This window comes from Ovis canadensis, chromosome 26 (assembly GCF_042477335.2).
Source record: "Ovis canadensis isolate MfBH-ARS-UI-01 breed Bighorn chromosome 26, ARS-UI_OviCan_v2, whole genome shotgun sequence".
Lineage (NCBI taxonomy): Eukaryota > Metazoa > Chordata > Mammalia > Artiodactyla > Bovidae > Ovis > Ovis canadensis.
The window spans coordinates 6,219,370-6,289,252 of NC_091270.1; positions in this window are offsets into that span (position 1 = coordinate 6,219,370).

The following is a 69,883-nucleotide window of genomic DNA, read 5'->3' on the forward strand; positions in this document are numbered from 1 at the left end:
AGTCCCCATGCGAGTTCCTCGGGGGCCTCTCGGGATTCCTCTCCTGTCGATGCTGGGGCCTAACACCTTGTGTGGAGTCGGGGCCGGAACCTGAGGATTCCTCTCCAGTGCTGACATGGATCTTGGGGTACTTCTGGAGTCTCCCCAGGGGAGTCAGTCCTCGTCTCGAATGCGGGCATGCACTTGAGCTTTCCTCCTGAGCGGTAGCAGCAGTGTCCCGCGGTCCGCCGCGTGGATCAAGGGATCTATCGTTTTCCCTCGAGTCTTTCCCACGAGGCTTTCCCACGAGGCTTTCCCACAGGGCTGTCCCACGTGCACACGTGGTGGGAGTCGATCCTCGGCTTGAACGTCAAGGCAGTGCAGGGAAAACTGGTTCCTCTGGAATGGACTGACACATCTGGGGAACTCTTGGAATGGAGGCACGACCCTGGAGTTCCTCTCGCCTTTCCTGTGGAGAGCGCCTCCTCTTGAGATGCAACGGAAACGCCGGGAATTCTTTCCCTACGAAACATGGTAAGGATCCCTCATCTCGAGCAAGGAGGCGGAAACGGGGCTCCCCTGGATGTGTGCGGGACCCTCCTGCTTCCTCTCGAGTGGAGACGGGTATGTCGGGGAACTTCTTGAGTTGCAGCAAGGGTGTGAAGGAACCTTTGGAAGTTCCAGTGGTTAGATGTGATTAGCCTCGAGAATCCTCCTCGGAAATCGGCCTCATCTCTCCTGGAGGGCAAAGCCTCCTGGATTTTCTCGAGTTCCGGCAGGTGCTCTCGACTTACGACGGGGACCTCTGGGACCCGCAGTGGTGGCCTCAGGAAAGGCCAGTCCCCATGCCAGTTCCTCGGGGGCCTCTCGGGATTCCTCTCCCGTCGATGCCGGGGCCTAAGACCTTGTGTGGAGTCGGGGCCGGAACCTGAGGATTCCTCTCCAGTGCTGACATGGATCTTGGGGTACTTCTGGAGTCTCCCCAGGGGAGTCAGTCCTCGTCTCCAATGCGGGCATGCGCTTGCGCTTTCCTCCAGAGCGGTAGCAGCAGTGTCACGCAATCCGCCGCGTGGATCAAAGGATCTACGGTTTTCCCTCGAGTCTTTCCCACGAGGCTTTCCCACGAGGCTTTCCCACAGGGCTGTCCCACTTGCACACGTGGTGAGAGTCGATCCTCGGCTTGAACGTCAAGGCAGTGCAGGGAAAACAGGTTCCTCTGGAATGGACTGACACATCTGGGGGTCTCTTGGACTGGTGCCATGACCCTCTAGTTCCTCTCGCCTTTCCTGTGGAGAGCGCCTCCTCTTGAGATGCGACGGGAACGCCGGGAATTCTTTCCCTACTAAACAGGGAAAGGATTCCTCATCTCGAGTTAGGAAGCGGAAACGGGGCACCCCTGGATGTGTGCGGGACCCCACGTGCTTCCTCTCGAGTGGAGACGGGTATGTCGGGGAACTGCTTGAGTTGCAGCAAGGGTGTGAAGGACCCTTTGGAAGTTCCAGTGGTTAGATGTGATTAGCCTCGAGAAGCCTCAGCGGAAATGGGCCTCATCTCGCCTGGAGGGCAAAACCTCCTGGATTTTCTCGAGTTGCGGCAGGTGCTCTCGACTTACGACGGGGACCTCAGGGACCCGCTCTGGAGGCCACAGGAAAGGCCAGTCCGCATGCGAGTTCCTCGGGGGCCTCTCGGGATTCCTCTCCCGTCGATTCCGGGGCCTAAGACCTTGTGTGGAGTCGGGGCGGGAACCTGAGGAATCCTCTCCAGTGCTGACATGGATCTTGGGGTACTTCTGGAGTCTCCCCAGGGGAGTCATTCCTCGTCTCGAATGCGGGCATGCACTTGCGCTTTCCTCCAGAGCGGTAGCAGCAGTGTCACGCGGTCCGCCGCGTGGATCAAGGGATCTATGTTTTTCCCTCGAGTCTTTCCCACGAGGCTTTCCCACGAGGCATTCCCACAGGCTGGGGGACTCTTGGAATGGTGGCACGACCCTGGAGTTCCTCTCGCCTTTCCTGTGGAGAGCGTCTCCTCTTGAAATGCAACGGGAACTCCGGGAATTCTTTCCCTACGAAACAGGGAAAGGATCCCTCATCTCGAGCTAGGAGGCGGAAACGGGGCTCCCCTGGATGTGTGCGGGACCCTCGTGCTTCCTCTCGAGTGTAGACGGCTATGTCGGGGAACTTCTTGAGTTGCAGCAAGGGTGTCAAGGACCCTTTGGAAATTCCAGTGGTTAGATGTGAATAGCCTCGAGAAGCCTCAGCGGAAATGGGCCTCATCTCGCCTCGAGGGCAAAACCTCCTGGATTTTCTCGAGTTGCGGCAGGTGCTCTCGACTTACGACGGAGACCTCAGGGACCCGCTCTGGTGGCCTCAGGAAAGGCCAGTCCCCATGCGAGTTCCTCGGGGGCCTCTCGGTATTCCTCTCCCGTCGATGCCGGGGCCTAACACCTTGTGTGGAGTCGGGGCCGGAACCTGAGGATTCCTCTCCAGTGCTGACATGGATCTTGGGGTACTTCTGGAGTCTCCCCAGGGGAGTCAGTCCTCGTCTCGAATGCGGGCATGCACTTGCGCTTTCCTCCAGAGCGGTAGCAGCAGTGTCACGCAGTCCGCCGCGTGGATCAAAGGATCTATGGTTTTCCCTCGAGTCTTTCCCACGAGGCTTTCCCACGAGGCTTTCCCACAGGGCTGTCCCACGTGCACACGTGGTGTGAGTCGATCCTCGGCTTGAACGTCAAGGCAGTGCAGGGAAAACAGGTTCCTCTGGAATGGACTGGCACATCTGGGGGACTCTTGGAATGGTGGCATGACCCTGGAGTTCCTCTCGCCTTTCCTGTGGAGAACGCCTCCTCTTGAGATGCGACGGGAACGCCGGGAATTCTTTCCCTACGAAACAGGGAAAGGATCCCTCATCTCGAGCTAGGAGGCGGAAACGTGGCTCCCCTGAATGTGTGCGGGACCCTCCTGCTTCCTCTCGAGTGGAGACGGGTATGTCGGGGAACTTCTTGAGTTGCAGCAAGGGTGTGAAGGACCCTTTGGAAGTTCCAGTGGTTAGATGTGATTAGCCTTGAGAAGCCTCAGCGGAAATGGGCCTCATCTCCCCTGGAGGGCAAAGCCTCCTGTATTTTCTCGAGTTGCGGCAGGTGCTCTCGACTTACGACGGGGACCTCAGGGACCCACTCTGGTGGCCTCAGGAAAGGCCAGTCCCCATGCGAGTTCCTCGGGGGCCTCTCGGGATTCCTCTCCCGTCGATGCCGGGGCCTAAGACCTTGTGTGGAGTCGGGGCCGGAACCTGAGGATTCCTCTCCAGTGCTGACATGGATCTTGGGGTACTTCTGGAGTCTCCCCAGGGGAGTCAGTCCTCGTCTCCAATGCGGGCATGCACTTGCAATTTCCTCCAGAGCGGTAGCAGCAGTGACACGCAGTCCACCGCGTGGATCAAAGGATTTATGGTTTTCCCTCGAGTCTTTCCCACGAGGCTTTCCCACGAGGCTTTCCCACAGGGCTGTCCCACGTTCACACGTGGTGGGAGTCGATCCTCGGCTTGAACGTCAAGGCAGTGCAGGGAAAACAGGTTCCTCTGGAATGGACTGACACATCTGGGGGTCTCTTGGAATGGTGCCACGACCCTGGAGTTCCTCTCGCCTTTCCTGTGGAGATCGCCTCCTCTTGAGATGCGACGGGAACGCCGGGAATTCTTTCCCTACGAAACAGGGAAAGGATCCCTCATCTCGAGTTAGGAGGCGGAAACGGGGCTCCCCTGGATGTGTGCGGGACCCCACGTGCTTCCTCTCGAGTGGAGACGGGTATGTCGCGGAACTGCTTGAGTTGCAGCAAGGGTGTGAAGGACCCTTTGGAAGTTCCAGTGGTTAGATGTGATTAGCCTCGAGAAGCCTCAGCGGAAATGGGCCTCATCTCGCCTGGAGGGCAAAACCTCCTGGATTTTCTCGAGTTGCGGCAGGTGCTCTCGACTTACGACGGGGAACTCAGGGACCCGCTCTGGTGGCCTCAGGAAAGGCCAGTCCGCATGCGAGTTCCTCGGGGGCCTCTCGGGATTCCTCTACCGTCGATGCCGGGGCCTAAGACCTTGTGTGGAGTCGGGGTCGGAACCTGAGGATTCCTCTCCAGTGCTGACATGGATCTTGGGGTACTTCTGGAGTCTCCCCAGGGGAGTCAGTCCTCGTCTCGAATGCGGGCATGCACTTGCGCTTTCCTCCAGAGCGGTAGCAGCAGTGTCACGCAGTCCGCCGCGTGGATCAAAGGATCTATGGTTTTCCCTCGAGTCTTTCTCACGAGTCTTTCCCACGAGGCTTTCCCACAGGGCTGTCCCACGTGCACACGTGGTGGGAGTCGATCCTCGGCTTGAACGTCAAGGCAGTGCAGGGAAAACAGGTTCCTCTGTAATGGACTGACACATCTGGGGGTCTCTTGGAATGGTGGCAGGACCCTGGAGTTCCTCTCGCCTTTCCTTTGGAGAGCGCCTCCTCTTGAGATGCGACGGGAACGCCGGGAATTCTTTCCCTACGAAACAGGGAAGAGATCCCTCATCTCGAGCTAGGAGGCGGAAACGGGGCTCCACTGGATGTGTGCGGGATCCCACGTGCTTCCTCTCGAGTGGAGACGGGTATGTCGGGGAACTGCGTGAGTTGCAGCAAGGGTGTGATGGACCCTTTGGAAGTTCCAGTGGTTAGATGTGATTAGCCTCGAGAAGCCTCAGCGGAAATGGGCCTCATCTCGCCTGGAGGGCAAAACCTCCTGGATTTTCTCGAGTTGCGGCAGGTGTTCTCGACTTACGACGGGGACCTCAGGGACCCACTCTGGAGGCCTCAGGAAAGGCCAGTCCGCATGCGAGTTCCTCGGGGGCCTCTCGGGATTCCTCTCCCGTCGATGCCGGGGCCTAAGACCTTGTGTGGACTCGGGGCCGGAACCTGAGGATTCCTCTCCAGTGCTGACATGGATCTTGGGGTACTTCTGGAGTCTCCCCAGGTGAGTCAGTCCTCGTCTGGAATGCGGGCATGCCCTTGCGCTTTCCTCCAGAGCGGTAGCAGCAGTGTCACGCAGTCCACCGCGGGGATCAAAGGATCTATGGTTTTCCCTCGAGTCTTTCCCACGAGGCTTTCCCACGAGGCTTTCCCACAGGGCTGTCCCACGTGCACACTTGGTGGGAGTCGATCCTCGGCTTGAACTTCAAGGCAGTGCAGGGAAAACAGGTTCCTCTGGAATGGACTGACACATCTGGGGGTCTCTTGGAATGGTGGCACGACTCTGGAAATCCTGTCCCCTTTCCTGTGGAGAGCGGCTCCTCTTGAGATGCGACGGGAACGCCGGGAATTCTTTCCCTACGAAACAGGGAAAGGATCCCTCATCTCGAGCTAGGAGGCGGAAACGGGGCTCCCCTGGATGTGTGCTGGACACCAAGTGCTTCCTCTCGAGTGGAGACGGGTATGTCGGGGAACTTCTTGAGTTGCAGCAAGGGTGTGAAGGACCCTTTGGAAGTTCCAGTGGTTAGACGTGATGAGCCTCGAGAAGCCTCAGCGGAAATGGGCCTCATCTCGCCTGGAGGGCAAAACCTCCTGGATTTTCTCGAGTTGCGGCAGGTGCTCTCGACTTACGACGGGGACCTCAGGGACCCGCTCTGGTGGCCTCAGGAAAGGCCAGTCCCAATGCGAGTTCCTCGGGGGCCTCTCGGGATTCCTCTCCCGTCGATGCCGGGGCCTAAGACCTTGTGCGGAGTCGGGGCCGTGACCTGAGGATTCCTCTCCAGTGCTGACATGGATCTTGGGGTACTTCTGCAGTCTCCCCAGGGGAGTCAGTCCTCGTCTCGAATTTGGGCATGCACTTGCGCTTTCCTCCAGAGCGGTAGCAGCAGTGTCACGCAGTCCGCCGCGTGGATCAAAGGATCTATGGTTTTCCCTCGAGACTTTCCCACGAGGCTTTCCCACCAGGCTTTCCCACAGGGCTGTCCCACGTGCACACGTGGTGGGAGTCGATCCTCGGCTTGAACGTCAAGGCAGTGCAGGGAAAACAGGTTCCTCTGGAATGGACTGACACATCTGGCGGTCTCTTGGAATGGTGGCACGACCCTGGAGTTCCTCTCGCCTTTCCTGTGGAGAGCGCCTCCTCTTGAGATGCGACGGGAACGCCGGGAATTCTTGCCCTACGAAACAGGGAAAGGATCCGGCATCTTGAGCTAGGAGGCTGAAACGGGGCTCCCCTGGATGTATGCGGGACCCCACGTGCTTCCTCTCGAGTAGAGACGGGTATTTCGCGGAACTGCTTGAGTTGCAGCAAGGGTGTGAAGGACCCTTTGGAAGTTCCAGTGGTTAGATGTGATTAGCCTCGAGAAGCCTCAGCAGAAATGGGCCTCATCTCGCCTGGAGGGCAAAATCTCCTGGATTTTCTCGAGTTGCGGCAGGTGCTCTCGACTTACGACGGGGACCTCAGGGACCCGCTCTGGTGGCCTCAGGAAAGGCCAGTCCCCATGCGAATTCCACGGGGGCCTCTCGGGATTCCTCTCCCATGGATGCCGGGGCCTAAGACCTTGTGTGGAGTCGGGGCCGGAACCTGAGGATTCCTCTCCAGTGCTGATATGGATCTTGGGGTACTTCTGGAGTCTCCCCAGGGGAGTCAGTCCTCGTCTCGAATGCGGGCATGCACTTGCGCTTTCCTCCAGAGCGGTAGCAGCAGTGTCACGCAGTCCGCCGCGTGGATCAAGGGATCTATGGTTTACCCTCGAGTCTTTCCCACGAGGCTTTCCCACGAGTCTTTCCCACAGGGCTGTCCCAGGTGCACACGTGGTGGGAGTCGATCCTCGGCTTGAACGTCAAGGTAGTGCAATGAAAACAGCTTCCTCTTGAATGGACTGACACATCTGGGGGACTCTTCGAATGGTGGCACGACCCTGGAGTTCCTCTCGCCTTTCCTGTGGAGAGCGCCTCCTCTTGAGATGCGACGGGAACTCCCGGAATTCTTTCCCTACCAAACAGGGAAAGGATCCCTCATCTCGAGCTAGGAGGCGGAAACGGGGCTCCCCTGGATGTGTGCGGGACCCTCGTGCTTCCTCTCGAGTGGAGACGGCTATGTCGGGGAACTTCTTGAGTTGCAGCAAGGGTGTCAAGGACCCTTTGGAAATTCCAGTGGTTAGATGTGATTAGCCTCGAGAAGCCTCAGCGGAAATGGGCCTCATCTCGCCTGGAGGGCAAAACCTCCTGGATTTTCTCGAGTTGCGGCAGGTGCTCTCGACTTACGACGGAGACCTCAGGGACCCGCTCTGGTGGCCTCAGGAAAGGCCAGTCCCCATGTGAGTTCCTCGGGGGCCTCTCGGGATTCCTCTCCTGTCGATGCCGGGGCCTAACACCTTGTGTGGAGTCGGGGCCGGAACCTCAGGATCCCTTTCCAGTGCTGACATGGATCTTGGGGTACTTCTGGAGTCTCCCCAGGGGACTCAGTCCTCGTCTCGAATGCGGGCATGCACTTGCGCTTTCCTCCAGAGCGGTAGCAGCAGTGTCATGCGGTCCGCCGCGTGGATCAAGGGATCTATGTTTTTCCCTCGAGTCTTTCCCACGAGGCTTTCCCACGAGGCTTTCCCACAGGCTGGGGGACTCTTGGAATGGTGGCACGACCCTGGAGTTCCTCTCGCCTTTCCTGTGGAGAGCGTCTCCTCTTGAGATGCGACGGGAACTCCGGGAATTCTTTCCCTACAAAACAGGGAAAGGATCCCTCATCTCGAGCTAGGAGGCGGAAACGGGGCTCCCCTGGATGTGTGCGGGACACTCGTGCTTCCTCTCGAGTGTAGACGGCTATGTCGGGGAACTTCTTGAGTTGCAGCAAGGGTGTCAAGGACCCTTTGGAAATTCCAGTGGTTAGATGTGAATAGCCTCGAGAAGCCTCAGCGGAAATGGGCCTCATCTCGCCTCGAGGGCAAAACCTCCTGGATTTTCTCGAGTTGCGGCAGGTGCTCTCGACTTACGACGGAGACCTCAGGGACCCGCTCTGGTGGCCTCAGGAAAGGCCAGTCCCCATGCGAGTTCCTCGGGGGCCTCTCGGGATTCCTCTCCCGTCGATGCCGGGGCCTAAGTCCTTGTGTGGAGTCGGGGCCGGAACCTGAGGATTCCTCTCCAGTGATGACATGGATCTTGGGGTACTTCTTGAGTCTCCCCAGGGGAGTCAGTCCCCGTCTCGAATGCGGGCATGCACTTGCGCTTTCCTCCAGAGCGGAAGCAGCAGTGTCACACAGTCCGCCGCATGGATTAAAGGATCTTTGGTTTTCCCTCGAGTCTTTCCCACGAGGCTGAACCACGAGGCTTTCCCACAGGGCTGTCCCACGTGCACACGTGGTGGGAGTCGATCATCGGCTTGATCGTCAAGGCAGTTCAGGGAAAACAGGTTCCTCTGGAATGGACTGACACATCTGGGGGACTCTTGGAATGGTGGCACGACCCTGGAGTTGCTTTCGCCTTTCCTGTGGAGAGCTCCTCCTCTTGAGATGCGACGGGAACGCCGGGAATTTTTTCCCTACGAAACAGGGAAAGGATCCCTCATCTCGAGCTGGGAGGCGGAAACGGGGCTCCCCTGGATGTGTGCGGGAGCCTCCTGCTTCCTCTCGAGTGGAGACGGGTATGTCGGGGAACTTCTTGAGTTGCAGTAAGGGTGTGAAGGACCCTTTGAAAGTTCCAGTGGTTAGATGTGATTAGCCTCGATAAGTCTCAGCGGAATTGGGCCTCATCTCGGCTGGAGGGCAAAACCTCCTGGATTTTCTCGAGTTGCGGCAGGTGCTCTCGACTTACGACGGGGACCTCAGGGACCCGCTCTGGTGGCCTCAGGAAAGGTCAGTCCCCATGCGAGTTCCTCGGGGGCCTCTCGGGATTCCTCTCCCGTGGATGCCGGGGCCTAAGACCTTGTGTGGAGTCGGGGCCGGAACCTGAGGATTCCTCTCCAGTGCTGACATGGATCTTGGGGTACTTCTGGAGTCTCCCCAGGGGAGTCAGTCCCCGTCTCGAATGCGGGCATGCACTTGCGCTTTCCTCCAGAGCGGTAGCAGCAGTGTCACGCAGTCCGCCGCGTGGATCAAAGGATCTATGGTTTTCCCTCGAGTCTTTTCCACGAGGCTTTCCCACGAGGCTTTCCCACAGGGCTGTCCCACGTGCACACGTGGTGGGAGTCGATCCTCGGCTTGAACGTCAAGGCAGTGCAGGGAAAACAGGTTCCTCTGGAATGGACTGACACATCTGGGGGACTCTTGGAATGGTTGCACGACCCTGGAGTTCCTCTCGCCTTTCCTGTGGAGAGCGCCTCCTCTTGAGATGCGACAGGAACGCCGGGAATTCTTTCCCTACGAAACAGGGAAAGGATCCCTCATCTCGAGCTAGGAGGCCGAAACGGGGCTCCCCTGGATGTGTGCGGGACCCCACGTGCTTCCTCTCGAGTGGAAACGGGTATGTCGCGGAACTGCTTGAGTTGCAGCAAGGGTGTGAAGGACCCTTTGGAAGTTCCAGTGGTTAGATGTGATTAGCCTCGAGAAGCCTCAGCGGAAATGGGCCTCATCTCGCCTGGAGGGCAAAACTTCGTGGAATTTCTCGAGTTGCGGCAGATGCTCTCGACTTACGACGGGGACCTCAGGGACCCGCTCTGGTGGCCTCAGGAAAGGCCAGTCCCATGCGAGTTCTTCGGGGGCCTCTCGGGATTCCTCTCGCTTCGATGCCGGGGCCTAAGACCTTGTGTGGAGTCGGGGCCGGAACCTGAGGATTCCTCTCCAGTGCTGACATGGATCTTGGGGTACTTCTGGAGTCTCCCCAGGGGAGTCAGTCCCCGTCTCGAATGCGGGCATGCACTTGCGCTTTCCTCCAGAGCGGTAGCAGCAGTGTCACGCAGTCCGCCGCGTGGATCAAAGGATCTATGGTTTTCCCTCGAGTCTTTCCCACGAGGCTTTCCCACGAGGCTTTCCCACAGGGCTGTCCCACGTGTACACGTGGTGGGAGTCGATCCTCGGCTTGAACGTCAAGGCAGTGCAGGGAAAACAGGTTCCTCTGGAATGGACTGACCCATCTGGGGGACTCTTGGAATGGTGGCACGACCCTGGAGTTCCTCTCGCCTTTCCTGTGGAGAGCGCCTCCTCTTGAGATGCGACGGGAACGCCGGGAATTCTTTCCCTGCGAAACAGGGAAAGGATCCCTCATCTCGAGCTAGGAGGCGGAAACGGGGCTCCCCTGGATGTGTGCGGGACCCCACGTGCTTCCTCTCGAGTGGAGACGGGTATGTCGCGGAACTGCTTGAGTTGCAGGAATGGTGTGAAGGACCCTTTGGAAGTTCCAGTGGTTAGATGTGATTAGCCTCGAGAAGCCTCATGGGAAATGGGCCTCATCTCGCCTGGAGGGCAAAACCTCGTGGAATTTCTCGAGTTGCGGCAGGTGCTCTCGACTTACGACAGGGACCTCAGGGACCCGCTCTGGTGGCCTCAGGAAAGGCCAGTCCCCATGCGAGTTCCTCGGGGGCCTCTCGGGATTCCTCTTCCGTGGATGCCGAGGCCTAAGACCTTGTGTGGAGTCGGGGCCGGAACCTGAGGATTCCTCTCCAGTGCTGACATGGATCTTGGGGTACTTCTGGAGTCTCCCCAGGGGAGTAAGTCCTCGTCTCGAATGCGGGCATGCACTTGCGCTTTCCTCCAGAGCGGTAGCAGCAGTGTCACGCAGTCCGCCGCGTGGATAAAAGGATCTATGGTTTTCCCTCAAGTCTTTCCCACGAGGCTTTCCTACCAGGCTTTCCCACAGGGCTGTCCCACGTGCACACGTGGTGGGAGTCGATCCTCGGCTTGAACATCAAGGCAGTGCAGGGAAAACAGGTTCCTCTGGAATGGACTGACACATCTGGGGGACTCTTGGAATGGTGGCACGACCCTGGTGTTCCTCTCGCCTTTCCTGTGGAGAGCGCCTCCTCTTGAGATGCGACGGGAACACCGGGAATTCTTTCCCTACGAAACAGGGAAAGGATCCCTCATCTCGAGCTAGGAGGCGGAAACGGGGCTCCCCTGGATGTGTGCGGGACCCCACGTACTTCCTCTCGAGTGGAGACGGTTATGTCGTGGAACTTCTTGAGTTGCAGCAAGGGTGTGAAGGACCCTTTGGAAGTTACAGTGGTTAGATGTGATTAGCCTCGATAAGCCTCATGGGAAATGGGCCTCATCTCGCCTGGAGGGCAAAACCTCGTGGAATTTCTCGAGTTGCGGCAGGTGCTCTCGACTTACGACGGGGACCTCAGGGACCCGCTCTGGTGGCCTCAGGAAAGGCCAGTCCCCATGCGAGTTCCTCAGGGGCCTCTCGGGATTCCTCTCCCGTCGATGCCGGGCCCTAAGACCTTGTGTGGAGTCGGGGCCGGAACCTGAGGATTCCTTTCCAGTGCTGACATGGATCTTGGGGTACTTCTGGAGTCTCCCCAGGGGAGTCAGTCCTCGTCTCGAAAGCGGCATGCACTTGCGCTTTCCTCCAGAGTGGTAGCAGCAGTGTCAGGCAGTCCGCCTCTTAGATAAAAGGATCTATGGTTTTCCCTCGAGTATTTCCCACGAGGCTTTCCCACGAGGCTTTCCCACAGGGCTGTCCCACGTGCACACGTGGTGGGAGTCGATCCTCGGCTTGAACGTCAAGGCATTTCGGGGAAAACAGGTTACTCTGGAATGGACTGACACATCTGGGGGACTCGTGGAATGGTGGCACGACCCTGGAGTTGCTCTCGCCTTTCCTGTGGAGAGCGCCTCCTCTTGAGATGCGAAGGGAACGCCGGGAATTCTTTCCCTACGAAATAGGGATAGGATCCCTCATCTCGAACTAGGAGGCGGAAACGGGGCTCCCCTGGATGTGTGCGGCACCCCACGTGCTTCCTCTCGAGTGGAGACGGGTATGTCGCGGAACTGCTTGAGTTGCAGCAAGGGTGTGAAGGATCCTTTGGAAGTTCCAGTGGTTAGATCTGATTAGCCTCGGGAAGCCTCAGGGGAAATGGGCCTCATCTCGCATGGAGGGCAAAACCTCCTGGATTTTCTCGAGTTGCGGCAGGTGCTCTCGACTTACGACGGGGACCTCAGGGACCCGCTCTGGTGGCCTCAGGAAGGCCAGTCCCCATGCGAGCTCTTCGGGGGCCTCTCAGGATTCCTCTCCCGTCGATGCCGGGGCCTAAGACCTTGTGTGGAGTCGAGGCCGGAACCTGAGGATTCCTCTCCAGTGCTGACATGGATCTTGGGGTACTTCTGGAGTCTTCCCAGGGGAGTCAGTCCTCGTCTCGAATGCGGGCATGCACTTGCGCTTTCCTCCAGAGCGGTGGCAGCAGTGTCACGCAGTCCGCCGCGTGGATCAAAGGATCTATGGTTTTCCCTCGAGTCTTTCCCACGAGGCTTTCCAACGAGGCTTTCCCACAGGGCTGTCCCACGTTCACACGTGGTGGGAGTCGATCCTCGGCTTGACTATCAAGGCAGTTCAGGGAAAACAGGTTCCTCTGGAATGGACTGACACATCTGGGGGACTCTTGGAATGGTGGCACGACCCTGGAGTTCCTCTCCCCTTTCCTGTGGAGAGCGCCTCCTCTTGAGATGCGAAGGGAACGCCGTGAATTCTTTCCCTATGAAACAGGGAAATGATCCCTCATCTCAAGCTAGGAGGCGGAAACGGGGCTCCCGTGGATGTGTGCGGGACCCTCGTGCTTCCTCTCGAGTGGAGACGGGTATGTCGTGGAACTTCTTGAGTTGCAGCAAGGGTGTGAAGGACCCTTTGAAAGTTCCAGTGGTTAGATGTGATTAGCCTCGAGAAGCCTCAGCGGAATTGGGCCTCATCTCGGCTGGAGGACAAAACCTCCTGGATTTTCTCGAGTTGCGGCAGGTGCTCTCGACTTACCACGGGGACCTCAGGGACGCGCTCTGGTGGCCTCAGGAAAGGCCAGTCCCAATGCGAGTTCCTCGGCGGCCTCTCGGGATTCCTCTCCCGTGGATGCCGGGGCCTAAGACCTTGTGTGGAGTCGGGGCCGGAACCTGAGGATTCCTCTCCAGTGCTGACATGGCTCTTGGGGTACTTCTGGAGTCTCCCCAGGGGAGTCAGTCCCCGTCTCGAATGCGGGCATGCACTTGCGCTTTCCTCCAGAGCGGTAGCAGCAGTGTCACGCAGTCCGCCGCGTGGATCAAAGGATCTATGGTTTTCCCTCGAGTCTTTCCCACGAGGCTTTCCCACGAGGCTTTCCCACAGGGCTGTCCAACGTGCACACGTGGTGGGAGTCGATCCTCGGCTTGAACGTCAAGGCAGTGCAGGGAAAACAGGTTCCTCTGGAATGGACTGACACATCTGGGGGACTCTTGGAATGGTGGCACGACCCTGGAGTTCCTCTCGCCTTTCCTGTGGAGAGCGCCTCCTCTTGAGATGCGACGGGAACGCGGGAATTCTTTCCCTACGAAACAGGGAAAGGATCCCTCATCTCGAGCTAGGAGGCGGAAACGGGGCTCCCCTGGATGTGTGCGGGACCCGACGTGCTTCCTCTCGAGTGAAGACTGGTATGTCGGGGAACTTTTTGAGTTGCAGCAAGGGTGTGAAGGACCCTTTGGAAGTTCCAGTGGTTAGACGTGATTAGCCTCGAGAAGCCTCAGCGGAAATGGGCCTCATCTCGCCTGGAGGGCAAAACCTCCTGGATTTTCTCGAGTTGCGGCAGGTGCTCTCGACTTACGACGGGGACCTCAGGGACCCGCTCTGGTGGCCTCAGGAAAGGCCAGTCCCCATGCGAGTTCCTCAGGGGCCTCTCGGGATTCCTCTCCCGTCGATGCCGGGCCCTAAGACCTTGTGTGGAGTCGGGGCCGGAACCTGAGGATTCCTTTCCAGTGCTGACATGGATCTTGGGGTACTTCTGGAGTCTCCCCAGGGGAGTCAGTCCTCGTCTCGAATGCGGCATGCACTTGCGCTTTCCTCCAGAGCGGTAGCAGCAGTGTCAGGCAGTCCGCCTCTTAGATAAAAGGATCTATGGTTTTCCCTCGAGTATTTCCCACGAGGCTTTCCCACGAGGCTTTCCCACAGGGCTGTCCCACGTGCACACGTGGTGGGAGTCGATCCTCGGCTTGAACGTCAAGGCAGTGCAGGGAAAACAGTTTCCTCTGGAATGGACTGACACATCTGGGGGACTCTTGGAATGGTGGCAGGACCCTGGAGTTCCTCTCGCCTTTCCTGTGGAGAGCGCCTTCTCTTGAGATGCGACGGGAACGCCGGGAATTCTTTCCCTACGAAACAGGGAAAGGATCACTCATCTCGAGCTAGGAGGCGGAAACGGGGCTCCCCTGGATGTGTGCGGGACCCCACGGGCTTCCTCTCGAGTGGAGACGAGTATGTCGGGGAACTTCTTGAGTTGCAGCAAGGGTGTGAAGGACCCTTAGGAAGTTCCAGTGGTTAGATGTGATTAGCCTCGAGAAGCCTCAGCGGAAATGGGCCTCATCTCGCCTGGAGGGCAAAAACTCCTGGATTTTCTCGAGTTGCGGCAGGTGCTCTCGACTTACAACGGGGACCGCAGGGTCCCGCTCTGGTGGACTCAGGAAAGGCCAGTCCCCATGCGAGTTCCTCGGGGGCCGCTCGGGATTCCTCTCCCGTCGATGCCGGGGCCTAAGACCTTGTGTGGAGTCGGGGCCGGAACCTGAGGATTCCACTCCAGTGCTGACATGGATCTTGGGGTACTTCTGGAGTCTCCCCAGGGGAGTCAGTCCTCGTCTCGAATGCGGGCATGCACTTGCGCTTTCCTCCAGAGCGGTAGCAGCAGTGTCACGCAGTCCGCCGCGTGGATCAAAGGATCTATGGTTTTCCCTCGAGTCTTTCCCACGAGGCTTTCCCACGAGGCTTTCCCACAGGTCTGTCCCACGTGCACACGTGGTGGGAGTCGATCCTCGGCTTGAACGTCAAGGCAGTGCAGGGAAAACAGGTTCCTCTGGAATGGACTGACCCATCTGGGGGACTCTTGGAATGGTGGCACGACCCTGGAGTTCCTCTCGCCTTTCCTGTGGAGAGCGCCTCCTCTTGAGATGCGACGGGAACGCCGGGAATTCTTTCCCTACGAAACAGGGAAAGGATCCCTCATCTCGAGCTAGGAGGCGGAAACGGGGCTCCCCTGGATGTGTGCGGGACCCCACGTGCTTCCTCTCGAGTGGAGACGGGTATGTCGGGGAACTTCTTGAGTTGCAGCAAGGGTGTGAAGGACCCTTTGGAAGTTCCAGTGGTTAGATGTGATTAGCCTAGAGAAGCATCAGCGGAAATGGGCCTCAACTCGCCTGGAGGGCAAAACCTCCTGGATTTTCTCGAGTTGCGGCAGGTGCTCTCGACTTACAACGGGGACCTCAGGGACCCGCTCTGGAGGCCTCAGGAAAGGCCAGTCCCCATACGAGTTCCTCGGTGGCCTCTCGGGATTCCTCTCCCGTCGATTCCGGGGCCTAAGACCTTGTGTGGAGTCGGGGCCAGAACCTGAGGATTCCTCTCCAGTGCTGACATGGATCTTGGGGTACTTCTGGAGTCTCCCCAGGGGAGTCAGTCCTCGTCTCGAATGCGGGCATGCACTTGCGCATTGCTCCAGAGCGGTAGCAGCAGTGTCACGCAGTTCGCCACGTGGATCAAATGATCTATGGTTTTCCCTCGAGTCTTTCCCACGAGGCTGTCCCACGCGGTTTTCCCAAGGGCTGTCCGACGTACACACGTGGTGGGAGTCGATCCTCGGCTTGAACGTCAAGGCAGTTTAGGGAAAACAGGTTCCTCTGGAATGGACTGACACATCTGGGGTACTCTTGGAATGGTGGCACGACCCTGGAGTTCCTCTCGCCTTTCTTGTGGAGAGCGCCTCCTCTTGAGATGCGATGGGAACCCCGGGAATTCTTTCCCTACGAAACAGGGATAGGATCCTTCTCCTCGAACTAGGAGGCGGATACGGGTCTCCCCTGGATGTGTGCGGCACCCCACGTGCTTCCTTTCGAGTGGAGACGGGTATGTCGCGGAACTGCTTGAGTTGCAGCTAGGGTGTGAAGGACCCTTTGGAAGTTCCAGTGGTTAGATGTGATTAGCCTCGAGAAGCCTCAGCGGAAATGGGCCTCATCTCGCCTGGAGGGCAAAACCTCCTGGATTTTCTCGAGTTGCGGCAGGTGCTCTCGACTTACCAAGGGGACCAGAGGGACCCGCTCTGGAGGCCTCAGGAAAGGCCAGTCCCTATGAGAGTTCCTCGGGGGCCTCTTGGGATTCCTCTCCCTTCGATGCCGGGGCTTAAGACCTTGTGTGGAGTCGGGGCCGGAACCTGAGGATTCCTCTCCAGTGCTGACATGGATCTTGGGGTACTTCTGGAGTCTCCCCAGGGGAGTCAGTCCTCGTCTCGAATGTCGGCATGCACTTGCGCTTTCCTCCAGAGCGGTAGCAGAGTGTCACGCAGTCCGCCGTGTGGATCAAAGGATCTATGGGTTTCCCTCGAGTCTGTCCCCCGAGGCTGTCCCAGGAGGCTTTCCCACAGGGCTGTTCCACGTGAACACGTGGTGGGAGTCGATCCTCGGCTTGAACGTCAAGGCAGTGCAGGGAAAACAGGTTCCTCTGGAATGGACTGACACATCTGGGGGACTCTTGGAATGGTGGCACGACCCTGGAGTTCCTCTCGCCGTTCCTGTGGAGAGCGCCTCCTCTTGAGATGCGACGGGAACGCCGGGAATTCTTTCCCTACGAAACAGGGAAAGGATCCGTCATTTCGAGCTACCAGGCGGAAACGGGGCTCCTCTGGATGTGTGCGGGACCGTCGTGCTTCCTCTCGAGTTTAGACGGGTATGTCGGGGAACTTCTTGAGTTGCAGCAAGGGTGAGAAGGACCCTTTGGATGTTCCAGTGGTTAGATGTGTTTAGCCTCGAGAAGCCTCAGCGGAAATGGGCCTCATCTCGCCTGGAGGGCAAAACCTCCTGGATTTTCCCGAGTTGCGGCAGGTGCTCTCGACTTACGACGGGGACCTCAGGGACCCGCTCTGGTTGCCTCAGGAAAGGCCAGTCCCCATGCGAGTTCCTCGGGGGCCTCTCGGGATTCCTCTCCCGTCGATGCCGGGGCCTAAGACCTTGCGTGGAGTCGGGGCCGGAACATGAGGATTCCTCTCCAGTGCTGACAAGGATCTTGGGGTACTTCTGGAGTCTCCCCAGGGGAGTCAGTCCTCGTCTCGAATGCGGGCATGCACTTGCGCTTTGCTCCAGAGCGGTAGCAGCAGTGTCACGCAGTCCGCCACGTGGATCAAATGATCTATGGTTTTCCCTCGAGTCTTTCCCACGAGGCTGTCCCACGCGGTTTTCCCAAGGGCTGTCCGACGTACACACGTGGTGGGAGTCGATCCTCGGCTTGAACGTCAAGGCAGTTTAGGGAAAACAGGTTCCTCTGGAATGGACTGACACATCTGGGGTACTCTTGGAATGGTGGCACGACCCTGGAGTTCCTCTCGCCTTTCTTGTGGAGAGCGCCTCCTCTTGAGATGCGATGGGAACCCCGGGAATTCTTTCCCTACGAAACAGGGATAGGATCCTTCTCCTCGAACTAGGAGGCGGATACGGGTCTCCCCTGGATGTGTGCGGCACCCCACGTGCTTCCTTTCGAGTGGAGACGGGTATGTCGCGGAACTGCTTGAGTTGCAGCTAGGGTGTGAAGGACCCTTTGGAAGTTCCAGTGGTTAGATGTGATTAGCCTCGAGAAGCCTCAGCGGAAATGGGCCTCATCTCGCCTGGAGGGCAAAACCTCCTGGATTTTCTCGAGTTGCGGCAGGTGCTCTCGACTTACCAAGGGGACCAGAGGGACCCGCTCTGGAGGCCTCAGGAAAGGCCAGTCCCTATGCGAGTTCCTCGGGGGCCTCTTGGGATTCCTCTCCCTTCGATGCCGGGGCTTAAGACCTTGTGTGGAGTCGGGGCCGGAACCTGAGGATTCCTCTCCAGTGCTGACATGGATCTTGGGGTACTTCTGGAGTCTCCCCAGGGGAGTCAGTCCTCGTCTAGAATGTCGGCATGCACTTGCGCTTTCCTCCAGAGCGGTAGCAGAGTGTCACGCAGTCCGCCCTGTGGATCAAAGGATCTATGGGTTTCCCTCGAGTCTGTCCCCCGAGGCTGTCCCAGGAGGCTTTCCCACAGGGCTGTCCCACGTGCACACGTGGTGGGAGTCGATCCTCGGCTTGAACGTCAAGGCAGTGCAGGGAAAACAGGTTCCTCTGGAATGGGCTGACACATCTGGGGGACTCTTGGAATGGTGGCACGACCCTGGAGTTCCTCTCGCCTTTCCTGTGGAGAGCGCCTCCTCTTGAGATGCGACGGGAACGCCGGGAATTCTTTCCCTACGAAACAGGGAAAGGATCCCTCATCTCGAGCTAGGAGGCGGAAACGGGGCTCCCCTGCATGTGTGCGGGACCCTCGTGCTTCCTCTCGAGTGGAGACGGGTATGTCGGGAAACTTTTGAGTTGCAGCAAGGGTGAGAAGGACCCTTTCGATGTTCCAGTGGTTAGATGTGATTAGCCTCGAGAAGCCTCAGCGGGAATGGGCCTCATCTCGCCTGGAGGGCAAAACCTCCTGGATTTTCTCGAGTTGCGGCAGGTGCTCTCGACTTACGACGGGGACGTCAGGGACCCGCTCTGGTGGCCTCAGGAAAGGCCAGTCCCCATGCGAGTTCCTCGGGGGCCTCTCGGGATTCCTCTCCCGTCGATGCCGGGGCCTAAGACCTTGTGTGGAGTCGGGGCCGGAACCTGAGGATTCCTCTCCAGTGCTGACATGGATCTTGGGGTACTTCTGGAGTCTCCCCAGGGGAGTCAGTCCTCGTCTCGAATGCGGGCATGCACTTGCGCTTTCCTCCAGAGCGGTAGCAGCAGTGGCACGCAGTCCGCCGCGTGGATCAATGGATCTATGGTTTTCCCTCGAGTCTTTCCCACGAGGCTTTCCCACGAGGCTTTCCCACAGGGCTGTCCCACGTGCACACGTGGTGGGAGTCGATCCTCAGCTTGAACGTCAAGGCAGTGCAGGGAAAACAGGTTCCTCTGGAATGGACTGACTCATCTGGGGGACTCTTGGAATTGTGGAACGACCGTGGAGTTCCTCTCGCCTTTCCTGTGGAGAGCGCCTCCTCTTGAGATGCGACGGGAATGCCGGGAATTCTTTCCCTAGGAAACAGGAAAGGATCCCTCATCTCGAGCTAGGAGGCGGAAACGGGGCTCCCCTGGATGTGTGCGGGACCCTCGTGCTTCCTCTCGAGTGGAGACGGGTATGTCGGGGAACTTCTTGAGTTGCAGCAAGGGTGAGAAGGACCCTTTGGATGTTCCAGTGGTTAGATGTGATTAGCCTCGAGAAGCCTCAGCGGAAATGGGCCTCATCTCGCCTGGAGGGCAAAACCTCCTGGATTTTCTCGAGTTGGGGCAGGTGCTCTCGACTTACGACGGGGACCTCAGGGACCCGCTCTGGAGGCCTCAGGAAAGGCCAGTCCCCATGCGAGTTCCTCGGGGTCCTCTCGGGATTCCTCTCCCGTCGATGCCGGGGCCTAAGACCTTGTGTGGAGTCGGGGCCGGAACCTGTGGATTGCTCTCCAGTGCTCACATGGATCTTGGGGTACTTCTGGAGTCTCCCCAGGGGAGTCAGTCCTCGTCTCGAATGCGGGCATGCACTTGCGCTTTCCTCCAGAGCGGTAGCAGCAGTGTCACGCAGTCCGCCGCGTGGATCAAAGGATCTATGGTTTTCCCTCGAGTCTTTCCCACGAGGCTTTCCCACGAGGCTTTCCCAAAGGGCTGTCCCACGTGCACACGTGGTGTGAGTCGATCCTCGGCTTGGACGTCAAGGCAGTGCAGGGAAAACAGGTTCCTCTGGAATGGACTGACACATCCCGGGGACTCTTGGAATGGTGGCACGACCCTGGAGTTCCTCTCGCCTTTCCTGTGGAGAGCGCCTCCTCTTGAGATGCGACGGGAACGCCGGGAATTCTTTCCCTACGAAACAGGGAAAGGATCCCTCATCTCGAGATAGGAGGCGGAAACGGGGCTCCCCTGGATGTGTGCGGGACCCCACGTGCTTCCTCTCGAGTGGAGACGAGTATGTCGGGGAACTTCTTGAGTTGCAGCAAGGGTGTGAAGGACCCTTTGGAAGTTCCAGTGGTTAGACGTGATTAGCCTCGAGAAGCCTCAGCGGAAATGGGCCTCATCTCGCCTGGAGGGCAAAACCTCCTGGATTTTCTCGAGTTGCGGCAGGTGCTCTCGACTTACGACGGGGACCTCAGGGACCCGCTCTGGTGGCCTCAGGAAAGGCCAGTCCCCATGCGAGTTCCTCGGGGGCCTCTCGGGATTCCTCTCCCGTCGATGCCGGGGCCTAAGACCTTGTGTGGAGTCGGGGCCGGAACCTGAGGATTCCTCTCCAGTGCTGACATGGATCTTGGGGTACTTCTGGAGTCTCCCCAGGGGAGTCAGTCCTCGTCTCGAATGCGGGCATGCACTTGCGCTTTCCTCCAGAGCGGTAGCAGCAGTGGCACGCAGTCCGCCGCGTGGATCAATGGATCTAAGGTTTTCCCTCGAGTCTTTCCCACGAGGCTTTCCCACGAGGCTTTCCCACAGGGCTGTCCCACGTGCACACGTGGTGGGAGTCGATCCTCGGCTTGAACGTCAAGGCAGTGCAGGGAAAACAGGTTCCTCTGGAATGGACTGACACATCTGGGGGACTCTTGGAATGGTGGCACGACCCTGGAGTTCCTCTCGCCTTTCCTGTGGAGAGCGCCTCCTCTTGAGATGCGACGGGAATGCCGGGAATTTTTTTCCTAAGAAACAGGAAAGGATCCCTCATCTCGAGCTAGGAGGCGGAAACGGGGCTCCCTGGATGTGTGCGGGACCCTCGTGCTTCCTCTCGAGTGGAGACGGGTATGTCGGGGAACTTCTTGAGTTGCAGCAAGGGTGAGAAGGACCCTTTGGATGTTCCAGTGGTTAGATGTGATTAGCATCGAGAAGCCTCAGCGGAAATGGGCCTCATCTCGCCTGGAGGGCAAAACCTCCTGGATTTTCTCGAGTTGGGGCAGGTGCTCTCGACTTACGACGGGGACCTCAGGGACCCGCTCTGGTGGCCACAGGAAAGGCCAGTCCCCATGCGAGTTCCTCGGGGGCCTCTCGGGATTCCTCTCCCGTCGATGCCGGGGCCTAAGACCTTGTGTGGAGTCGGGGCCGCAACCTGAGGATTCCTCTCCAGTGCTGACATGGATCTTGGGGTACTTCTGGAGTCTCCCCAGGGGAGTCAGTCCTCGTCTCGAATGCGGGCATGCACTTGCGCTTTCCTCCAGAGCGGTAGCAGCAGTTTCATGCAGTCCACCGCGTGGATCAAAGGATCTATGGTTTTCCCTCGAGTCTTTCCCACGAGGCTTTCCCACGAGGCTTTCCCACAGGGCTGTCCCACGTGCACACGTGGTGGGAGTCGATCCTCGGCTTGAACGTCAAGGCAGTGCAGGGAAAACAGGTTCCTCTGGAATGGACTGACACATCTGGGGGACTCTTGGAATGGTGGCACGAGCCTGGAGTTCCTCTCGCCTTTCCTGTGGAGAGCGCCTCCTCTTGAGATGCGACGGGAACGCCGGGAATTCTTTCCCTACGAAACAGGGAAAGGATCCCACATCTCCTACTAGGAGGCGGAAACGGGGCTCCACTGGATGTGTGCGGGACCCCACGTGCTTCCTCTCGAGTAGAGACGGGTATGTCGGGGAACATCTTGAGTTGCAGCAAGGGTGTGAAGGACCCTTTGGAAGTTCCAGTGCTTAGACGTGATTAGCCTCGAGAAGCCTCAGCGGAAGTGTGCCTCATCTCGCCTGGAGGGCAAAACCTCCTGGATTTTCTCGAGTTGCGGCAGGTGCTCTCGACTTACGACGGGGACCTCAAGGACCCGCTCTGGTGGCCTCAGGACAGGCCAGTCCCCATGCGAGTTCCTCGCGGGCCTCTCGGGATTCCTCTCCCGTCGATGCCGGGGCCTAAGACCTTGTGTGGAGTCGGGGCCGGAATCTGAGGATTCCTCTCCAGTGCTGACATGGATCTTGGGGTACTTCTGGAGTCTCCCCAGGGGAGTCAGTCCTCGTCTCGAATGCGGGCATGCACTTGCGCTTTCCTCCAGAGCGGTAGCAGCAGTGTCACGCAGTCCGCCGCCTGGATCAAAGGATCTATGGTTTTCCCTCGAGTCTTTCCCACGAGGCTTTCCCACGAGGCTTTCCCACAGGGCTGTCCCACGTGCACACGTGGTGGGAGTCGATCCTCGGCTTGAACGTCAAGGCAGTGCAGGGAAAACAGGTTCCTCTGGAATGGACTGACACATCTGGGGGACTCTTGGAATGGTGGCACGACCCTGGAGTTCTTCTCGCCTTTCCTGTGGAGAGCGCCTCCTCTTGAGATGCGACGGGAACGCCGGGAATTCTTTCCCTACGAAACAGGGAAAGGATCCCTCATCTCGAGCTAGGAGGCGGAAACGGGGCTCCCCTGGATGTGTGCGGGACCCTCGTGCTTCCTCTCGAGTGGAGACGGGTATGTCGGGAAACTTTTCAGTTGCAGCAAGGGTGAGAAGGACCCTTTCGATGTTCCAGTGGTTAGATGTGATTAGCCTCGAGAAGCCTCAGGGGGAATGGGCCTCATCTCGCCTGGAGGGCAAAACCTCCTGGATTTTCTCGAGTTGCGGCAGGTGCTCTCGACTTACGACGGGGACCTCAGGGACCCGCTCTGGTGGCCTCAGGAAAGGCCAGTCCCCATGCGAGTTCCTCGTGGGCCTCTCGGGATTCCTCTCCCGTCGATGCCGGGGCTTAAGACCTTGTGTGCAGTTAGGGCTGGAACCTGAGGATTGCTCTCCAGTGCTGACATGGATCTTGGGGTACTTCTGGAGTCTCCCCAGGGGAGTCAGTCCTCGTCTCGAATGTGGGCATGCACTTGCGCTTTCCTCCAGAGCGGTAGCAGCAGTGTCACGCAGTCCGCCGCGTGGATAAAAGGATCTATGGTTTTCCCTCGAGTCTTTCCCACGAGGCTTTCCCACGAGGCTTTCCCACAGGGCTGTCCCACGTGCACACGTGGTGGGAGTCGATCCTCGGCTTGAACTCAAGTCAGTGCAGGGAAAACAGGTTCCTCTGGAATGGACTGACACATCTGGGGGACTCTTGGAATGGTGGCACGACCCTGGAGTTCCTCTCGCCTTTCCTGTGGAGAGCGCCTCCTCTTGAGATGCGACGGGAACGCCGGGAATTCTTTCCCTACGAAACAGGGAAAGGATCCCTCATCTCGACCTAGGAGGCGGAAACGGGACTCCCCTGGATGTGTGCGGGACCCTCGTGCTTCCTCTCGAGTGGAGACGGGTAGGTCGCGGAACTGCTTGAGTTGCAGCAAGGGTGTGAAGGACCCTTTGGAAGTTCCAATGGTTAGATGTGATTAGCCTCGAGAAGCCTCAGCGGAAATGGGCCTCATCTCGCCTGGAGGGCAAAACCTACTGGATTTTCTCGAGTTGCGGCAGGTGCTCTCGACTTACGACGGGGACCTCAGGGACCCGCTCTGGTGGCCTCAGGAAAGGCCAGTCCCCATGCGAGTTCCTCGGGGGCCTCTCGGGATTCCTCTCCCGTGGATGCCGGGGCCTAAGACCTTGTGTGGAGTCGGGGCCGGAACCTGAGGATTCCTCTCCAGTGCTGACATGGATCTTGGGGTACTTCTGGAGTCTCCCCAGGGGAGTCAGTCCTCGTCTCGAATGCGGGCATGCACTTGCGCTTTCCTCCAGGGCGGTAGCAGCAGTGGCACGCAGTCCGCCGCGTGGATCAATGGATCTATGGTTTTCCCTCGAGTCTTTCCCACGAGGCTTTCCCACGAGGCTTTCCCACAGGGCTGTCCCACGTGCACACGTGGTGGGAGTCGATCCTCAGCTTGAACGTCAAGGCAGTGCAGGGAAAACAGGTTCCTCTGGAATGGACTGACTCATCTGGGGGACTCTTGGAATGGTGGCACGACCCTGGAGTTCCTCTCGCCTTTCCTGTGGAGAGCGCCTCCTCTTGAGATGCGACGGGAATGCCGGGAATTCTTTTCCTAAGAAACAGGAAAGGATCCCTCATCTCGAGCTAGGAGGCGGAAACGGGGCTCCCCTGGATGTGTGCGGGACCCTCGTGCTTCCTCTCGAGTGGAGACGGGTATGTCGGAGAACTTCTTGAGTTGCAGCAAGGGTGAGAAGGACCCTTTGGATGTTCCAGTGGTTAGATGTGATTAGCATCGAGAAGCCTCAGCGGAAATGGGCCTCATCTCGCCTGGAGGGCAAAACCTCCTGGATTTTCTCGAGTTGGGGCAGGTGCTCTCGACTTACGACGGGGACCTCAGGGACCCGCTCTGGTGGCCACAGGAAAGGCCAGTCCCCATGCGAGTTCCTCGGGGGCCTCTCGGGATTCCTCTCCCGTCGATGCCGGGGCCTAAGACCTTGTGTGGAGTCGGGGCCGCAACCTGAGGATTCCTCTCCAGTGCTGACATGGATCTTGGGGTACTTCTGGAGTCTCCCCAGGGGAGTCAGTCCTCGTCTCGAATGCGGGCATGCACTTGCGCTTTCCTCCAGAGCGGTAGCAGCAGTGTCATGCAGTCCACCGCGTGGATCAAAGGATCTATGGTTTTCCCTCGAGTCTTTCCCACGAGGCTTTCCCACGAGGCTTTCCCACAGGGCTGTCCCACGTGCACACGTGGTGGGAGTCGATCCTCGGCTTGAACGTCAAGGCAGTGCAGGGAAAACAGGTTCCTCTGGAATGGACTGACACATCTGGGGGACTCTTGGAATGGTGGCACGAGCCTGGAGTTCCTCTCGCCTTTCCTGTGGAGAGCGCCTCCTCTTGAGATGCGACGGGAACGCCGGGAATTCTTTCCCTACGAAACAGGGAAAGGATCCCACATCTCCTACTAGGAGGCGGAAACGGGGCTCCACTGGATGTGTGCGGGACCCCACGTGCTTCCTCTCGAGTAGAGACGGGTATGTCGGGGAACATCTTGAGTTGCAGCAAGGGTGTGAAGGACCCTTTGGAAGTTCCAGTGCTTAGACGTGATTAGCCTCGAGAAGCCTCAGCGGAAGTGTGCCTCATCTCGCCTGGAGGGCAAAACCTCCTGGATTTTCTCGAGTTGCGGCAGGTGCTCTCGACTTACGACGGGGACCTCAGGGACCCGCTCTGGTGGCCTCAGGAAAGGCCAGTCCTCATGCGAGTTCCTGGGGGGCCTCTCGGGATTCCTCTCCCGTCGATGCCGGGGCCTAAGACCTTGTGTGGAGTCGGGGCCGGAATCTGAGGATTCCTCTCCAGTGCTGACATGGATCTTGGGGTACTTCTGGAGTCTCCCCAGGGGAGTCAGTCCTCGTCTCGAATGCGGGCATGCACTTGCGCTTTCCTCCAGAGCGGTAGCAGCAGTGTCACGCAGTCCGCCGCCTGGATCAAAGGATCTATGGTTTTCCCTCGAGTCTTTCCCACGAGGCTTTCCCACGAGGCTTTCCCACAGGGCTGTCCCACGTGCACACGTGGTGGGAGTCGATCCTCGGCTTGAACGTCAAGGCAGTGCAGGGAAAACAGGTTCCTCTGGAATGGACTGACACATCTGGGGGACTCTTGGAATGGTGGCACGACCCTGGAGTTCTTCTCGCCTTTCCTGTGGAGAGCGCCTCCTCTTGAGATGCGACGGGAACGCCGGGAATTCTTTCCCTACGAAACAGGGAAAGGATCCCTCATCTCGAGCTAGGAGGCGGAAACGGGGCTCCCCTGGATGTGTGCGGGACCCTCGTGCTTCCTCTCGAGTGGAGACGGGTATGTCGGGAAACTTTTGAGTTGCAGCAAGGGTGAAAAGGACCCTTTCGATGTTCCAGTGGTTAGATGTGATTAGCCTCGAGAAGCCTCAGCGGGAATGGGCCTCATCTCGCCTGGAGGGCAAAACCTCCTGGATTTTCTCGAGTTGCGGCAGGTGCTCTCGACTTACGACGGGGACCTCAGGGACCCGCTCTGGTGGCCTCAGGAAAGGCCAGTCCCCATGCGAGTTCCTCGTGGGCCTCTCGGGATTCCTCTCCCATCGATGCCGGGGCTTAAGACCTTGTGTGCAGTTAGGGCTGGAACCTGAGGATTGCTCTCCAGTGCTGACATGGATCTTGGGGTACTTCTGGAGTCTCCCCAGGGGAGTCAGTCCTCGTGTCGAATGCGGGCATGCACTTGCGCTTTCCTCCAGAGCGGTAGCAGCAGTGTCACGCAGTCCGCCGCGTGGATCAAAGGATCTATGGTTTTCCCTCGAGTCTTTCCCACGAGGCATTCCCACGAGGCTTTCCCACAGGGCTGTCCCACGTGCACACGTGGTGGGAGTCGATCCTCGGCTTGAACGTCAAGGCAGTGCAGGGAAAACAGGTTCCTCTGGAATGGTCTGACTCATCTGGGGGACTCTGGGAATGGTGGCAAGACCCTGGAGTTCCTCTCGCCTTTCCTGTGGAGAGCGCCTCCTCTTGAGATGCGACGGGAACGCCGGGAATTCTTTCCCTACGAAACAGGGAAAGGATCCCTCATCTCGAGCTAGGAGGCGGAAACGGGGCTCCCCTGGATGTGTGCGGGACCCCACGTGCTTCCTCTCGAGTGGAGACGGGTATGTCGGGGAACTTCTTGAGTTGCAGCAAGGGTGTGAAGGACCCTTTGGAAGTTCCAGTGGTTAGATGTGATTAGCCTCCAGAAGCCTCAGCGGAAATGGGCCTCATCTCGCCTGGAGGGCAAAACCTCCTGGATTTTCTCGAGTTGCGGCAGGTGCTCTCGACGTACGACGGGGACATCAGGGACCCGCTCTGGTGGCCTCAGGAAAGGCCAGTCCCCATGCGAGTTCCTCGGGGGCCTCTCGGGATTCCTCTCCCGTCGATGCCGGGGCCTAAGACCTTGTGTGGAGTCGGGGCCGGAACCTGAGGATTCCGCTCCAGTGCTGACATGGATCTTGGGGTACTTCTGGAGTCTCCCCAGGGAAGTCAGTCCTCGTCTCGAATGCGGGCATGCACTTGCGCTTTCCTCCAGAGCGGTAGCAGCAGTGTCACGCAGTCCGCCGCGTGGATCAAAGGATCTATGGTTTTCCCTCGAGTCTTTCCCACGAGGCTTTCCCACGAGGCTTTCCCACAGGGCTGTCCCACGTGCACACGTGGTGGGAGTCGATCCTCAGCTTGAACGTCAAGGCAGTGCAGGGAAAACAGGTTCCTCTGGAATGGACTGACACATCTGGGGGACTCTTGGAATGGTGGCACGACCCTGGAGTTCCTCTCGCCTTTCCTGTGGAGAGCGCCTCCTCTTGAGATGCGACGGGAACGCCGGGAATTCTTTCCCTACGAAACAGGGAAAGGATCCCTCATCTCGAGCTAGGAGGCGGAAACGGGGCTCCCCTGGATGTGTGCGGGACCCTCGTGCTTCCTCTCGAGTGGAGACGGGTATGTCGGGGAACTTCTTGCGTTGCAGCAAGGGTGAGAAGGACCCTTTGGATGTTCCAGTGGTTAGATGTGATTAGCCTCGAGAAGCCTCAGCGGAAATGGGCCTCATCTCGCCTGGAGGGCAAAACCTCCTGGATTTTCTCGAGTTGCGGCAGGTGCTCTCGACTTACGACGGGGACCTCAGGGACCCGCTCTGGTGGCCTCAGGAAAGGCCAGTCCCCATGCGAGTTCCTCGGGGGCCTCTCGGGATTCCTCTCCCGTCGATGTCGGGGCCTAAGACCTTGTGTGGAGTCGGGGCCGGAACCTGAGGATTCCTCTCCAGTGCTGACATGGATCTTGGGGTACTTCTGGAGTCTCCCCAGGGGAGTCAGTCCTCGTCTCGAATGCGGGCATGCACTTGCGCTTTCCTCCAGAGCGGTGGCAGCAGTGTCACCCAGTCCGCCGCGTGGATCAAAGGATCTATGGTTTTCCCTCGAGTCTTTCCCACGAGGCTTTCCCACGAGGCTTTCCCACAGGGCTGTCCCACGTGCACACGTGGAGGGAGTCGATCCTCGGCTTGAACGTCAAGGCAGTGCAGGGAAAACAGGTTCCTCTGTAATGGACTGACACATCTGGGGGATTCGTGGAATGGTGGCACGACCCTGGAGTTCCTCTCGCCTTTCCTGTGGAGAGCGCCTCCTCTTGAGATGCGAAGGGAACGCCGGGAATTCTTTCCCTACGAAACAGGGAAAGGATCCCTCATCTCGAGCTAGGAGGCGGAAACGGGGCTCCCCTGGATGTGTGCGGGACACTCGTGCTTCCTCTCGAGTGGAGACGGGTATGTCGGGGAACTTCTTGAGTTGCAGCAAGGGTGTGAAGGACCCTTTGAAAGTTCCAGTGGTTAGATGTGATTAGCCTCGAGAAGCATCAGCGGAATTGGGCCTCATCTCGGCTGGAGGGCAAAACCTCCTGGATTTTCTCGAGTTGCGGCAGGTGCTCTCGACTTAGAACGGGGACCTCAGGGACCCGCTCTGGAGGCCTCAGGAAAGTCCAGTCCCCATGCGAGTTCCTCGGGGGCCTCTCGGGATTCCTCTCCCGTCGATGCCGGGGCCTAAGACCTTGTGTGGAGTCGGGGCCGGAACCTGAGGATTCCTCTCCAGTGCTGACATGGATCTTGGGGTACTTCTGGAGTCTCCCCAGGGGAGTCAGTCCTCGTCTCGAATGCGGGCATGCACTTGCGCTTTTCTCCAGAACAGTAGCAGCAGTGTCACGCAGTCCGCCGCGTGGATCAAAGGATCTATGGTTTTCCCTCGAGTCTTTCCCACGAGGCTTTCCCACGAGGCTTTCCCACAGGGCTGTCCCACGTGCACACGTGGTGGGAGTCGATACTCGGCTTGAACGTCAAGGCAGTGCAGGGAAAACAGGTTCCTCTGGAATGGACTGACACATCTGGTGGACTCTTGGAATGGTGGCACGACCCTGGAGTTCCTCTCGCCTTTCCTGTGGAGAGCGCCTCCTCTTGAGATGCGACGGGAACGCAGGGAATTCTTTCCCTACGAAACAGGGAAAGGATCCCTCATCTCGAGCTAGGAGGCGGAAACGGGGCTCCCTTGTATGTGTGCGGGATCCCACGTGCTTCCTTTCGAGTGGAGACGGGTATGTCGCGGAACTGCTTGAGTTGCAGCAAGGGTGTGAAGGACCCTTTGGAAGTTCCAGTGGTTAGATGTGATTAGCCTCGAGAAGCCTCAGCGGAAATGGGCCTCATCTCGCCTGGAGGGCAAAACCTCGTGGAATTTCTCGAGTTGCGGCAGGTGCTCTCGACTTACGACGGGGACCTCAGGGACCCGCTCTGGTGGCCTCAGGAAAGGCCAGTCCCCATGCGAGTTCTTCGGGGGCCTCTCGGGATTCCTCTCCCGTCGATGCCGGGGCCTAAGACCTTGTGTGGAGTCGGGGCCGGAACCTGAGGATTCCTCTCCAGTGCTGACATGGATCTTGGGGTACTTCTGGAGTCTCCCCAGGGGAGTCAGTCCTCGTCTCGAATGCGGGCATGCACTTGCGCTTTCCTCCAGAGCGGTAGCAGCAGTGTCACGCAGTCCGCCGCGTGGATCAAAGGATCTATGGTTTTCCCTCGAGTCTTTCCCACGAGGCTTTCCCACGAGGCTTTCCCACAGGGCTGTCCCACGTGCACACGTGGTGGGAGTCGATCCTCGGCTTGAACGTCAAGGCAGTGCGGGGAAAACAGGTTCCTCTGGAATGGACTGACACATCTGGGGGACTCTTGGAATGGTGGCACGACCCTGGAGTTCCTCTCGCCTTTCCTGTGGAGAGCGCCTCCTCTTGAGATGCGACGGGAACGCCGGGAATTCTTTCCCTACGAAACAGGGAAAGGATCCCTCATCTCGAGCTAGGAGGCGGAAACGGGGCTCCCCTGGATGTGTGCGGGACCCCACGTGCTTCCTCTCGAGTGGAGACGGGTATGTCGCGGAACTGCTTGAGTTGCAGCAGGGTGTGAAGGACCATTTGGAAGTTCCAGTGGTTAGATGTGATTAGCCTCGAGAAGCCTCAGCGGAAATGGGCCTCATCTCGCCTGGAGGGCAAAACCTCCTGGATTTTCTCGAGTTGCTGCATGTGCTCTCGACTTACGACGGGGACCTCAGGCACGCGCTCTGGAGGCCTCAGGAAAGGCCAGTCCCCATGCGAGTTCCTCGGGGGCCTCTCGGGATTCCTCTCCCGTCGATGCCGGGGCCTAAGACCTTGTGTGGAGTTGGGGCCGGAACCTGAGGATTCCTCTCCAGTGCTGACATGGATCTTGGGGTACTTCTGGAGTCTCCCCAGGGGAGTCAGTCCTCGTCTCGAATGCGGGCATGCACTTGCGCTTTCCTCCAGAGCGGTAGCAGCAGTGTCACGCAGTCCTCCGCGAGGATCAAAGGATCTATGCTTTTCCCTCGACTCTTTCCAACGAGGCTTTCCCGCGAGGCTTTCCCACAGGGCTGTCCCACGTGCACACGTGGTGGGAGTCGATCCTCGGCTTGAACGTCAAGGCAGTGCAGGGAAAACAGTTTCCTCTGGAATGGACTGACCCATCTGGGGGACTCTTGGAATGGTGGCACGACCCTGGAGTTCCTCTCGCCTGTCCTGTGGAGAGCGCCTCCTCTTGAGATGCGACTGGAACGCTGGGAATTCTTTCCCTACGAAATAGGGATAGGATCCCTCATCTCGAACTAGGAGGCGGAAACGGGGCTCCCCTGGATGTGTGCGGCACCCCACGTGCTTCCTCTCGAGTGGAGACGGGTATGTCGCGGAACTGCTTGAGTTGCAGCAAGGGTGTGAAGGACCCATTGGAAGTTCCAGTGGTTAGATGTGATTAGCCTCGAGAAGCCTAAGCGGAAATGGGCCTCATCTCGCCTGGAGTGCAAAACCTCCTGGATTTTCTCGAGTTGCGGCAGGTGCTCTCCACTTACGACGGGGACCTCAGGGACCCGCTCTGGAGGCCTCAGGAAGGGCCAGTCCCCATGCGAGTTCCTCGGGGGCCTCTCGGGATTCCTCTCCCGTTGATGCCGGGGCCTAAGACCTTATGTGGAGTCGGGGCCGGAACCTGAGGATTCCTCTCCAGTGCTGACATGGATCTTGGGGTACTTCTGGAGACTCCCCAGGGGAGTCAGTCCTCGTCTCGAATGTGGGCATGCACTTGCGCTTTCCTCCAGAGCGGTAGCAGCAGTGTCACGCAGTCCGCCGCGTGGATCAAAGGATCTATGGTTTTCCCTCGAGTCTTTCCCACGAGGCTTTCCCACGAGGCTTTCCCACAGGGCTGTCCCACGTGCACACGTGGTGGGAGTCGATCCTCGGCTTGAACATCAAGGCAGTGCGGGGAAAACAGGTTCCTCTGGAATGGACTGACACATCTGGGGGACTCTTGGAATGGTGGCACGACCCTGGAGTTCCTCTTGCCTTTCCTGTGGAGAGCGCCTCCTCTTGAGATGCGACGGGAACGCCGGGAATTCTTTCCCTACGAAACAGGGAAAGGATCCCTCATCTCGAGCTAGGAGGCGGAAACGGGGCTCCCCTGGATGTGTGCGGCACCCCACGTGCTTCCTCTCGAGTGGAGACGGGTATGTCGCGGAACTGCTTGAGTTGCAGCAAGGGTGTGAAGGACCCTTTGGAAGTTCCAGTGGTCAGATGTGATTAGCCTCGAGAAGCCTCAGCGGAAATGGGCCTCATCTCGCCTGGAGGGCAAAACCTCCTGGATTTTCTCGAGTTGCGGCAGGTGCTCTCGACTTACGACGGGGACCTCAGGGACCCGCTCTGGTGGCCTCAGGAAAGGCCAGTCCCCATGCGAGTTCCTCGGGGGCCTCTCGGGATTCCTCTCCCGTCGATGCCGGGGCCTAAGACCTTGTGTGGAGTCGGGGCCGGAACCTGAGGATTCCTCTCCAGTGCTGACATGGATCTTGGGGTACATCTGGAGTCTCCCCAGGGGAGTCAGTCCTCGTCTCGAATGCGGGCATGCACTTGCGCTTTCCTCCAGAGCGGTAGCAGCAGTGTCACGCAGTCCGCCGCGTGGATCAAAGGATCTATGGTTTTCCCTCGAGTCTTTCCCACGAGGCTTTCCCACGAGGCTTTCCCACAGGGCTGTCCCACGTGCACACGTGGTGAGAGTCGATCCTCGGCTTGAACGTCAAGGCAGTACAGGGAAAACAGTTTCCTCTGGAATGGACTGACACATCTGGGGTCTCTTGGAATGGTGGCACGACCCTGGAGTTCCTCTCGCCTTTCCTGTGGAGAGCGCCTCCTCTTGAGATGCGACGGGAACGCCGGGAAATCTTTCCCTACGAAACAGGGATAGGATCCCTCATCTCGAACTAGGAGGAGGAAACGGGGCTCCCCTGGATGTGTGCGGGACCCCACGTGCTTCCTCTCGAGTGGAGACGGGTATGTCGCGGAACTGCTTGAGTTGCAGCAAGGGTGTGAAGGACCCTTTGGAAGTTCCAGTGGTTAGATGTGATTAGCCTCGAGAAGCCTCAGCGGAAATGGGCCTCATCTCTCCTGGAGGGCAAAACCTCATGGATTTTCTCGAGTTGCGGCAGGTGCTCTCGAGTTACGAATGGGACCACAGGGAACCGCTCTGGTGGCCTCAGGAAAGGCCAGTCCCCATGCGAGTTCCTCGGGGGCCTCTTGGGATTCCTCTCCCGCCGATGCCGGGGCCTAAGACCTTGTGTGGAGTCGGCGCCGGAACATGAGGATTCCTCTCCAGTGTTGAAATTGATCTGGGGGTACTTCTGGAGTCTCCCTAGGGGAGTCAGTCCTCGTCTCGAATGCGGGCATGCACTTGCCCTTTCCTCCAGAGCGGTAGCAGCAGTGTCACGAAGTCCGCTGCGTGGATCAAAGGATCTATGGTTTTCCCTCGAGTCTTTCCCACGAGGCTTTCCCACGAGGCTTTCCCACAGGGCTGTCCCACGTGCACACGTGGTGGGAGTCGATCCTCGGCTTGAACGTCAAGGCAGTGCAGGGAAAACAGGTTCCTCTGGAATGGACTGACACATCTGGGGGACTCTTGGAATGGTGGCACGACCCTCGAGTTCCTCTCGCCTTTCCTGTGGAGAGCGCCTCCTCTTGAGATGCGACGGGAACGCCGGGAATTCTTTCCCTACGAAACAGGGAAAGGATCCCTCATCTCGAGCTAGGAGGCGGAAACGGGGCTCCCCTGGATGTGTGCGGGACCCTCGTGATTCCTCTCGAGTGGAGACGGATATGTCGGGGAACTTCTGGACTTGCAGCAAGGGTGTGAATGACCCTTTGGAAGTTCCAGTGGTTAGATGTGATTAGCCTTGAGAAGCCTCAGCGGAAATGGGTCTCATCTCTCCTGGAGGGCAAAACCTCCTGGATTTTCTCGAGTTGCGGCAGGTGCTCTCGACTTACGTCGGGGACCTCAGGGACCCGCTCTAGTGGCCTCAGGAAAGGCCAGTCCCCATGCGAGTTCCTCGGGGGCCTCTCGGGATTCCTCTTCTTTCGATGCCGTGGCCTAAGACCTTGTGTGGAGTCGGGGCCGGAACCTGAGGATTCCTCTCCAGTGCTGACATGGATCTTGGGGTACTTCTGGAGTCTCCCCAGGGGAGTCAGTCTTCGTCTCGAATGCGGGCATGCACTTGTGCTTTCCTCTAGAGCGGTAGCAGCAGAGTTACGCAGTCCGCCGCGTGGATCAAAGGATCTATGGTTTTCCCTCGAGTCTTTCCCACGAGGCTTTCCCACGAGGCTTTCCCACAGGGCTGTCCCACGTGCACACGTGGTGGGAGTCGATCCTCGGCTTGAACGTCAAGGCAGTGCAGGGAAAACAGTTTCCTCTCGAATGGACTGACCCATCTGGGGGACTCTTGGAATGGTGGCACGACCCTGGAGTTCCTCTCGCCTTTCCTGTGGAGAGCGCCTCCTCTTGAGATGCGACGGGAACGCCGGGAATTCTTTCAATACGAAAAAGGGAAAGGATCCCTCATCTCGAGCTAGGAGGCAGACACGGGGCTCCCCTGGATGTGTGCTGGACCCTCGTGCTTCCTCTCGAGTGGAGACGGGTATGTTGGGGAACTTCTTCAGTTGCAGCAAGGGTGTGAAAGATCCTTTGGAAGTTCCAGTTGTTAGACGTGATTAGCCTCGAGAAGCCTCAGCGGAAATGGGACTCATCTCGCCTGGAGGGCAAAACCTCCTGGATTTTCTCGAGTTGCGGCAGGTGCTCTCGACTTACGACGGGGACCTCAGGGACCCGCTCTGGTGGCCTCAGGAAAGGCCAGTCCCCATGCGAGTTCCTCGGGGGCCTCTCGGGATTCCTCTCCCGTCGATGCCGGGGCCTAAGACCTTGTGTGAAGTCGGGGCCGGACCTGAGGATTCCTCTCCAGTGCTGACATGGATCTTGGGGTACTTCTGGAGTCTCCCCAGGGGAGTCAGTCGTCGTCTCGAATGCGGGCATGCACTTGCGCTTTCCTCCATAGCGGTAGCAGCAGTGTCACGCAGTCCGCCGCGTGGTCAAAGGATCTATGGTTTTCCCTCGAGTCGTTCCCACGAGGCTTTCCCACGAGGCTTTCCCACAGGGTTGTCCCACGTGCACACGTGGTGGGAGTCGATCCTCGGCTTGAACGTCAACGCAGTGCAGGGAAAACAGGTTCCTCTGGAATGGACTGACACATCTGGGGCTCTCTTGGAATGGTGGCACGACCCTGGAGTTCCTCTCGCCTTTCCTGTGGAGAGCGCCTCCTCTTGGGATGCGACGGGAACGCCGGGAATTCTTTCCCTACGAAACAGGGAAAGGATCCCTCATCTCGAGCTAGGAGGCGGAAACGGGGCTCCCCTGGATGTGTGCGGGACCCCACGTGCTTCCTCTCGAGTGGAGACGGTTATGTCGGGGAACTTCTTAAGTTGCAGCATGGGTGTGAAGGACCATTTGGAAGTTCCAGTGGTTAGATGTGATTAGCCTCGAGAAGCCTCAACGGAAATGGGCCTCATCTCGCCTGGAGGGCAAAACCTCCTGGATTTTCTCGAGTTGCGGCAGGTGCTCTCGACTTACCACGGGGACCTCAGGGACCCGCTCTGGTGGCCTCAGGAAAGGCCAGTCCCCATGCGAGTTCCTCGGGGGCCTCTCGGGATTCCTCTCCCGTCGATGCCGGGGCCTAAGACCTTGTGTGAAGTCGGGGCCGGAACCTGAGGATTCCTCTCCAGTGGTGACATGGATCTTGGGGTACTTCTGGAGTCTTCCGAGGGGAGTCAGTCATCGTCTCGAATGCGGGCATGCACTTGAGCTTTCCTCCAGAGCAGTAGCAGCAGTGTCACGCAGTCCGCCGTGTGGATTAAAGGGTCTATGGTTTTCCCTCGAGTCTTTCCCACGAGGCTTTCCCACGAGGCTTTCCCACAGGGCTGTCCCACGTGCACACGTGGTGGGGGTCGATCCTCGGCTTGAACGTCAAGGCAGTGCAGGGAAAACAGCTTCCTCTGGAATGGACTGACACATCTAGGGGACTCTTGGAATGGTGGCACGACCCTGGAGTTCCTCTCGCCTTTCCTGTGGAGAGCGCCTCCTCTTGAGATGCGACGGGAACGCCGGGAATTCTTTCCTACGAAACAGGGATAGGATCCCTCATCTCGAACTAGGAGGCGGAAACGGGGCTCCCCTGGATGTGTTCGGCACCCCACGTGCTTCCTCTCGAGTGGAGACGGGTATGTCGTGGAACTGCTTGAGTTGCAGCAAGGGTGTGAAGGACCCTTTGGAAGTTCCAGTGGTTAGATGTGATTAGCCTCGAGAAGCCTCAGCGGAAATGGGCCTCATCTCGCCTGGAGGGCAAAACCTCATGGATTTTCTCGAGTTGCGGCATGTGCTCTCGACTTACGACGGGGACCTCAGGGATCCGCTCTGGTGGCCTCAGGAAAGGCCAGTCCCCATGCGAGTTCCTCGGGGGCCTCTCGGGATTCCTCTCCCGTGGATGCCGGGGCCTAAGACCTTGTGTGGAGTCGAGGCCGGAACCTGAGGATTACTCTCCAGTGCTGATATGGATCTTGGGGTACTTCTGGAGTCTCCCCAGGGGAGTCAGTCCTCGTCTCGAATGCGGGAATGCACTTGCGCTTTCCTCCAGAGCGGTAGCAGCAGTGTCACGCAGTCCGCCGCGTGGATCAAAGGATCTATGGTTTTCCCTCGAGTCTTTCCCACGAGGCTTTCCCACGAGGCTTTCCCAAAGGCTGTCCCACGTGCACACGTGGTGGGGTTCGATCCTCGGCTTGAACGTCAAGGCAGTGCAGGGAAACAGGTTCCTCTGAAATGGACTGACACATCTGGGGGACTCTTGGAATGGTGGCACGACCCTGGAGTTCCTCTCGCCTTTCCTGTGGAGAGAGCTTCCTGTTGAGATGCGACGGGAACGCCGGGAATTCTTTCCCTACGAAACAGGGAAAGGATCCCTCATCTCGAGCTAGGAGGCGGAAACCGGGCTCCCCTGGATGTGTGCGGGACCCTCGTGCTTCCTCTCGAGTGGAGACGGGTATGTCGGGGAACTTCTGGACTTGCAGCAAGGGTGTGAAGGACCCTTTGGAAGTTCCAGTGGTTAGATGTGATTAGCCTCGAGAAGCCTCAGCGGAAATGGGCCACATCTCGCCTGGAGGGCAAAACTTCCTGGATTTTCTCGTGTTGTGGCAGGTGCTCTCGACTTACGACGAGGACCTCAGGGACCCGCTCTGGTGGCCTCAGGAAAGGCCAGTCCCCATGCGAGTTCCTCGGGGGCCTCTCGGGATTCTTCTCCCGTCGATGCCGGGGCCTATGACCTTGTGTGGAGTCGGGGCCGGAACCTGGGGTTTCCTCTGCAGTGCTGACATGGATCTTGGGGTACTTCTGGAGTCTCCCCAGGGGAGTCAGTCCTCCTCTCGAATGCCGGCATGCACTTGCGCTTTCCTCCAGACCGGTAGCAGCAGTGTCACGGATTCCGCCGCGTGGATCAAGGGATCTATGGCTTTCCCTCGAGTCTTTCCCACGAGGCTTTCCCACAGGGCTGTCCCACGTGCACACGTGGTGGGAGTCGATCCTCGGCTTGAACGTCAAGGCAGTGCAGGGAAAACAGGTTCCTCTGGAATGGACTGACACATCTGGGGGACTCTTGGAATGGTGGCACGACCCTGGAGTTCCTCTCGCCTTTCCTGTGGAGAGCGCCTCCTCTTGAGATGCGACGGGAACGCCGGGAATTCTTTCCCTACGAAACAGGGAAAGGATCCCTCATCTCGAGCTAGGAGGCGGAAACGGGGCTCCCCTGGATGTGAGCGGGACCCTCGTGCTTCCTCTTGAGTGGACACGGGTATGTCGGGGAACTTCTTGAGTTGCAGCAAGGGTGTGAAGGACTCTTTGGAAGTTCCAGTGGTTAGATGTGATTAGCCTCGAGAAACCTCACTGGAAATGGGCCACATCTCGCCTGGAGGGCAAAACCTCCTGGATTTTCTCGAGTTGCGGCATTTGCTCTCGACTTACGACGGGGACCTCGGGGACCCGCTCTGGTGGCCTCAGGAAAGGCCAGTCCCCATGCGAGTTCCTCGCGGGCCTCTCGGTATTCCTCTCCCGTCGATGCCGCGGCCTAAGACCTTGTGTGGAGTCGGGGCCGGAACCTGAGGATTCCTCTCCAGTGCTGACATGGATCTTGGGGTACTTCTGGAGTCTCCCCAGGGGAGTCAGTCCTCGTCTCGAATGCGGGCATGCACTTGCGCTTTCCTCCAGAGTGGTAGCAGCAGTGTCACGCAGTCCGCCGCGTGGATCAAGGGATCTATGTCTTTCCCTCAAGGCTTTCCCACGATGCTTTCACACAGGGCTGGCCCACGTGCCACCGTGGTGGGAGTCGATCCTCGGCTTGAACGTCAAGGCAGTGCAGGGAAAACAGGTTCCTCTGGAATGGACTGACATATCTGGGGGACACTTTAGATGGTGGCACGACGCTGGAGTCCTCTCGCCTTTCCTGTGGAGAGCGCCTCCTCATGAGATGCGACGGGAACGCCGGGAATTCTTTCCTTACGAAACAGGGAAAGGATCCCTCATCTCGAGCTAGGAGGCGGAAACGGGGCTCCCCTGGATGTGTGCGGGAACCTCGTGCTTCCTCTCGAGTGGAGACGGGTATGTCGGGGAACTTCTTGAGTTGCAGCAAGGGTGTGAAGGACCCTTTGGAAGTTCCAGTGGTTAGATGTGATTGGCCTCGAGAAGCCTCAGCGGAAATGGGCCTCATCTCGCCTGGAGGGCAAAACCTCCTGGATTTTCTCGAGTTGCAGCAGGTGCTCTCGACTTACGACGGGGACCTCAGGGAACCGCTCTGGTGGCCTCAGGAAAGGCCAGTCCCCATGCGAGTTCCTCGGGGGCCTCTCGGGATTCCTCTCCCGTCGATGCCGGGGCCTAAGACCTTGTGTGGAGTCGGGGCCGGAAACTGAGGATTCCTCTCCAGTGCTGACATGGATCTTGGGGTACTTCTGGAGTCTCCCCAGGGGAGTCAGTCCCCGTCTCGAATGCGGGCATGCACTTGCGCTTTCCTCCAGAGCGGTAGCAGCAGTGTCACGCAGTCCGCCGCGTGGAACAAAGGATCTATGGTTTTCCCTCGAGTCTTTCCCACGAGGCTTTCCCACGAGGCTTTCCCACAGGGCTGTCCCACGTGCACACGTGGTGGGAGTCGATCCTCGGCTTGAACGTCAAGGCAGTGCAGGGAAAACAGGTTCCTCTGGAATGGACTGACACATCTGGGGGACTCTTGGAATGGTGGCACGACCCTGGAGTTCCTCTCGCCTTTCCTGTGGAGAGCGCCTCCTCTTGAGATGCGACGGGAACGCCGGGAATTCTTTCCCTACGAAAGAGGGAAAGTATCCCTCATCTCGAGCTAGGAGGCGGAAACGGGGCTCCCCTGGATGTGTGCGGCACCCCAAGGGCTTCCTCTCGAGTGGAGACGGGTATGTCGCGGAACTGCTTGAGTTGCAGCAAGGGTGTGAAGGACACTTTGGAAGTTCCAGTGGTTAGATGTGATTAGCCTCGAGAAGCCTCAGCGGAAATGGGCCTCATCACGCCTGGAGGGCAAAACCTCCTGGATTTTCTCGAGTTGCGGCAGGTGCTCTCGACTTACGACGGGACCTCAGGGACCCGCTCTGGTGGCCTCAGGAAAGGCCAGTCCCCATGCGAGTTCCTCGCGGGCCTCTCGGGATTCCTCTCCCGTCGATGCCGGGGCCTAAGACCTTGTGTGGAGTCGGGGCCGGAACCTGAGGATTCCTCTCCAGTGCTGACATGGATCTTGGGGTACTTCTGGAGTCTCCCCAGGGGAGTCAGTCCTCGTCTCGAATGCGGGCATGCACTTGCGCTTTCCTCCAGAGCGGTAGCAGCAGTGTCACGCTGTCCGCCGCGTGGATCAAAGGATCTATGGTTTTCCCTCGAGTCTTTCCCACGAGGCTTTCCCACGAGGCTTTCCCACAGGGCTGTCCCACGTGCACACGTGGTGGGAGTCGATCCTCGGCTTGAACGTCAAGGCAGTACAGGGAAAAGAGGTTCCTCTGGAATAGACTGACACATCTGGGGTCTCTTGGAATGGTGGCACGACCCTGGAGTTTCTCTCGCCTTTCCTTTGGAGAGCGCCTCCTCTTGAGATGCGACGGGAACGCCGGGAATTCTTTCCCTACGAAACAGGGAAAGGATCCCTCATTTCGAGCTACGAGGCGGACGGGGCTCCTCTGGATGTGTGCGGGACCCACGTGCTTCCTCTCGAGTGGAGACGGGTATGTCGGGGAACTTCTTGAGTTGCAGCAAGGGTGTGAAGGACCCTTAGGAAGTTCCAGTGGTTAGACGTGATTAGCCTCGAGAAGCCTCAGCGGAAATGGGCCTCATCTCGCCTGGAGGGCAAAACCTCCTGGATTTTCTCGAGTTGCGGCAGGTGCTCTCGACTTACGACGGGACCTCAGGGACCCGTTCTGGTGGCCTCAGGAAAGGCCAGTCCCCATGCGAGTTCCTCGCGGGCCTCTCGGGATTCCTCTCCCGTCGATGCCGGGGCCTAAGACCTTGTGTGGAGTCGGGGCCGGAACCTGAGGATACCTCTCCAGTGCTGACATGGATCTGGGGGTACTTCTGGAGTCTCCCCAGGGGAGTCAGTCCCCGTCTCGAATGCGGGCATGCACTTGCGCTTTCCTCCAGAGCGGTAGGAGCAGTGTCACGCAGTCCGCCGCGTGGAACAAAGGATCTATGGTTTTCCCTCGAGTCTTTCCCACGAGGCTTTCCCACGAGGCTTTCCCACAGGGCTGTCCCACGTGCACACGTGGTGGGAGTCGATCCTCGGGTTGAACGTCAAGGCAGTGCAGGGAAAACAGGTTCCTCTGGAATGGACTGACACATCTGGGGGACTCTTGGAATGGTGGCACGACCCTGGAGTTCCTCTCGCCTTTCCTGTGGAGAGCGCCTCCTCTTGAGATGCAACGGGAACGCCGGGAATTCTTTCCCTACGAAAGCGGGAAAGTATCCCTCATCTCGAGCTAGGAGGCGGAAACGGGGCTCCCCTGGATGTGTGCGGCACCCCAAGGGCTTCCTCTCGAGTGGAGACGGGTATGTCGCGGAACTGCTTGAGTTGCAGCAAGGGTGTGAAGGACCCTTTGGAAGTTCCAGTGGTTAGATGTGATTAGCCTCGAGAAGCCTCAGCGGAAATGGGCCTCATCACGCCTGGAGGGCAAAACCTCATGGATTTTCTCGAGTTGCGTCAGGTGCTCTCGACTTACGACGGGACCTCAGGGACCCGCTCTGGTGGCCTCAGGAAAGGCCAGTCCCCATGCGAGTTCCTCGCGGGCCTCTCGGGATTCCTCTCCCGTCGATGCCGGGGCCTAAGACCTTGTGTGGAGTCGGGGCCGGAACCTGAGGATTCCTCTCCAGTGCTGACATGGATCTTGGGGTACTTCTGGAGTCTCCCCAGGGGAGTCAGTCCTCGTCTCGAATGCGGGCATGCACTTGCGCTTTCCTCCAGAGCGGTAGCAGCAGTGTCACGCTGTCCGCCGCGTGGATCAAAGGATCTATGGTTTTCCCTCGAGTCTTTCCCACGAGGCTTTCCCACGAGGCTTTCCCACAGGGCTGTCCCACGTGCACACGTGGTGGGAGTCGATCCTCGGCTTGAACGTCAAGGCAGTACAGGGAAAAGAGGTTCCTCTGGAATAGACTGACACATCTGGGGTCTCTTGGAATGGTGGCCCGACCCTGGAGTTTCTCTCGCCTTTCCTTTGGAGAGCGCCTCCTCTTGAGATGCGACGGGAACGCCGGGAATTCTTTCCCTACGAAACAGGGAAAGGATCCCTCATTTCGAGCTACGAGGTGGACGGGGCTCCTCTGGATGTGTGCGGGACCCACGTGCTTCCTCTCGAGTGGAGACGGGTATGTCGGGGAACTTCTTGAGTTGCAGCAAGGGTGTGAAGGACCCTTAGGAAGTTCCAGTGGTTAGACGTGATTAGCCTCGAGAAGCCTCAGCGGAAATGGGCCTCATCTCGCCTGGAGGGCAAAACCTCCTGGATTTTCTCGAGTTGCGGCAGGTGCTCTCGACTTACGACGGGACCTCAGGGACCCGCTCTGGTGGCCTCAGGAAAGGCCAGTCCCCATGCGAGTTCCTCGCGGGCCTCTCGGGATTCCTCTCCCGTCGATGCCGGGGCCTAAGACCTTGTGTGGAGTCGGGGCCGGAACCTGAGGATTCCTCTCCAGTGCTGACATGGATCTTGGGGTACTTCTGGAGTCTCCCCAGGGGAGTCAGTCCTCGTCTCGAATGCGGGCATGCACTTGCGCTTTCCTCCAGAGCGGTAGCAGCAGTGTCACGCTGACCGCCGCGTGGATCAAAGGATCTATGGTTTTCCCTCGAGTCTTTCCCACGAGGCTTTCCCACGAGGCTTTCCCACAGGGCTGTCCCACGTGCACACGTGGTGGGAGTCGATCCTCGGCTTGAACGTCAAGGCAGTACAGGGAAAAGAGGTTCCTCTGGAATAGACTGACACATCTGGGGTCTCTTGGAATGGTGGCACGACCCTGGAGTTTCTCTCGCCTTTCCTTTGGAGAGCGCCTCCTCTTGAGATGCGACGGGAATGCCGGGAATTCTTTCCCTACGAAAGAGGGAAAGTATCCCTCATCTCGAGCTACGAGGCGGACGGGGCTCCTCTGGATGTGTGCGGGACCCACGTGCTTCCTCTCGAGTGGAGACGGGTATGTCGGGGAACTTCTTGAGTTGCAGCAAGGGTGTGAAGGACCCTTAGGAAGATCCAGTGGTTAGACGTGATTAGCCTCGAGAAGCCTCGGCGGAAATGGGCCTCATCTCGCCTGGAGGGCAAAACCTCCTGGATTTTCTCGAGTTGCGGCAGGTGCTCTCGACTTACGTCGGGACCTCAGGGACCCGTTCTGGTGGCCTCAGGAAAGGCCAGTCCCCATGCGAGTTCCTCGCGGGCCTCTCGGGATTCCTCTCCCGTCGATGCCGGGGCCTAAGACCTTGTGTGGAGTCGGGGCCGGAACCTGAGGATTCCTCTCCAGTGCTGACATGGATCTTGGGGTACTTCTGGAGTCTCCCCAGGGGAGTCAGTCCCCGTCTCGAATGCGGGCATGCACTTGCGCTTTCCTCCAGACCGGTAGCAGCAGTGTCACGCAGTCCGCCGCGTGGAACAAAGGATCTATGGTTTTCCCTCGAGTCTTTCCCACGAGGCTTTCCCACGAGGCTTTCCCACAGGGCTGTCCCACGTGCACACGTGGTGGGAGTCGATCCTCGGCTTGAACGTCAAGGCAGTGCAGGGAAAACAGGTTCCTCTGGAATGGACTGACACATCTGGGGGACTCTTGGAATGGTGGCACGACCCTGGAGTTCCTCTCGCCTTTCCTGTGGAGAGCGCCTCCTCTTGAGATGCGACGGGAACGCCGGGAATTCTTTCCCTACGAAACAGGGAAAGTATCCCTCATCTCGAGCTAGGAGGCGGAAACGGGGCTCCCCTGGATGTGTGCGGCACCCCAAGGGCTTCCTCTCGAGTGGAGACGGGTATGTCGCGGAACTGCTTGAGTTGCAGCAAGGGTGTGAAGGACCCTTTGGAAGTTCCAGTGGTTAGATGTGATTAGCCTCGAGAAGCCTCAGCGGAAATGGGCCTCATCACGCCTGGAGGGCAAAACCTCATGGATTTTCTCGAGTTGCGGCAGGTGCTCTCGACTTACGACGGGACCTCAGGGACCCGCTCTGGTGGCCTCAGGAAAGGCCAGTCCCCATGCGAGTTCCTCGCGGGCCTCTCGGGATTCCTCTCCCGTCGATGCCGGGGCCTAAGACCTTGTGTGGAGTCGGGGCCGGAACCTGAGGATTCCTCTCCAGTGCTGACATGGATCTTGGGGTACTTCTGGAGTCTCCCCAGGGGAGTCAGTCCTCGTCTCGAATGCGGGCATGCACTTGCGCTTTCCTCCAGAGCGGTAGCAGCAGTGTCACGCTGTCCGCCGCGTGGATCAAAGGATCTATGGTTTTCCCTCGAGTCTTTCCCACGAGGCTTTCCCACGAGGCTTTCCCACAGGGCTGTCCCACGTGCACACGTGGTGGGAGTCGATCCTCGGCTTGAACGTCAAGGCAGTACAGGGAAAAGAGGTTCCTCTGGAATAGACTGACACATCTGGGGTCTCTTGGAATGGTGGCACGACCCTGGAGTTTCTCTCGCCTTTCCTTTGGAGAGCGCCTCCTCTTGAGATGCGACGGGAACGCCGGGAATTCTTTCCCTACGAAACAGGGAAAGGATCCCTCATTTCGAGCTACGAGGCGGACGGGGCTCCTCTGGATGTGTGCGGGACCCACGTGCTTCCTCTCGAGTGGAGACGGGTATGTCGGGGAACTTCTTGAGTTGCAGCAAGGGTGTGAAGGACCCTTAGGAAGTTCCAGTGGTTAGACGTGATTAGCCTCGAGAAGCCTCAGCGGAAATGGGCCTCATCTCGCCTGGAGGGCAAAACCTCCTGGATTTTCTCGAGTTGCGGCAGGTGCTCTCGACTTACGACGGGACCTCAGGGACCCGCTCTGGTGGCCTCAGGAAAGGCCAGTCCCCATGCGAGTTCCTCGCGGGCCTCTCGGGATTCCTCTCCCGTCGATGCCGGGGCCTAAGACCTTGTGTGGAGTCGGGGCCGGAACCTGAGGATTCCTCTCCAGTGCTGACATGGATCTTGGGGTACTTCTGGAGTCTCCCCAGGGGAGTCAGTCCTCGTCTCGAATGCGGGCATGCACTTGCGCTTTCCTCCAGAGCGGTAGCAGCAGTGTCACGCTGTCCGCCGCTTGGATCAAAGGATCTATGGTTTTCCCTCGAGTCTTTCCCACGAGGCTTTCCCACGAGGCTTTCCCACAGGGCTGTCCCACGTGCACACGTGGTGGGAGTCGATCCTCGGCTTGAACGTCAAGGCAGTACAGGGAAAAGAGGTTCCTCTGGAATAGACTGACACATCTGGGGTCTCTTGGAATGGTGGCACGACCCTGGAGTTTCTCTCGCCTTTCCTTTGGAGAGCGCCTCCTCTTGAGATGCGACGGGAACGCCGGGAATTCTTTCCCTACGAAACAGGGAAAGGATCCCTCATTTCGAGCTACGAGGCGGACGGGGCTCCTCTGGATGTGTGCGGGACCCACGTGCTTCCTCTCGAGTGGAGACGGGTATGTCGGGGAACTTCTTGAGTTGCAGCAAGGGTGTGAAGGACCCTTAGGAAGATCCAGTGGTTAGACGTGATTAGCCTCGAGAAGCCTCAGCGGAAATGGGCCTCATCTCGCCTGGAGGGCAAAACCTCCTGGATTTTCTCGAGTTGCGGCAGGTGCTCTCGACTTACGACGGGACCTCAGGGACCCGTTCTGGTGGCCTCAGGAAAGGCCAGTCCCCATGCGAGTTCCTCGCGGGCCTCTCGGGATTCCTCTCCCGTCGATGCCGGGGCCTAAGACCTTGTGTGGAGTCGGGGCCGGAACCTGAGGATTCCTCTCCAGTGCTGACATGGATCTTGGGGTACTTCTGGAGTCTCCCCAGGGGAGTCAGTCCCCGTCTCGAATGCGGGCATGCACTTGCGCTTTCCTCCAGAGCGGTAGCAGCAGTGTCACGCAGTCCGCCGCGTGGAACAAAGGATCTATGGTTTTCCCTCGAGTCTTTCCCACGAGGCTTTCCCACGAGGCTTTCCCACAGGGCTGTCCCACGTGCACACGTGGTGGGAGTCGATCCTCGGCTTGAACGTCAAGGCAGTGCAGGGAAAACAGGTTCCTCTGGAATGGACTGACACATCTGGGGGACTCTTGGAATGGTGGCACGACCCTGGAGTTCCTCTCGCCTTTCCTGTGGAGAGCGCCTCCTCTTGAGATGCGACGGGAACGCCGGGAATTCTTTCCCTACGAAAGAGGGAAAGTATCCCTCATCTCGAGCTAGGAGGCGGAAACGGGGCTCCCCTGGATGTGTGCGGCAACCCAAGGGCTTCCTCTCGAGTGGAGACGGGTATGTCGCGGAACTGCTTGAGTTGCAGCAAGGGTGTGAAGGACACTTTGGAAGTTCCAGTGGTTAGATGTGATTAGCCTCGAGAAGCCTCAGCGGAAATGGGCCTCATCACGCCTGGAGGGCAAAACCTCATGGATTTTCTCGAGTTGCGGCAGGTGCTCTCGACTTACGACGGGACCTCAGGGACCCGCTCTGGTGGCCTCAGGAAAGGCCAGTCCCCATGCGAGTTCCTCGCGGGCCTCTCGGGATTCCTCTCCCGTCGATGCCGGGGCCTAAGACCTTGTGTGGAGTCGGGGCCGGAACCTGAGGATTCCTCTCCAGTGCTGACATGGATCTTGGGGTACTTCTGGAGTCTCCCCAGGGGAGTCAGTCCTCGTCTCGAATGCGGGCATGCACTTGCGCTTTCCTCCAGAGCGGTAGCAGCAGTGTCACGCTGTCCGCCGCGTGGATCAAAGGATCTATGGTTTTCCCTCGAGTCTTTCCCACGAGGCTTTCCCACGAGGCTTTCCCACAGGGCTGTCCCACGTGCACACGTGGTGGGAGTCGATCCTCGGCTTGAACGTCAAGGCAGTACAGGGAAAAGAGGTTCCTCTGGAATAGACTGACACATCTGGGGTCTCTTGGAATGGTGGCACGACCCTGGAGTTTCTCTCGCCTTTCCTTTGGAGAGCGCCTCCTCTTGAGATGCGACGGGAACGCCGGGAATTCTTTCCCTACGAAACAGGGAAAGGATCCCTCATTTCGAGCTACGAGGTGGACGGGGCTCCTCTGGATGTGTGCGGGACCCACGTGCTTCCTCTCGAGTGGAGACGGGTATGTCGGGGAACTTCTTGAGTTGCAGCAAGGGTGTGAAGGACCCTTAGGAAGTTCCAGTGGTTAGACGTGATTAGCCTCGAGAAGCCTCAGCGGAAATGGGCCTCATCTCGCCTGGAGGGCAAAACCTCCTGGATTTTCTCGAGTTGCGGCAGGTGCTCTCGACTTACGACGGGACCTCAGGGACCCGCTCTGGTGGCCTCAGGAAAGGCCAGTCCCCATGCGAGTTCCTCGCGGGCCTCTCGGGATTCCTCTCCCGTCGATGCCGGGGCCTAAGACCTTGTGTGGAGTCGGGGTCGGAACCTGAGGATTCCTCTCCAGTGCTGACATGGATCTTGGGGTACTTCTGGAGTCTCCCCAGGGGAGTCAGTCCTCGTCTCGAATGCGGGCATGCACTTGCGCTTTCCTCCAGAGCGGTAGCAGCAGTGTCACGCTGACCGCCGCGTGGATCAAAGGATCTATGGTTTTCCCTCGAGTCTTTCCCACGAGGCTTTCCCACGAGGCTTTCCCACAGGGCTGTCCCACGTGCACACGTGGTGGGAGTCGATCCTCGGCTTGAACGTCAAGGCAGTACAGGGAAAAGAGGTTCCTCTGGAATAGACTGACACATCTGGGGTCTCTTGGAATGGTGGCACGACCCTGGAGTTTCTCTCGCCTTTCCTTTGGAGAGCGCCTCCTCTTGAGATGCGACGGGAATGCCGGGAATTCTTTCCCTACGAAAGAGGGAAAGTATCCCTCATCTCGAGCTACGAGGCGGACGGGGCTCCTCTGGATGTGTGCGGGACCCACGTGCTTCCTCTCGAGTGGAGACGGGTATGTCGGGGAACTTCTTGAGTTGCAGCAAGGGTGTGAAGGACCCTTAGGAAGATCCAGTGGTTAGACGTGATTAGCCTCGAGAAGCCTCAGCGGAAATGGGCCTCATCTCGCCTGGAGGGCAAAACCTCCTGGATTTTCTCGAGTTGCGGCAGGTGCTCTCGACTTACGACGGGACCTCAGGGACCCGTTCTGGTGGCCTCAGGAAAGGCCAGTCCCCATGCGAGTTCCTCGCGGGCCTCTCGGGATTCCTCTCCCGTCGATGCCGGGGCCTAAGACCTTGTGTGGAGTCGGGGCCGGAACCTGAGGATTCCTCTCCAGTGCTGACATGGATCTTGGGGTACTTCTGGAGTCTCCCCAGGGGAGTCAGTCCCCGTCTCGAATGCGGGCATGCACTTGCGCTTTCCTCCAGAGCGGTAGCAGCAGTGTCACGCAGTCCGCCGCGTGGAACAAAGGATCTATGGTTTTCCCTCGAGTCTTTCCCACGAGGCTTTCCCACGAGGCTTTCCCACAGGGCTGTCCCACGTGCACACGTGGTGGGAGTCGATCCTCGGCTTGAACGTCAAGGCAGTGCAGGGAAAACAGGTTCCTCTGGAATGGACTGACACATCTGGGGGACTCTTGGAATGGTGGCACGACCCTGGAGTTCCTCTCGCCTTTCCTGTGGAGAGCGCCTCCTCTTGAGATGCGACGGGAACGCCGGGAATTCTTTCCCTACGAAACAGGGAAAGTATCCCTCATCTCGAGCTAGGAGGCGGAAACGGGGCTCCCCTGGATGTGTGCGGCACCCCAAGGGCTTCCTCTCGAGTGGAGACGGGTATGTCGCGGAACTGCTTGAGTTGCAGCAAGGGTGTGAAGGACCCTTTGGAAGTTCCAGTGGTTAGATGTGATTAGCCTCGAGAAGCCTCAGCGGAAATGGGCCTCATCACGCCTGGAGGGCAAAACCTCATGGATTTTCTCGAGTTGCGGCAGGTGCTCTCGACTTACGACGGGACCTCAGGGACCCGCTCTGGTGGCCTCAGGAAAGGCCAGTCCCCATGCGAGTTCCTCGCGGGCCTCTCGGGATTCCTCTCCCGTCGATGCCGGGGCCTAAGACCTTGTGTGGAGTCGGGGCCGGAACCTGAGGATTCCTCTCCAGTGCTGACATGGATCTTGGGGTACTTCTGGAGTCTCCCCAGGGGAGTCAGTCCTCGTCTCGAATGCGGGCATGCACTTGCGCTTTCCTCCAGAGCGGTAGCAGCAGTGTCACGCTGTCCGCCGCGTGGATCAAAGGATCTATGGTTTTCCCTCGAGTCTTTCCCACGAGGCTTTCCCACGAGGCTTTCCCACAGGGCTGTCCCACGTGCACACGTGGTGGGAGTCGATCCTCGGCTTGAACGTCAAGGCAGTACAGGGAAAAGAGGTTCCTCTGGAATAGACTGACACATCTGGGGTCTCTTGGAATGGTGGCACGACCCTGGAGTTTCTCTCGCCTTTCCTTTGGAGAGCGCCTCCTCTTGAGATGCGACGGGAACGCCGGGAATTCTTTCCCTACGAAACAGGGAAAGGATCCCTCATTTCGAGCTACGAGGCGGACGGGGCTCCTCTGGATGTGTGCGGGACCCACGTGCTTCCTCTCGAGTGGAGACGGGTATGTCGGGGAACTTCTTGAGTTGCAGCAAGGGTGTGAAGGACCCTTAGGAAGTTCCAGTGGTTAGACGTGATTAGCCTCGAGAAGCCTCAGCGGAAATGGGCCTCATCTCGCCTGGAGGGCAAAACCTCCTGGATTTTCTCGAGTTGCGGCAGGTGCTCTCGACTTACGACGGGACCTCAGGGACCCGCTCTGGTGGCCTCAGGAAAGGCCAGTCCCCATGCGAGTTCCTCGCGGGCCTCTCGGGATTCCTCTCCCGTCGATGCCGGGGCCTAAGACCTTGTGTGGAGTCGGGGCCGGAACCTGAGGATTCCTCTCCAGTGCTGACATGGATCTTGGGGTACTTCTGGAGTCTCCCCAGGGGAGTCAGTCCTCGTCTCGAATGCGGGCATGCACTTGCGCTTTCCTCCAGAGCGGTAGCAGCAGTGTCACGCTGTCCGCCGCTTGGATCAAAGGATCTATGGTTTTCCCTCGAGTCTTTCCCACGAGGCTTTCCCACGAGGCTTTCCCACAGGGCTGTCCCACGTGCACACGTGGTGGGAGTCGATCCTCGGCTTGAACGTCAAGGCAGTACAGGGAAAAGAGGTTCCTCTGGAATAGACTGACACATCTGGGGGCTCTTGGAATGGTGGCACGACCCTGGAGTTTCTCTCGCCTTTCCTTTGGAGAGCGCCTCCTCTTGAGATGCGACGGGAACGCCGGGAATTCTTTCCCTACGAAACAGGGAAAGGATCCCTCATTTCGAGCTACGAGGCGGACGGGGCTCCTCTGGATGTGTGCGGGACCCACGTGCTTCCTCTCGAGTGGAGACGGGTATGTCGGGGAACTTCTTGAGTTGCAGCAAGGGTGTGAAGGACCCTTAGGAAGTTCCAGTGGTTAGACGTGATTAGCCTCGAGAAGCCTCAGCGGAAATGGGCCTCATCTCGCCTGGAGGGCAAATCCTCCTGGATTTTCTCGAGTTGCGGCAGGTGCTCTCGACTTACGACGGGACCTCAGGGACCCGTTCTGGTGGCCTCAGGAAAGGCCAGTCCCCATGCGAGTTCCTCGCGGGCCTCTCGGGATTCCTCTCCCGTCGATGCCGGGGCCTAAGACCTTGTGTGGAGTCGGGGCCGGAACCTGAGGATTCCTCTCCAGTGCTGACATGGATCTTGGGGTACTTCTGGAGTCTCCCCAGGGGAGTCAGTCCCCGTCTCGAATGCGGGCATGCACTTGCGCTTTCCTCCAGAGCGGTAGCAGCAGTGTCACGCTGTCCGCCGCGTGGAACAAAGGATCTATGGTTTTCCCTCGAGTCTTTCCCACGAGGCTTTCCCACGAGGCTTTCCCACAGGGCTGTCCCACGTGCACACGTGGTGGGAGTCGATCCTCGGCTTGAACGTCAAGGCAGTGCAGGGAAAACAGGTTCCTCTGGAATGGACTGACACATCTGGGGGACTCTTGGAATGGTGGCACGACCCTGGAGTTCCTCTCGCCTTTCCTGTGGAGAGCGCCTCCTCTTGAGATGCAACGGGAACGCCGGGAATTCTTTCCCTACGAAAGAGGGAAAGTATCCCTCATCTCGAGCTAGGAGGCGGAAACGGGGCTCCCCTGGATGTGTGCGGCACCCCAAGGGCTTCCTCTCGAGTGGAGACGGGTATGTCGCGGAACTGCTTGAGTTGCAGCAAGGGTGTGAAGGACCCTTTGGAAGTTCCAGTGGTTAGATGTGATTAGCCTCGAGAAGCCTCAGCGGAAATGGGCCTCATCACGCCTGGAGGGCAAAACCTCATGGATTTTCTCGAGTTGCGGCAGGTGCTCTCGACTTACGACGGGACCTCAGGGACCCGCTCTGGTGGCCTCAGGAAAGGCCAGTCCCCATGCGAGTTCCTCGCGGGCCTCTCGGGATTCCTCTCCCGTCGATGCCGGGGCCTAAGACCTTGTGTGGAGTCGGGGCCGGAACCTGAGGATTCCTCTCCAGTGCTGACATGGATCTTGGGGTACTTCTGGAGTCTCCCCAGGGGAGTCAGTCCTCGTCTCGAATGCGGGCATGCACTTGCGCTTTCCTCCAGAGCGGTAGCAGCAGTGTCACGCTGTCCGCCGCGTGGATCAAAGGATCTATGGTTTTCCCTCGAGTCTTTCCCACGAGGCTTTCCCACGAGGCTTTCCCACAGGGCTGTCCCACGTGCACACGTGGTGGGAGTCGATCCTCGGCTTGAACGTCAAGGCAGTACAGGGAAAAGAGGTTCCTCTGGAATAGACTGACACATCTGGGGTCTCTTGGAATGGTGGCACGACCCTGGAGTTTCTCTCGCCTTTCCTTTGGAGAGCGCCTCCTCTTGAGATGCGACGGGAACGCCGGGAATTCTTTCCCTACGAAACAGGGAAAGGATCCCTCATTTCGAGCTACGAGGTGGACGGGGCTCCTCTGGATGTGTGCGGGACCCACGTGCTTCCTCTCGAGTGGAGACGGGTATGTCGGGGAACTTCTTGAGTTGCAGCAAGGGTGTGAAGGACCCTTAGGAAGTTCCAGTGGTTAGACGTGATTAGCCTCGAGAAGCCTCAGCGGAAATGGGCCTCATCTCGCCTGGAGGGCAAAACCTCCTGGATTTTCTCGAGTTGCGGCAGGTGCTCTCGACTTACGACGGGACCTCAGGGACCCGCTCTGGTGGCCTCAGGAAAGGCCAGTCCCCATGCGAGTTCCTCGCGGGCCTCTCGGGATTCCTCTCCCGTCGATGCCGGGGCCTAAGACCTTGTGTGGAGTCAGGGCCGGAACCTGAGGATTCCTCTCCAGTGCTGACATGGATCTTGGGGTACTTCTGGAGTCTCCCCAGGGGAGTCAGTCCTCGTCTCGAATGCGGGCATGCACTTGCGCTTTCCTCCAGAGCGGTAGCAGCAGTGTCACGCTGACCGCCGCGTGGATCAAAGGATCTATGGTTTTCCCTCGAGTCTTTCCCACGAGGCTTTCCCACGAGGCTTTCCCACAGGGCTGTCCCACGTGCACACGTGGTGGGAGTCGATCCTCGGCTTGAACGTCAAGGCAGTACAGGGAAAAGAGGTTCCTCTGGAATAGACTGACACATCTGGGGTCTCTTGGAATGGTGGCACGACCCTGGAGTTTCTCTCGCCTTTCCTTTGGAGAGCGCCTCCTCTTGAGATGCGACGGGAATGCCGGGAATTCTTTCCCTACGAAAGAGGGAAAGTATCCCTCATCTCGAGCTACGAGGCGGACGGGGCTCCTCTGGATGTGTGCGGGACCCACGTGCTTCCTCTCGAGTGGAGACGGGTATGTCGGGGAACTTCTTGAGTTGCAGCAAGGGTGTGAAGGACCCTTAGGAAGATCCAGTGGTTAGACGTGATTAGCCTCGAGAAGCCTCAGCGGAAATGGGCCTCATCTCGCCTGGAGGGCAAAACCTCCTGGATTTTCTCGAGTTGCGGCAGGTGCTCTCGACTTACGACGGGACCTCAGGGACCCGTTCTGGTGGCCTCAGGAAAGGCCAGTCCCCATGCGAGTTCCTCGCGGGCCTCTCGGGATTCCTCTCCCGTCGATGCCGGGGCCTAAGACCTTGTGTGGAGTCGGGGCCGGAACCTGAGGATTCCTCTCCAGTGCTGACATGGATCTTGGGGTACTTCTGGAGTCTCCCCAGGGGAGTCAGTCCCCGTCTCGAATGCGGGCATGCACTTGCGCTTTCCTCCAGAGCGGTAGCAGCAGTGTCACGCAGTCCGCCGCGTGGAACAAAGGATCTATGGTTTTCCCTCGAGTCTTTCCCACGAGGCTTTCCCACGAGGCTTTCCCACAGGGCTGTCCCACGTGCACACGTGGTGGGAGTCGATCCTCGGCTTGAACGTCAAGGCAGTGCAGGGAAAACAGGTTCCTCTGGAATGGACTGACACATCTGGGGGACTCTTGGAATGGTGGCACGACCCTGGAGTTCCTCTCGCCTTTCCTGTGGAGAGCGCCTCCTCTTGAGATGCGACGGGAACGCCGGGAATTCTTTCCCTACGAAAGAGGGAAAGTATCCCTCATCTCGAGCTAGGAGGCGGAAACGGGGCTCCCCTGGATGTGTGCGGCACCCCAAGGGCTTCCTCTCGAGTGGAGACGGGTATGTCGCGGAACTGCTTGAGTTGCAGCAAGGGTGTGAAGGACACTTTGGAAGTTCCAGTGGTTAGATGTGATTAGCCTCGAGAAGCCTCAGCGGAAATGGGCCTCATCACGCCTGGAGGGCAAAACCTCATGGATTTTCTCGAGTTGCGGCAGGTGCTCTCGACTTACGACGGGACCTCAGGGACCCGCTCTGGTGGCCTCAGGAAAGGCCAGTCCCCATGCGAGTTCCTCGCGGGCCTCTCGGGATTCCTCTCCCGTCGATGCCGGGGCCTAAGACCTTGTGTGGAGTCGGGGCCGGAACCTGAGGATTCCTCTCCAGTGCTGACATGGATCTTGGGGTACTTCTGGAGTCTCCCCAGGGGAGTCAGTCCTCGTCTCGAATGCGGGCATGCACTTGCGCTTTCCTCCAGAGCGGTAGCAGCAGTGTCACGCTGTCCGCCGCGTGGATCAAAGGATCTATGGTTTTCCCTCGAGTCTTTCCCACGAGGCTTTCCCACGAGGCTTTCCCACAGGGCTGTCCCACGTGCACACGTGGTGGGAGTCGATCCTCGGCTTGAACGTCAAGGCAGTACAGGGAAAAGAGGTTCCTCTGGAATAGACTGACACATCTGGGGTCTCTTGGAATGGTGGCACGACCCTGGAGTTTCTCTCGCCTTTCCTTTGGAGAGCGCCTCCTCTTGAGATGCGACGGGAACGCCGGGAATTCTTTCCCTACGAAACAGGGAAAGGATCCCTCATTTCGAGCTACGAGGCGGACGGGGCTCCTCTGGATGTGTGCGGGACCCACGTGCTTCCTCTCGAGTGGAGACGGGTATGTCGGGGAACTTCTTGAGTTGCAGCAAGGGTGTGAAGGACCCTTAGGAAGTTCCAGTGGTTAGACGTGATTAGCCTCGAGAAGCCTCAGCGGAAATGGGCCTCATCTCGCCTGGAGGGCAAAACCTCCTGGATTTTCTCGAGTTGCGGCAGGTGCTCTCGACTTACGACGGGACCTCAGGGACCCGTTCTGGTGGCCTCAGGAAAGGCCAGTCCCCATGCGAGTTCCTCGCGGGCCTCTCGGGATTCCTCTCCCGTCGATGCCGGGGCCTAAGACCTTGTGTGGAGTCGGGGCCGGAACCTGAGGATTCCTCTCCAGTGCTGACATGGATCTTGGGGTACTTCTGGAGTCTCCCCAGGGGAGTCAGTCCCCGTCTCGAATGCGGGCATGCACTTGCGCTTTCCTCCAGAGCGGTAGCATCAGTGTCACGCTGTCCGCCGCGTGGAACAAAGGATCTATGGTTTTCCCTCGAGTCTTTCCCACGAGGCTTTCCCACGAGGCTTTCCCACAGGGCTGTCCCACGTGCACACGTGGTGGGAGTCGATCCTCGGGTTGAACGTCAAGGCAGTGCAGGGAAAACAGGTTCCTCTGGAATGGACTGACACATCTGGGGGACTCTTGGAATGGTGGCACGACCCTGGAGTTCCTCTCGCCTTTCCTGTGGAGAGCGCCTCCTCTTGAGATGCAACGGGAACGCCGGGAATTCTTTCCCTACGAAAGAGGGAAAGTATCCCTCATCTCGAGCTAGGAGGCGGAAACGGGGCTCCCCTGGATGTGTGCGGCACCCCAAGGGCTTCCTCTCGAGTGGAGACGGGTATGTCGCGGAACTGCTTGAGTTGCAGCAAGGGTGTGAAGGACCCTTTGGAAGTTCCAGTGGTTAGATGTGATTAGCCTCGAGAAGCCTCAGCGGAAATGGGCCTCATCACGCCTGGAGGGCAAAACCTCATGGATTTTCTCGAGTTGCGGCAGGTGCTCTCGACTTACGACGGGACCTCAGGGACCCGCTCTGGTGGCCTCAGGAAAGGCCAGTCCCCATGCGAGTTCCTCGCGGGCCTCTCGGGATTCCTCTCCCGTCGATGCCGGGGCCTAAGACCTTGTGTGGAGTCGGGGCCGGAACCTGAGGATTCCTCTCCAGTGCTGACATGGATCTTGGGGTACTTCTGGAGTCTCCCCAGGGGAGTCAGTCCTCGTCTCGAATGCGGGCATGCACTTGCGCTTTCCTCCAGAGCGGTAGCAGCAGTGTCACGCTGTCCACCGCGTGGATCAAAGGATCTATGGTTTTCCCTCGAGTCTTTCCCACGAGGCTTTCCCACGAGGCTTTCCCACAGGGCTGTCCCACGTGCACACGTGGTGGGAGTCGATCCTCGGCTTGAACGTCAAGGCAGTACAGGGAAAAGAGGTTCCTCTGGAATAGACTGACACATCTGGGGTCTCTTGGAATGGTGGCACGACCCTGGAGTTTCTCTCGCCTTTCCTTTGGAGAGCGCCTCCTCTTGAGATGCGACGGGAACGCCGGGAATTCTTTCCCTACGAAACAGGGAAAGGATCCCTCATTTCGAGCTACGAGGCGGACGGGGCTCCTCTGGATGTGTGCGGGACCCACGTGCTTCCTCTCGAGTGGAGACGGGTATGTCGGGGAACTTCTTGAGTTGCAGCAAGGGTGTGAAGGACCCTTAGGAAGTTCCAGTGGTTAGACGTGATTAGCCTCGAGAAGCCTCAGCGGAAATGGGCCTCATCTCGCCTGGAGGGCAAAACCTCCTGGATTTTCTCGAGTTGCGGCAGGTGCTCTCGACTTACGACGGGACCTCAGGGACCCGTTCTGGTGGCCTCAGGAAAGGCCAGTCCCCATGCGAGTTCCTCGCGGGCCTCTCGGGATTCCTCTCCCGTCGATGCCGGGGCCTAAGACCTTGTGTGGAGTCGGGGCCGGAACCTGAGGATTCCTCTCCAGTGCTGACATGGATCTTGGGGTACTTCTGGAGTCTCCCCAGGGGAGTCAGTCCCCGTCTCGAATGCGGGCATGCACTTGCGCTTTCCTCCAGAGCGGTAGCAGCAGTGTCACGCTGTCCGCCGCGTGGAACAAAGGATCTATGGTTTTCCCTCGAGTCTTTCCCACGAGGCTTTCCCACGAGGCTTTCCCACAGGGCTGTCCCACGTGCACACGTGGTGGGAGTCGATCCTCGGGTTGAACGTCAAGGCAGTGCAGGGAAAACAGGTTCCTCTGGAATGGACTGACACATCTGGGGGACTCTTGGAATGGTGGCACGACCCTGGAGTTCCTCTCGCCTTTCCTGTGGAGAGCGCCTCCTCTTGAGATGCAACGGGCACGCCGGGAATTCTTTCCCTACGAAAGAGGGAAAGTATCCCTCATCTCGAGCTAGGAGGCGGAAACGGGGCTCCCCTGGATGTGTGCGGCACCCCAAGGGCTTCCTCTCGAGTGGAGACGGGTATGTCGCGGAACTGCTTGAGTTGCAGCAAGGGTGTGAAGGACCCTTTGGAAGTTCCAGTGGTTAGATGTGATTAGCCTCGAGAAGCCTCAGCGGAAATGGGCCTCATCACGCCTGGAGGGCAAAACCTCATGGAATTTCTCGAGTTGCGGCAGGTGCTCTCGACTTACGACGGGACCTCAGGGACCCGCTCTGGTGGCCTCAGGAAAGGCCAGTCCCCATGCGAGTTCCTCGCGGGCCTCTCGGGATTCCTCTCCCGTCGATGCCGGGGCCTAAGACCTTGTGTGGAGTCGGGGCCGGAACCTGAGGATTCCTCTCCAGTGCTGACATGGATCTTGGGGTACTTCTGGAGTCTCCCCAGGGGAGTCAGTCCTCGTCTCGAATGCGGGCATGCACTTGCGCTTTCCTCCAGAGCGGTAGCAGCAGTGTCACGCTGTCCGCCGCGTGGATCAAAGGATCTATGGTTTTCCCTCGAGTCTTTCCCACGAGGCTTTCCCACGAGGCTTTCCCACAGGGCTGTCCCACGTGCACACGTGGTGGGAGTCGATCCTCGGCTTGAACGTCAAGGCAGTACAGGGAAAAGAGGTTCCTCTGGAATAGACTGACACATCTGGGGTCTCTTGGAATGGTGGCACGACCCTGGAGTTTCTCTCGCCTTTCCTTTGGAGAGCGCCTCCTCTTGAGATGCGACGGGAACGCCGGGAATTCTTTCCCTACGAAACAGGGAAAGGATCCCTCATTTCGAGCTACGAGGTGGACGGGGCTCCTCTGGATGTGTGCGGGACCCACGTGCTTCCTCTCGAGTGGAGACGGGTATGTCGGGGAACTTCTTGAGTTGCAGCAAGGGTGTGAAGGACCCTTAGGAAGTTCCAGTGGTTAGACGTGATTAGCCTCGAGAAGCCTCAGCGGAAATGGGCCTCATCTCGCCTGGAGGGCAAAACCTCCTGGATTTTCTCGAGTTGCGGCAGGTGCTCTCGACTTACGACGGGACCTCAGGGACCCGCTCTGGTGGCCTCAGGAAAGGCCAGTCCCCATGCGAGTTCCTCGCGGGCCTCTCGGGATTCCTCTCCCGTCGATGCCGGGGCCTAAGACCTTGTGTGGAGTCAGGGCCGGAACCTGAGGATTCCTCTCCAGTGCTGACATGGATCTTGGGGTACTTCTGGAGTCTCCCCAGGGGAGTCAGTCCTCGTCTCGAATGCGGGCATGCACTTGCGCTTTCCTCCAGAGCGGTAGCAGCAGTGTCACGCTGACCGCCGCGTGGATCAAAGGATCTATGGTTTTCCCTCGAGTCTTTCCCACGAGGCTTTCCCACGAGGCTTTCCCACAGGGCTGTCCCACGTGCACACGTGGTGGGAGTCGATCCTCGGCTTGAACGTCAAGGCAGTACAGGGAAAAGAGGTTCCTCTGGAATAGACTGACACATCTGGGGTCTCTTGGAATGGTGGCACGACCCTGGAGTTTCTCTCGCCTTTCCTTTGGAGAGCGCCTCCTCTTGAGATGCGACGGGAACGCCGGGAATTCTTTCCCTACGAAACAGGGAAAGGATCCCTCATTTCGAGCTACGAGGCGGACGGGGCTCCTCTGGATGTGTGCGGGACCCACGTGCTTCCTCTCGAGTGGAGACGGGTATGTCGGGGAACTTCTTGAGTTGCAGCAAGAGTGTGAAGGACCCTTAGGAAGTTCCAGTGGTTAGACGTGATTAGCCTCGAGAAGCCTCAGTGGAAATGGGCCTCATCTCGCCTGGAGGGCAAAACCTCCTGGATTTTCTCGAGTTGCGGCAGGTGCTCTCGACTTACGACGGGACCTCAGGGACCCGCTCTGGTGGCCTCAGGAAAGGCCAGTCCCCATGCGAGTTCCTCGCGGGCCTCTCGGGATTCCTCTCCCGTCGATGCCGGGGCCTAAGACCTTGTGTGGAGTCGGGGCCGGAACCTGAGGATTCCTCTCCAGTGCTGACATGGATCTTGGGGTACTTCTGGAGTCTCCCCAGGGGAGTCAGTCCTCGTCTCGAATGCGGGCATGCACTTGCGCTTTCCTCCAGAGCGGTAGCAGCAGTGTCACGCTGTCCGCCGCGTGGATCAAAGGATCTATGGTTTTCCCTCGAGTCTTTCCCACGAGGCTTTCCCACGAGGCTTTCCCACAGGGCTGTCCCACGTGCACACGTGGTGGGAGTCGATCCTCGGCTTGAACGTCAAGGCAGTACAGGGAAAAGAGGTTCCTCTGGAATAGACTGACACATCTGGGGTCTCTTGGAATGGTGGCACGACCCTGGAGTTTCTCTCGCCTTTCCTTTGGAGAGCGCCTCCTCTTGAGATGCGACGGGAACGCCGGGAATTCTTTCCCTACGAAACAGGGAAAGGATCCCTCATTTCGAGCTACGAGGCGGACGGGGCTCCTCTGGATGTGTGCGGGACCCACGTGCTTCCTCTCGAGTGGAGACGGGTATGTCGGGGAACTTCTTGAGTTGCAGCAAGGGTGTGAAGGACCCTTAGGAAGATCCAGTGGTTAGACGTGATTAGCCTCGAGAAGCCTCAGCGGAAATGGGCCTCATCTCGCCTGGAGGGCAAAACCTCCTGGATTTTCTCGAGTTGCGGCAGGTGCTCTCGACTTACGACGGGACCTCAGGGACCCGTTCTGGTGGCCTCAGGAAAGGCCAGTCCCCATGCGAGTTCCTCGCGGGCCTCTCGGGATTCCTCTCCCGTCGATGCCGGGGCCTAAGACCTTGTGTGGAGTCGGGGCCGGAACCTGAGGATTCCTCTCCAGTGCTGACATGGATCTTGGGGTACTTCTGGAGTCTCCCCAGGGGAGTCAGTCCCCGTCTCGAATGCGGGCATGCACTTGCGCTTTCCTCCAGAGCGGTAGCAGCAGTGTCACGCAGTCCGCCGCGTGGAACAAAGGATCTATGGTTTTCCCTCGAGTCTTTCCCACGAGGCTTTCCCACGAGGCTTTCCCACAGGGCTGTCCCACGTGCACACGTGGTGGGAGTCGATCCTCGGGTTGAACGTCAAGGCAGTGCAGGGAAAACAGGTTCCTCTGGAATGGACTGACACATCTGGGGGACTCTTGGAATGGTGGCACGACCCTGGAGTTCCTCTCGCCTTTCCTGTGGAGAGCGCCTCATCTTGAAATGCGACGGGAACGCCGGGAATTCTTTCCCTACGAAAGAGGGAAAGTATCCCTCATCTCGAGCTAGGAGGCGGAAACGGGGCTCCCCTGGATGTGTGCGGCACCCCAAGGGCTTCCTCTCGAGTGGAGACGGGTATGTCGCGGAACTGCTTGAGTTGCAGCAAGGGTGTGAAGGACCCTTTGGAAGTTCCAGTGGTTAGATGTGATTAGCCTCGAGAAGCCTCAGCGGAAATGGGCCTCATCACGCCTGGAGGGCAAAACCTCATGGATTTTCTCGAGTTGCGGCAGGTGCTCTCGACTTACGACGGGACCTCAGGGACCCGCTCTGGTGGCCTCAGGAAAGGCCAGTCCCCATGCGAGTTCCTCGCGGGCCTCTCGGGATTCCTCTCCCGTCGATGCCGGGGCCTAAGACCTTGTGTGGAGTCGGGGCCGGAACCTGAGGATTCCTCTCCAGTGCTGACATGGATCTTGGGGTACTTCTGGAGTCTCCCCAGGGGAGTCAGTCCTCGTCTCGAATGCGGGCATGCACTTGCGCTTTCCTCCAGAGCGGTAGCAGCAGTGTCACGCTGTCCGCCGCGTGGATCAAAGGATCTATGGTTTTCCCTCGAGTCTTTCCCACGAGGCTTTCCCACGAGGCTTTCCCACAGGGCTGTCCCACGTGCACACGTGGTGGGAGTCGATCCTCGGCTTGAACGTCAAGGCAGTACAGGGAAAAGAGGTTCCTCTGGAATAGACTGACACATCTGGGGTCTCTTGGAATGGTGGCACGACCCTGGAGTTTCTCTCGCCTTTCCTTTGGAGAGCGCCTCCTCTTGAGATGCGACGGGAACGCCGGGAATTCTTTCCCTACGAAACAGGGAAAGGATCCCTCATTTCGAGCTACGAGGCGGACGGGGCTCCTCTGGATGTGTGCGGGACCCACGTGCTTCCTCTCGAGTGGAGACGGGTATGTCGGGGAACTTCTTGAGTTGCAGCAAGGGTGTGAAGGACCCTTAGGAAGTTCCAGTGGTTAGACGTGATTAGCCTCGAGAAGCCTCAGCGGAAATGGGCCTCATCTCGCCTGGAGGGCAAAACCTCCTGGATTTTCTCGAGTTGCGGCAGGTGCTCTCGACTTACGACGGGACCTCAGGGACCCGCTCTGGTGGCCACAGGAAAGGCCAGTCCCCATGCGAGTTCCTCGCGGGCCTCTCGGGATTCCTCTCCCGTCGATGCCGGGGCCTAAGACCTTGTGTGGAGTCGGGGCCGGAACCTGAGGATTCCTCTCCAGTGCTGACATGGATCTTGGGGTACTTCTGGAGTCTCCCCAGGGGAGTCAGTCCTCGTCTCGAATGCGGGCATGCACTTGCGCTTTCCTCCAGAGCGGTAGCAGCAGTGTCACGCTGTCCGCCGCGTGGATCAAAGGATCTATGGTTTTCCCTCGAGTCTTTCCCACGAGGCTTTCCCACGAGGCTTTCCCACAGGGCTGTCCCACGTGCACACGTGGTGGGAGTCGATCCTCGGCTTGAACGTCAAGGCAGTACAGGGAAAAGAGGTTCCTCTGGAATAGACTGACACATCTGGGGTCTCTTGGAATGGTGGCACGACCCTGGAGTTTCTCTCGCCTTTCCTTTGGAGAGCGCCTCCTCTTGAGATGCGACGGGAACGCCGGGAATTCTTTCCCTACGAAACAGGGAAAGGATCCCTCATTTCGAGCTACGAGGCGGACGGGGCTCCTCTGGATGTGTGCGGGACCCACGTGCTTCCTCTCGAGTGGAGACGGGTATGTCGGGGAACTTCTTGAGTTGCAGCAAGGGTGTGAAGGACCCTTAGGAAGATCCAGTGGTTAGACGTGATTAGCCTCGAGAAGCCTCAGCGGAAATGGGCCTCATCTCGCCTGGAGGGCAAAACCTCCTGGATTTTCTCGAGTTGCGGCAGGTGCTCTCGACTTACGACGGGACCTCAGGGACCCGTTCTGGTGGCCTCAGGAAAGGCCAGTCCCCATGCGAGTTCCTCGCGGGCCTCTCGGGATTCCTCTCCCGTCGATGCCGGGGCCTAAGTCCTTGTGTGGAGTCGGGGCCGGAACCTGAGGATTCCTCTCCAGTGCTGACATGGATCTTGGGGTACTTCTGGAGTCTCCCCAGGGGAGTCAGTCCCCGTCTCGAATGCGGGCATGCACTTGCGCTTTCCTCCAGAGCGGTAGCAGCAGTGTCACGCAGTCCGCCGCGTGGAACAAAGGATCTATGGTTTTCCCTCGAGTCTTTCCCACGAGGCTTTCCCACGAGGCTTTCCCACAGGGCTGTCCCACGTGCACACGTGGTGGGAGTCGATCCTCGGCTTGAACGTCAAGGCAGTGCAGGGAAAACAGGTTCCTCTGGAATGGACTGACACATCTGGGGGACTCTTGGAATGGTGGCACGACCCTGGAGTTCCTCTCGCCTTTCCTGTGGAGAGCGCCTCATCTTGAAATGCGACGGGAACGCCGGGAATTCTTTCCCTACGAAAGAGGGAAAGTATCCCTCATCTCGAGCTAGGAGGCGGAAACGGGGCTCCCCTGGATGTGTGCGGCACCCCAAGGGCTTCCTCTCGAGTGGAGACGGGTATGTCGCGGAACTGCTTGAGTTGCAGCAAGGGTGTGAAGGACCCTTTGGAAGTTCCAGTGGTTAGATGTGATTAGCCTCGAGAAGCCTCAGCGGAAATGGGCCTCATCACGCCTGGAGGGCAAAACCTCATGGATTTTCTCGAGTTGCGGCAGGTGCTCTCGACTTACGACGGGACCTCAGGGACCCGCTCTGGTGGCCTCAGGAAAGGCCAGTCCCCATGCGAGTTCCTCGCGGGCCTCTCGGGATTCCTCTCCCGTCGATGCCGGGGCCTAAGACCTTGTGTGGAGTCGGGGCCGGAACCTGAGGATTCCTCTCCAGTGCTGACATGGATCTTGGGGTACTTCTGGAGTCTCCCCAGGGGAGTCAGTCCTCGTCTCGAATGCGGGCATGCACTTGCGCTTTCCTCCAGAGCGGTAGCAGCAGTGTCACGCTGTCCGCCGCGTGGATCAAAGGATCTATGGTTTTCCCTCGAGTCTTTCCCACGAGGCTTTCCCACGAGGCTTTCCCACAGGGCTGTCCCACGTGCACACGTGGTGGGAGTCGATCCTCGGCTTGAACGTCAAGGCAGTACAGGGAAAAGAGGTTCCTCTGGAATAGACTGACACATCTGGGGTCTCTTGGAATGGTGGCACGACCCTGGAGTTTCTCTCGCCTTTCCTTTGGAGAGCGCCTCCTCTTGAGATGCGACGGGAACGCCGGGAATTCTTTCCCTACGAAACAGGGAAAGGATCCCTCATTTCGAGCTACGAGGCGGACGGGGCTCCTCTGGATGTGTGCGGGACCCACGTGCTTCCTCTCGAGTGGAGACGGGTATGTCGGGGAACTTCTTGAGTTGCAGCAAGGGTGTGAAGGACCCTTAGGAAGTTCCAGTGGTTAGACGTGATTAGCCTCGAGAAGCCTCAGCGGAAATGGGCCTCATCTCGCCTGGAGGGCAAAACCTCCTGGATTTTCTCGAGTTGCGGCAGGTGCTCTCGACTTACGACGGGACCTCAGGGACCCGCTCTGGTGGCCTCAGGAAAGGCCAGTCCCCATGCGAGTTCCTCGCGGGCCTCTCGGGATTCCTCTCCCGTCGATGCCGGGGCCTAAGACCTTGTGTGGAGTCGGGGCCGGAACCTGAGGATTCCTCTCCAGTGCTGACATGGATCTTGGGGTACTTCTGGAGTCTCCCCAGGGGAGTCAGTCCTCGTCTCGAATGCGGGCATGCACTTGCGCTTTCCTCCAGAGCGGTAGCAGCAGTGTCACGCTGTCCGCCGCGTGGATCAAAGGATCTATGGTTTTCCCTCGAGTCTTTCCCACGAGGCTTTCCCACGAGGCTTTCCCACAGGGCTGTCCCACGTGCACACGTGGTGGGAGTCGATCCTCGGCTTGAACGTCAAGGCAGTACAGGGAAAAGAGGTTCCTCTGGAATAGACTGACACATCTGGGGTCTCTTGGAATGGTGGCACGACCCTGGAGTTTCTCTCGCCTTTCCTTTGGAGAGCGCCTCCTCTTGAGATGCGACGGGAACGCCGGGAATTCTTTCCCTACGAAACAGGGAAAGGATCCCTCATTTCGAGCTACGAGGCGGACGGGGCTCCTCTGGATGTGTGCGGGACCCACGTGCTTCCTCTCGAGTGGAGACGGGTATGTCGGGGAACTTCTTGAGTTGCAGCAAGGGTGTGAAGGACCCTTAGGAAGATCCAGTGGTTAGACGTGATTAGCCTCGAGAAGCCTCAGCGGAAATGGGCCTCATCTCGCCTGGAGGGCAAAACCTCCTGGATTTTCTCGAGTTGCGGCAGGTGCTCTCGACTTACGACGGGACCTCAGGGACCCGTTCTGGTGGCCTCAGGAAAGGCCAGTCCCCATGCGAGTTCCTCGCGGGCCTCTCGGGATTCCTCTCCCGTCGATGCCGGGGCCTAAGACCTTGTGTGGAGTCGGGGCCGGAACCTGAGGATTCCTCTCCAGTGCTGACATGGATCTTGGGGTACTTCTGGAGTCTCCCCAGGGGAGTCAGTCCCCGTCTCGAATGCGGGCATGCACTTGCGCTTTCCTCCAGAGCGGTAGCAGCAGTGTCACGCAGTCCGCCGCGTGGAACAAAGGATCTATGGTTTTCCCTCGAGTCTTTCCCACGAGGCTTTCCCACGAGGCTTTCCCACAGGGCTGTCCCACGTGCACACGTGGTGGGAGTCGATCCTCGGCTTGAACGTCAAGGCAGTGCAGGGAAAACAGGTTCCTCTGGAATGGACTGACACATCTGGGGGACTCTTGGAATGGTGGCACGACCCTGGAGTTCCTCTCGCCTTTCCTGTGGAGAGCGCCTCATCTTGAAATGCGACGGGAACGCCGGGAATTCTTTCCCTACGAAAGAGGGAAAGTATCCCTCATCTCGAGCTAGGAGGCGGAAACGGGGCTCCCCTGGATGTGTGCGGCACCCCAAGGGCTTCCTCTCGAGTGGAGACGGGTATGTCGCGGAACTGCTTGAGTTGCAGCAAGGGTGTGAAGGACCCTTTGGAAGTTCCAGTGGTTAGATGTGATTAGCCTCGAGAAGCCTCAGCGGAAATGGGCCTCATCACGCCTGGAGGGCAAAACCTCATGGATTTTCTCGAGTTGCGGCAGGTGCTCTCGACTTACGACGGGACCTCAGGGACCCGCTCTGGTGGCCTCAGGAAAGGCCAGTCCCCATGCGAGTTCCTCGCGGGCCTCTCGGGATTCCTCTCCCGTCGATGCCGGGGCCTAAGACCTTGTGTGGAGTCGGGGCCGGAACCTGAGGATTCCTCTCCAGTGCTGACATGGATCTTGGGGTACTTCTGGAGTCTCCCCAGGGGAGTCAGTCCTCGTCTCGAATGCGGGCATGCACTTGCACTTTCCTCCAGAGCGGTAGCAGCAGTGTCACGCTGTCCGCCGCGTGGATCAAAGGATCTATGGTTTTCCCTCGAGTCTTTCCCACGAGGCTTTCCCACGAGGCTTTCCCACAGGGCTGTCCCACGTGCACACGTGGTGGGAGTCGATCCTCGGCTTGAACGTCAAGGCAGTACAGGGAAAAGAGGTTCCTCTGGAATAGACTGACACATCTGGGGTCTCTTGGAATGGTGGCACGACCCTGGAGTTTCTCTCGCCTTTCCTTTGGAGAGCGCCTCCTCTTGAGATGCGACGGGAACGCCGGGAATTCTTTCCCTACGAAACAGGGAAAGGATCCCTCATTTCGAGCTACGAGGCGGACGGGGCTCCTCTGGATGTGTGCGGGACCCACGTGCTTCCTCTCGAGTGGAGACGGGTATGTCGGGGAACTTCTTGAGTTGCAGCAAGGGTGTGAAGGACCCTTAGGAAGTTCCAGTGGTTAGACGTGATTAGCCTCGAGAAGCCTCAGCGGAAATGGGCCTCATCTCGCCTGGAGGGCAAAACCTCCTGGATTTTCTCGAGTTGCGGCAGGTGCTCTCGACTTACGACGGGACCTCAGGGACCCGCTCTGGTGGCCTCAGGAAAGGCCAGTCCCCATGCGAGTTCCTCGCGGGCCTCTCGGGATTCCTCTCCCGTCGATGCCGGGGCCTAAGACCTTGTGTGGAGTCGGGGCCGGAACCTGAGGATTCCTCTCCAGTGCTGACATGGATCTTGGGGTACTTCTGGAGTCTCCCCAGGGGAGTCAGTCCTCGTCTCGAATGCGGGCATGCACTTGCGCTTTCCTCCAGAGCGGTAGCAGCAGTGTCACGCTGTCCGCCGCGTGGATCAAAGGATCTATGGTTTTCCCTCGAGTCTTTCCCACGAGGCTTTCCCACGAGGCTTTCCCACAGGGCTGTCCCACGTGCACACGTGGTGGGAGTCGATCCTCGGCTTGAACGTCAAGGCAGTACAGGGAAAAGAGGTTCCTCTGGAATAGACTGACACATCTGGGGTCTCTTGGAATGGTGGCACGACCCTGGAGTTTCTCTCGCCTTTCCTTTGGAGAGCGCCTCCTCTTGAGATGCGACGGGAACGCCGGGAATTCTTTCCCTACGAAACAGGGAAAGGATCCCTCATTTCGAGCTACGAGGCGGACGGGGCTCCTCTGGATGTGTGCGGGACCCACGTGCTTCCTCTCGAGTGGAGACGGGTATGTCGGGGAACTTCTTGAGTTGCAGCAAGGGTGTGAAGGACCCTTAGGAAGTTCCAGTGGTTAGACGTGATTAGCCTCGAGAAGCCTCAGCGGAAATGGGCCTCATCTCGCCTGGAGGGCAAAACCTCCTGGATTTTCTCGAGTTGCGGCAGGTGCTCTCGACTTACGACGGGACCTCAGGGACCCGCTCTGGTGGCCTCAGGAAAGGCCAGTCCCCATGCGAGTTCCTCGCGGGCCTCTCGGGATTCCTCTCCCGTCGATGCCGGGGCCTAAGACCTTGTGTGGAGTCGGGGCCGGAACCTGAGGATTCCTCTCCAGTGCTGACATGGATCTTGGGGTACTTCTGGAGTCTCCCCAGGGGAGTCAGTCCTCGTCTCGAATGCGGGCATGCACTTGCGCTTTCCTCCAGAGCGGTAGCAGCAGTGTCACGCTGTCCGCCGCGTGGATCAAAGGATCTATGGTTTTCCCTCGAGTCTTTCCCACGAGGCTTTCCCACGAGGCTTTCCCACAGGGCTGTCCCACGTGCACACGTGGTGGGAGTCGATCCTCGGCTTGAACGTCAAGGCAGTACAGGGAAAAGAGGTTCCTCTGGAATAGACTGACACATCTGGGGTCTCTTGGAATGGTGGCACGACCCTGGAGTTTCTCTCGCCTTTCCTTTGGAGAGCGCCTCCTCTTGAGATGCGACGGGAACGCCGGGAATTCTTTCCCTACGAAACAGGGAAAGGATCCCTCATTTCGAGCTACGAGGCGGACGGGGCTCCTCTGGATGTGTGCGGGACCCACGTGCTTCCTCTCGAGTGGAGACGGGTATGTCGGGGAACTTCTTGAGTTGCAGCAAGGGTGTGAAGGACCCTTAGGAAGATCCAGTGGTTAGACGTGATTAGCCTCGAGAAGCCTCGGCGGAAATGGGCCTCATCTCGCCTGGAGGGCAAAACCTCCTGGATTTTCTCGAGTTGCGGCAGGTGCTCTCGACTTACGACGGGACCTCAGGGACCCGTTCTGGTGGCCTCAGGAAAGGCCAGTCCCCATGCGAGTTCCTCGCGGGCCTCTCGGGATTCCTCTCCCGTCGATGCCGGGGCCTAAGACCTTGTGTGGAGTCGGGGCCGGAACCTGAGGATTCCTCTCCAGTGCTGACATGGATCTTGGGGTACTTCTGGAGTCTCCCCAGGGGAGTCAGTCCCCGTCTCGAATGCGGGCATGCACTTGCGCTTTCCTCCAGAGCGGTAGCAGCAGTGTCACGCAGTCCGCCGCGTGGAACAAAGGATCTATGGTTTTCCCTCGAGTCTTTCCCACGAGGCTTTCCCACGAGGCTTTCCCACAGGGCTGTCCCACGTGCACACGTGGTGGGAGTCGATCCTCGGCTTGAACGTCAAGGCAGTGCAGGGAAAACAGGTTCCTCTGGAATGGACTGACACATCTGGGGGACTCTTGGAATGGTGGCACGACCCTGGAGTTCCTCTCGCCTTTCCTGTGGAGAGCGCCTCCTCTTGAGATGCGACGGGAACGCCGGGAATTCTTTCCCTACGAAAGAGGGAAAGTATCCCTCATCTCGAGCTAGGAGGCGGAAACGGGGCTCCCCTGGATGTGTGCGGCACCCCAAGGGCTTCCTCTCGAGTGGAGACGGGTATGTCGCGGAACTGCTTGAGTTGCAGCAAGGGTGTGAAGGACCCTTTGGAAGTTCCAGTGGTTAGATGTGATTAGCCTCGAGAAGCCTCAGCGGAAATGGGCCTCATCACGCCTGGAGGGCAAAACCTCATGGATTTTCTCGAGTTGCGGCAGGTGCTCTCGACTTACGACGGGACCTCAGGGACCCGCTCTGGTGGCCTCAGGAAAGGCCAGTCCCCATGCGAGTTCCTCGCGGGCCTCTCGGGATTCCTCTCCCGTCGATGCCGGGGCCTAAGACCTTGTGTGGAGTCGGGGCCGGAACCTGAGGATTCCTCTCCAGTGCTGACATGGATCTTGGGGTACTTCTGGAGTCTCCCCAGGGGAGTCAGTCCTCGTCTCGAATGCGGGCATGCACTTGCGCTTTCCTCCAGAGCGGTAGCAGCAGTGTCACGCTGTCCGCCGCGTGGATCAAAGGATCTATGGTTTTCCCTCGAGTCTTTCCCACGAGGCTTTCCCACGAGGCTTTCCCACAGGGCTGTCCCACGTGCACACGTGGTGGGAGTCGATCCTCGGCTTGAACGTCAAGGCAGTACAGGGAAAAGAGGTTCCTCTGGAATAGACTGACACATCTGGGGTCTCTTGGAATGGTGGCACGACCCTGGAGTTTCTCTCGCCTTTCCTTTGGAGAGCGCCTCCTCTTGAGATGCGACGGGAACGCCGGGAATTCTTTCCCTACGAAACAGGGAAAGGATCCCTCATTTCGAGCTACGAGGCGGACGGGGCTCCTCTGGATGTGTGCGGGACCCACGTGCTTCCTCTCGAGTGGAGACGGGTATGTCGGGGAACTTCTTGAGTTGCAGCAAGGGTGTGAAGGACCCTTAGGAAGTTCCAGTGGTTAGACGTGATTAGCCTCGAGAAGCCTCAGCGGAAATGGGCCTCATCTCGCCTGGAGGGCAAAACCTCCTGGATTTTCTCGAGTTGCGGCAGGTGCTCTCGACTTACGACGGGACCTCAGGGACCCGCTCTGGTGGCCTCAGGAAAGGCCAGTCCCCATGCGAGTTCCTCGCGGGCCTCTCGGGATTCCTCTCCCGTCGATGCCGGGGCCTAAGACCTTGTGTGGAGTCGGGGCCGGAACCTGAGGATTCCTCTCCAGTGCTGACATGGATCTTGGGGTACTTCTGCAGTCTCCCCAGGGGAGTCAGTCCTCGTCTCGAATGCGGGCATGCACTTGCGCTTTCCTCCAGAGCGGTAGCAGCAGTGTCACGCTGTCCACCGCGTGGATCAAAGGATCTATGGTTTTCCCTCGAGTCTTTCCCACGAGGCTTTCCCACGAGGCTTTCCCACAGGGCTGTCCCACGTGCACACGTGGTGGGAGTCGATCCTCGGCTTGAACGTCAAGGCAGTACAGGGAAAAGAGGTTCCTCTGGAATAGACTGACACATCTGGGGTCTCTTGGAATGGTGGCACGACCCTGGAGTTTCTCTCGCCTTTCCTTTGGAGAGCGCCTCCTCTTGAGATGCGACGGGAACGCCGGGAATTCTTTCCCTACGAAACAGGGAAAGGATCCCTCATTTCGAGCTACGAGGCGGACGGGGCTCCTCTGGATGTGTGCGGGACCCACGTGCTTCCTCTCGAGTGGAGACGGGTATGTCGGGGAACTTCTTGAGTTGCAGCAAGGGTGTGAAGGACCCTTAGGAAGATCCAGTGGTTAGACGTGATTAGCCTCGAGAAGCCTCAGCGGAAATGGGCCTCATCTCGCCTGGAGGGCAAAACCTCCTGGATTTTCTCGAGTTGCGGCAGGTGCTCTCGACTTACGACGGGACCTCAGGGACCCGTTCTGGTGGCCTCAGGAAAGGCCAGTCCCCATGCGAGTTCCTCGCGGGCCTCTCGGGATTCCTCTCCCGTCGATGCCGGGGCCTAAGACCTTGTGTGGAGTCGGGGCCGGAACCTGAGGATTCCTCTCCAGTGCTGACATGGATCTTGGGGTACTTCTGGAGTCTCCCCAGGGGAGTCAGTCCCCGTCTCGAATGCGGGCATGCACTTGCGCTTTCCTCCAGAGCGGTAGCAGCAGTGTCACGCAGTCCGCCGCGTGGAACAAAGGATCTATGGTTTTCCCTCGAGTCTTTCCCACGAGGCTTTCCCACGAGGCTTTCCCACAGGGCTGTCCCACGTGCACACGTGGTGGGAGTCGATCCTCGGCTTGAACGTCAAGGCAGTGCAGGGAAAACAGGTTCCTCTGGAATGGACTGACACATCTGGGGGACTCTTGGAATGGTGGCACGACCCTGGAGTTCCTCTCGCCTTTCCTGTGGAGAGCGCCTCATCTTGAAATGCGACGGGAACGCCGGGAATTCTTTCCCTACGAAAGAGGGAAAGTATCCCTCATCTCGAGCTAGGAGGCGGAAACGGGGCTCCCCTGGATGTGTGCGGCACCCCAAGGGCTTCCTCTCGAGTGGAGACGGGTGTGTCGCGGAACTGCTTGATTTGCAGCAAGGGTGTGAAGGACCCTTTGGAAGTTCCAGTGGTTAGATGTGATTAGCCTCGAGAAGCCTCAGCGGAAATGGGCCTCATCACGCCTGGAGGGCAAAACCTCATGGATTTTCTCGAGTTGC